Below are 72089 nucleotides of genomic sequence, written 5' to 3' on the forward strand. Positions count from 1 at the left end.
CCTCCAAGCTCTTACTCTGTTCCACCAGTGCTAGAGGTAGGCGATGTTACCTCCTGTAATCCATTTATCTTGGTTACCTTATGTGTAGAAATGAATTAACTTAGCAGACCTGTTTGCTCAAACCCTGCGCAGTCCCAGGAAAGGCCTGTTTTTAGGATTGGCTCTTGACTGCCTCCCGGGAGATAAATTTTGAGCTCTTGGGATAGTCTGCCCTATATGAGCACTTTTGTATGTCTGAGGCCTTGGGGTGTGAAGTACTTGTATGATCAGATAGTTTATGCTAACTGTGATTTAGTGTAAGCACCTGTTTTTATAGGTCTGAGGCTATGGGGCTTGAGATACCAGTTTGATTAAATAGTCTATGCTAACACTGTAATTTATAAGGAATGTATGCCTACATGAGTGATTTCCTAAACAACCTTGTACTACAAGGCTTGGGTGAGCTTCCTTGGTTGACAACCCTTAGCATATATTGTCACACTTCATTACTGGGAAGATGAAGTGTGTTCCTATGATTTCCCAGGGAGAGGACACTTAGAATCTCGTGCCTAATTTCTCCTGGGCTTCACCCAATGGATCTTTTCCCTTTGTTGATTTTAATTTGTATTCTTTTCACTGCAATAAACTGTAGCCATGAGCATAACAGCTTTTCTGAATCCTGTGGACTGATCCAGCACATCATCAGGCCTTAGCACGGCCTTGGGGATACCTGATACAGTTCAGCTTCCTCCTGTTGGCTCTTTCTGCCTTGATAACATCTATGTCACAAAATCTGGAGTTTCGTATCCATTCTGTTTGAAATACTTTGAGTGTTTTATGTTTTCATGTTTGGACATTGACTGATAAACTGTGTTCATTAACACCTTCAAGACATAATTACCCATGGGTGTAGTGAATGATTTGTAGGAGATCGTGTTTAGGATTCGTGGTTCCTTAGGCAGAAATACTTTTGTCTTTCTCTCTCACTGTCTGGGGCATGAATCAGTTATGTCTCAAAGAAAGATCACCATTAATATTTTGTTATTTATCTTTTAAGTGACAAGGATGCTTTATATCCTAGATTGTTATAAACAGACCCCATCTTTTCCATCCGGAATTTCAGAATTATTATTTCAGATACTTTCTTTTTTAATTTTCTCCAGCTTTACTGAAGTAGATTTGACAAATAAAGTTGTGTATTTTTTTTTTTTTGAGGGGGTACCAAATTACTTTATTTGAAGAAATGGTACAAATGAAAATGAAAAGATGTAAGTGGATGATTTGGTACAAGTTATAGAAAAGGTAAAGTTGACTCCAACACACACGTCCTGCTTTGGTGACCAGGGAACTCACCCCCGTGGCTATGGGAAGCCAGCCTAAGGCTTAGCCCTCATCACTGTCTCCCAGGGTGTGCTTGTCAAAGAGATACTCTGCCCTGCCAGTTTCAGGGGCCCCCAATCTGCACAAGTTGGTTACGTGGTCACCCAGTTCTTTGATGGATTTCACCTGCTCATTCAGGTTGTGAGTTTCAAGGAAGTCACACAAGTGAGGGTCATTTTTTGTCAGTGGCCAGTTTGTGCAGATCCAGTAGTGACTGATTCACACTTTTTTCCAAGTGTAACGCACACTCCATCACATTCAGCCCCTTCTCCCAGTCGTCACAGTCCAGTTTCTTGATATCTTGGAGGGAGATCGGCCACCGTGTTGGTTCTGCAGCTTCATCAGTTTCTAAGCATGTTCTCTCTCCTCACGAGATTAGTGAAGGAAATATTTGGCAAAGTTCTTCAAAGCCACATCATCGCGGTGGAAGTAATAAGACGCGGACGGGGAGACGTAGGAAGCACAGAGCCCCAGGTCGATCTGGCGGTGGATGCGGCCTCGGAGTCCTGGTGGGAGTCCTGGGCACCTGGGAGGCGGGCCCGGTGGATGTCATGGTGGGCAGCTAAGGACAGGCGGCTGTGCGGCGCTGGAGCGGGGCCTGGGGATGTCCAAGGGGCTGTGAGGAGGTGGCGGAAGGCTGGATCGGGTGGCTGTGGGGACAGGTCGAGCGCTGGGTTCTGCCCAAGCACTGTTGATGCAGGAAACCATGACGACTCTGCACGAAGACTGTCCAAAGTTGTATATTTTTAAAGTGTACAACGTGATGATTTGATGTGAGAATACTTTGTGAAATGATTACCGTAATCAGATTAATTAATATGTCTATCACTTCACAGTTACTGCTTTTCTTTCTCATGGTAAGGATGCTTATGAAATACGCTCTTCATGAATTTCAAGTGTACAATACAGTATTATGTATTATAGTCACCATGCAGTATGTTAGATCCCCAGCATTTATTCATCTTATCACCGAAAGCGTTTCCTCTTTGACAAGATCTCATTTCCTCTACCTCCCAGCCCTGATACCCACATTTCTTCTGTTTGTATGAGTTTGACTTTGTGTTTAGATTCTATTTAAACATGAGATCATACAATATTCATACAGTATTTGTCTTTCATGGTCTTGCTTATTGTACTTAGCATAATGGTCTCTAAATTCATTCATGCTGTTGCAAATGGCAGGGTTTTCTTTTTAGTGGCTGAGTAATATTCCATTGCATATACATACCACATCTTCTTTATCTATGTGTACATTGATGGACCCTCAGGTTGTTTCCATTTCTTGACTGTTGTGAATAATGCAGCCGTGAACATGGGGTACAGATATCTCTTCAAGATACTGATTTTGTTTCCTTTGAATATATATACCCAGAAGTGGAATGTTTAGATCATATGGTAATTGTATTTTTAATTTTTTGAGGTATTTCCATACTGTTTTCCATAATAGGTAAGCCAGTTTACATTCCACCAATGGTGTACAAGTGTTCCCTTTTCTAAACATTCTCCCCAGCATTTGTTATCTCGTCTTTTTTATGATAACCATTACCAAACATTTGAGGTAATATCTCATTGTGGCTTTTATTTGCATTTTTCTAATTATAAGTGATGCTGAGCACTTATTTATGTACCTGTTGGCCATTTGCATGTATTTGGAAAAATGACTTTTCAGGTCTTTTCTTACATTTAATCAGTTGTCTTTTTCTTTCCGCTGTTGTGTTGTAAACATTTCTTATATATTTTGGATATTAACTCAACCAGACATATGGTTTGCAAACATTTTCTCCTATTCCATAGTTTGCCTTTTCATTTTGTTGAGTGTTTCTTTTGCTGTGCGGAAGCCTGTTAGTTTAATGCAACCCCAAATGTTTATTTTTGCTTTTCTTGCCTGTGCTTGGTGTCATATTAAAAAAAATCAAAAAAATCATTGCTGCCCTGGCCAGTTTGGCAGCGGTTAGAGCATTGGCCTACTGATGAAAGGGTCTCAGGTTCGATTCCCAGTCAAGGGCACTTACCTGGGTTGTAGGTTTGATCTTTGTCCTGGTTGGGGTCATGTGGGAGGCAACCGATAGATGTGTTTCTCTCACATGGAAGTTTCTCTTTCTCTCTCCTTCTTCTCTATCTAAAAATCAATGGAAAAATATCCTTGGGTGAGGATTAACAACAACAACAACAACAAAAATAACAATCACTACCATTAACCATGTTAAGGAATTATTTTTGTATGTTTTCTTTAAGGAGTTTTATGGTTTCACGTCTTACAGTTAAGTCTTTACTCCAATTCAAGTTAATTTTTGAGTGGCATAAAATGGGGGTCCAATTTCAGTCTTTTGCATGTGGATAATCAGTTTTTCTAACATTATTTATTGAAGAAAATATTCTTTCCCCATTGTATGTTCTTGGCATCCTTGTCAAAAATTAGTTTACCTTATAGACAAGTGTTCATTTCTGGGGTGTTTCTTCTGCTGCATTGGTTTATGTGTCTGTTTTTATTCCAATACCATACTGGTTTGTAATCTAGTTTGAAATCAGAAAGCACAATGTCTCCAGCTTTCTGTTTTTCAAGATTGCTTTGGCTATTCAGGGCCTTTTGTGGTTCCACACACATTTTAGAATTTTTTTTTTCTATTCTGTAAAAAATGTCATTGGAATTTTGATAGGGATTACATGGAATCTATAGATGGCTTTGGGTAGTATGAACATTTTAACAATATTTATTCTTCTGATACATAAATGTGGGATATGTTTTCCTTTATTTGTGTCTCTTTCCATTTTTTTTTTATCAAAGTGTATAGTGTTCAGTGTACAAATCTTACTTCCTTGGTTAAATTTCTTACTAAGTATGTTTTTTTTAATACTATTGTAAATATGATTATTTTCTTTCTGACATTTTCAATTTTTGTATATTGATTTTATGTGCTACAAATGTACTGAATTTATTTATTAGTTTTAACAGTTTTTGGGAAAGTCTTAAAAGTTTTCTATATTCAAGATTATGTAATCTGAAAACAGACAATTTCATTTTTTTCTTTCTGATTTGGTTTGCTTTTATTTCTTTTTCTTGCCTAATTATTCAGACTACAACTTTCAGGACTATGTGGAATACAAGTGGTGAGAGTTGGCATCCTTGTCTTCTTTCTGTTCTTAGAGACAAAACTTCCAGGTTTTTACTATTGAATATGATGTTAGCTATGAGCTTCTCATAGATGGTCTTTATTATGTTGAAGTACATTTCATGTATACTGAAGGTGTAGTGTTTTTTCTTTTCTATCATGAATGGATGTTGAATTTTGTCAAATGCTTTTTCTACATCTATTGAGATATTTATATGATTTTTCTTTTTCAATCTGTTAATTTGGTGTATTACCTTTTTCACCAGCTTTATTGAGACCCAGTTGAAATAAAACATTGTGTAAGTTTAAGGTATTAGATGTGTTGATTACTAAACATATTTTGCAAAATGATTACCACCATTACATTAGCTACCAACTTCATCTATCACTTAATTATCATTTTTTTTTATAGTAAGAAGATTTAAGATTTACTCTTTAGCAACTTTCACATATATAATAGCTATAATCACCATGCTGTACATTTGATCCCAAGAACTTACTAATCTTATATTCAAAGTTTGTTCTCTATGGCCAATATCTCCCCATTTCCTCCAGACCCCACCACTTTTTGTTTCTCTTGAGTTGGCTTTTTTAGATTCCACATGTAAGTAACATCATAAAGTATTTTTCACTCTGTCTAACTTATTTCACTTAGCATAATGACTTCAAGGTTTATTCAAGTTGTTGCAAATGGCAAGATTTCCTTCTCTTTCATGCCTAATATTCCATAAAGTAAACCCTCTATATTTATAGACTCCCAACCACAGATGAAAAGCAGTACAGATATTTATTGAAAAACTATGCATATAAATGGAATTGCATAGATAGAAAGATAGATAGATAGATAGATAGATAGATAGAGAAATAGATCTTCCATATTCTTTATTCTTTCATCCATTGTCAGACACTATTTATCTATCTATACAGGTGCAGTTATATGCATATTAAACAAAATATCTTTACTGCTTTCCATCTGTGGTTGAGAGTCCATGAATGTGGAGGGTTAACTTTATGGAATATTATACAGACATGAAAGATATCTATCTATCTATATCTATCTATCTATCTATCTCTATCTATCTATCTATCTCTATCTATCTATCATCTATCTATCTATCATCTATCTATCTATCTAGATATAGATACAGATATATAGATAATAGTAGATAGAGATAGATAGATATAGATAGATAGATCTTACATATTATTTATTCATACACTGATGAACACTTGGATTGTTTCCATATTTTGATTACTGTTAATAATTCTACAATGTACATGGGGATGCAGATATCTCTTTGAGATTCTGATTTTAGAATCCTCTTCTTTCCACATCTTTGCAACATTTATCTCTTGTCTTTTTGATGATAACCCTTCTACAAGGTCTGATGTGATACCTCATTGAGGTTTGATTTACATTTTCCTAATGATTTGTTATTTTGAACACATTATCATGTACCTGTTGTCCATTTGTACATCTTTTCTGGAAAAATGTATTTTTAATTTTTTGCTCATTTTTTTCCTTTTAAAATGTAATACTTTTTATTTATATTTATTGTTGAAAGTATTACAGATGTCCACCCCCTTTTTTCCCCACTGACTCCCTCTTCTGTTCTCCCTACTCCCCACCTTCATCTTTTTTTAAAATGATTTTTTAAATCCTTACCCAAGGACATTTTTTTCATATTTTGTTCAGATAGAGTGGGAGGGGGAGAGAGAGAGAGAAAAACATTGGCATGAAAGGGAAACATTGAGTGGCTGCCACCCGCACGACCCAACCAGGGCTGGGGACAAACTGTAACCAAGGTATGTGCCCTTAGCAGGAACTGAACCCGGGTTTCTCTGGACTGCAGGCCTATGCTCTAACCGCTGAACCAAGCCGGTCAGAGCCCCACCTTCACCTTTTAATCAGTTTTTTGGTTGTTATTGAGTTATCTGAGTTTTTTATATATTTTGGACATTTACCTCTTAGAGATATATGACTTACATTTTTTTTCTCCTATTCTGTAGGTTGCCTTTTAATTTTGTTGATGGTTTCCTTTGCTGTAAAGGGGTTTTTTAGTGTGATGCAGTCCCATTTATTTATTTTTGCTTTTGGTATCAAGTCCAAAAAAAAAAAAAAAAAGAAAACTATTGCCAAGATCAAAGAAAAAAAAAAAAACAACTTACCCCCTACAACTTCTAGGAGTTTTATGATTTTAGTTCTAATGTTAGTATTTTTAATCAATTTTGAGTTGATTTTTGTGTATGCTGTAAAACAGGAGTCCACTTTTAGTTTCGGCATGTAGTCTTTTTCATCCCTTTATTTTCAGTCTTTGTGTGTCCTTAAATCTCAAGTGAGTTTCTTTCAGGCAACACTGTTAAGTCTTATCTTTTTTATCCATTCAGCCACTGTATGTTTTTTGATTGAAAAATTTAATCTCCTTACATTTAATGTAATTACTAATAGGTAAGGTCTTACTAATGACATCTTACTGATTGTTTCCTGGCTACTTTATAGTCCTTTGTTTCTTTCTTCCTCTTTTGCTGTCTTCCTTTGTAAATTAATGATTTTTCATAATGTTAAGCTTTGTTCCCTCCTTTTCTCCTTTGTGTATTTATTGTAGGTGTATGCATGGTAGTTATCATGAGGTTTACATAAAACTTCATAAAGTTATAATAGTCTAACCTGATAACAACCTAACTTGGATCAACAGGAAATTCTACTCTTTTACTTCCACCCACATGCATTTTATGTTGTTGATGTCAAAATTTATATCTTTTTATATTGCGTATCCATTAACAAATTATTATAGCTATAGTTGTGCTAACACATTTGTCTTTTAACCTTCATAGAGGTTGGGACATTTAAGTTCATGAAGTTCATAGGTCCCCAAGTAGATTCAGCCCAAGGAGATCTTCTTAAAGATACAATATAATAAAACTCTAAAATCAAAGACATAGAAAGAATTTCTTTAAAGTAAGAGAAAAAAACATTCCTCAAGTAGAAGGACTCTCCATAAGGTTATTTATTTACTCCTTGTATGTCTCAGTTTCCTATGTTCAAAATGGTTAAATGCTTACAGAGATATTGGGAGGATTAAATAAAATATGTGAGGAAAGCGCTTAAAATAAGTGCTCATAGTTAAATTAATATTATTTTTAGAGTAAATATAGCACAGTTGCTAAGAATACTGGTTCATTTGGAGTTAGATGTATGTTAAAATTGTGTTGTAAGAATTCAATGACATCGTCATAATAACTTGTCAAGCATTAAGGCCACCTATAGAGTTGCTGTTCAATCAATGTTGAATTAGCTCTGGTCAGGTGGCTCAGTCGGTTGGAGCGTCGTTCCATACACCCAGAAAATTGCCAGTTCGATTCCTGTTCAGGGCAAATACCTAGCTTTTGGGTTCAATCTCTAGTTGGGGCATGTATAGGAGGCAGCTAATCAATGTTTCACTCTCACATTGATGTTTCTCTCTCCCTCTCTCTAAATATATACTTGAGTAAGGACTTAAAAATAACTAAATGTTGAATTATCATTAGTATATTCTTTGTCAACTGCTCAAAGGTTCTGTAACTTCATGTATAGAATTGTTTCCTATGCTCACTTTACCAACAGAGATTCAGCTGCCTCATCTCTGCCACTAGAAGATCATCTACTACTTTATAGTAATTGAGGATTTTCTTAACTCCAATATTAATACTGTTCAGTTATAAAAGGCTCACATTAAGATATTAAATGTTAATTTTTATACTAAAGATAAAACATATTGGCTTAAAGTAACTTCCCCTAAGGTAAACCTTAAACTTCTTGATAATTTTGAATAGAGAACATTTTTTTTCCTGACAGTAAAAGATTTACAATTTATACTTGGGCACATTAGAAATGTCATTTTGCCAAGTTTTGCAGGTAGTTAAAGTGAGAAGTAACCACTTTTACTGTTAGTTTCATTGATTTTTCAGGTAAATTTAAAAATAATTTTTATTTTACAGACGGTACTGGTAATGCATGAAGAACACAATTTGTTTGCCAATGATTTAGCAGCAGGTTTGTTCATAATCTATGAAAAACACAGTTGGATGTTTTTTAACATTACCTTGTGTTGGGAAACAAATATGGTATAATCTATAGTGAGGCAGATGCCCAAGACATAATTTTAGCATTGTCAATACACTTCTTTTAGTATTGGTGTGTTCCTATGAAATCAGTGATGTATAAAATTACCACACTGCCTTGGTTCTAATTAAAAGGGCAGTGGTCTATGAATATTGACGTAAGGGATTCCAAAGAACTAAGGGCTCAAAAATGGAATCAATGGACAAATAAAAATAATAATAAAGAGCTATGGATAACGGGTAGAAAAAGTGTACTGAGTATACACTAGGCATGGTTGGGTGTACATAATAGGGGTGGTTACAATAATGTAGATTAGAAGAATATGGATGCTTTAGACCAGCACAGTAGCTGAATCTATTTTGAATGTTCAAATTGGTTTGGATGTAGATTGTTAGAAAAAGAGAAGAATCTAATATGATTCCAAGTTTTGATTTGCACTTTAAACTGGGAAGATTGAGTTGCCATTTGCTGAAGAATAGAAGACAGGAGAGAGAACAATTTGGGAATGGAGCTAAAATGGTATTCTGTAAAGACTGCTATGCATTTCATTTTCCTACTTTTATTTCCTAAGATTATTTGCTCAATGTTAAGATTAGGCATTTGTTCACGACAATGCCTGATTGAGTTCTTCAAATTTGCATCTGATAAATATGAATAAGAACAGTCATTGGTTGATAAAAATTGAATCTACACTATATATTGTAAGTTATATATTATATTTAATTTGCCTCAATAACTGTTAATCTGAAATACTATACTGTGGGGTTCTGTATCAATATTAAAATTTCATGATGAGGTTAATTTTCTCCTTTTAAGGGTCTCTTCCTCTTATTTAACATGTGCATTGATTATTATTCTGCAATTTCCTGAAATTGTCTTTATTAATTGATTATAGAGACTTTTCTACCTTCAATGTGCTCTACTAGATACCACCTGCCTAAATTGTATTTAAACTGGTATTATCTTGCTTTCCTGCAATGGTAGCACAACTATATAACCTTGGATTTTGTTTGTTTGTTTTTGTTTTTGTATCTGTTTCTACATTCTGCTGGCCAGTGCCAAAGGGAGAGAATTTTAACCTTCTTTGAGCTTAAAAAGTACTTTTCTGATTGGAATGTGAGCTAAGTTATAATTTTCTTCATTAGGCAGAAACATGCTAATATATTTTCTATGTTGCAATGTTCAATTTACTCCCTGCTTATAAATTCAGTGAGTTTATAGTTTTTTATTTTTATTTTTTTATCCTCACCTGAGGACATTGAGGACATTTTTCCTTTTTTTGTTGTTGTTGTTGTTCAGATAGAGTGGAAGGGAGAGAGAGGAAGAGAGAGAGAGAAACATCGACGTGAATGGGACACATTGACTGGTTGCCTCCCACATGACCCCAACCAGGGTCGGGGATGAATCACAACTGAGGTATGTGCCCTTGGCTGGAATCGAACCGGTGACTCATTGGTCTGTGGACAGATGCTCTAACTGCTGAGCCAAACTGGTCAGGGTGAGTTTATAGTTTTTATTTTTAATCCTCACCTGAGGATATTTTCCCACTGATTTTCAGATAGAGTGGGAGGAGGAAGAGAGAAAGGGAGGAAGGGGGGGGGAGGGAGAGAGAGAGAGAGAGAGAGAGAGAGAGAGAGAGAGAGGTGAGAGGAACACATTGATCAGTTGCCTTCCACATGACCCCAGACAGGGCCAGGGATTGAACAGCTACAGAGGTACGTGCCCTTGACTGGAATCAAACCCACAATTCCTTGGTCCATGGGCCAATGCTCTAACTGTTGAACCAAACCGGCCAAGGTGAGTTTATAGATTTTAAACACATCAATTTCAGTATCATGTAGGAAACACCGGATTATCAAACTGGTAAATAGAATGCTGTAATATGAGAAAAAGCTTGCCTTATATCAAACTGCATGTTCTTTCTACTGCCTCTGGATGTCTCTAGCATATATCTGCCAGGCCTTCATAGAGATTATATGGAAGAAATAGATAAGAAGATGCCCTAAAAATGCTCAAGTGGTAATGATTTGAGTCAAAAAGTCATCAGTTTACACTCTTGAAAAAGACTGTGTTAAAAGATGATTTTCTCTAATTCTACAATTATGGGTCTGTGCTCCATTTCTTATGCAATTTACATAAGAAGATACTTAATTGAATAATCTTATCACTGCCATTGTATTACTAACCTGAGGCAATGTAATCATTCCTCAAATACTGCTGATACTGCTCTTATAATATATGGCAATAGTCAATCTTTCTAAAGGCTAACAATTATGGTACAAGACAAAAGAAGAGAGCTTCTTTTCTAGGAGTTGGGAATTATGAAATTTAATTGTAGAAGAGCAAAGAGATCAATTAATACTTTAGCATTTGAGGAATTGAAATAGACTCAAACTATTCACTAAACTCAGACATTCTGACTCTCGTTTTTACTACACTATACTGGAGTTTATGTCAAGACAAGTGCTTTGAGCAGCATGACAGAGAAAATGCTTTATGTTCATCTGATCCTGTTCTGCTTCGCTTCTGTTTGGGCCCATGGAAAACCATGCTTCCTGGCCTGGTCAGCAGATCATAGGACTATTGTTGATAAATCAGTTGTGAGCATACAGGCCATTTGACACTCCAGGCCTAAAGCAGTGGAAACTCCCTGTGGAATTGTTCAAACCTTCTCTTCCTTTGCAGTAGGGGTCTTGGCACAGTCTTTCCAGGGCCACAACATTGAAGCCGTCGGCACTTCGGCTGCTGGAGGGCAGCGTTTTGGGCTTTGGTGAGTGAAACATAAACTTTGGTTGTATTAAGCCACTGAGATTTGGGGTTGTTTGCTATCCAAGCAAAAACCTATTCTATCCTGACTAATTGAAGTATTAAACATGCTAAAGGAGTACTTCAAGGTGCTAAATTGAAGAACTTAAAGATGCCATAGCTTGTGAACACTAGAGTCAAAAACAAACAGGGATTTATAAACTATCAAATCACCGACTTAAAGCCAGATGCAAATAGACAACTTTGCAAACTGGGGAATTGTTATTATACATTGAAGGCATGCTATGTGGGGCCTGACACCTCTCATTTGACATGTAATACTTTTAATTCCCTTTCAGGATTTACTTCGTCTTCTACTGCAACTCCAAAGGCACATTTAGGAAAGGAGAAATGCATATTAGAGGCATAAAAATAGAATTCTCTCCCTGAGTAGACACCACCTGGTCTATGCACAGTCTCTCATTCTCTTTTTAATTTTAGCAAAGTACATTTGACAAGATTATTCTGTCTGTGGAAATGCTGTCAATGAGAGAAGCAGACCTGCTTTATTCTGGGGAAATGCTATTAGTAATGATAGTCACAGATAAGCAACACTGTAACAAGGTATTGAGGAATGATCAGATGATGCTTGTGGCCTAGCAGTGTGATGAGAGAATCAATCGCCGGCTCTGGGAGAATTATATCAGTCTGTTTAAAATAATTTAAACTTACTAAGATATAGACTCTTATTTTGAAAACTCTTATATGTAAACAGACTCAGAATTTAATAAGTGATTTAATAATTAGACAATAGTTTGTTAACAGAAAATAATTGGCACGCTGTGTAGTTGGTCAAACAAATATTGGTTTTCATTTGTCTCAGTGGTGGGAACATAGATTTTTAAAGAGCTGCTTTCCTTGGTATGGTGACTCTGGCAGCAAAATGACTCTTTACAATAAATTTAGAAGAATGAATAACTGAAGATTTAGAAGAATAAATAACTGAGATTTGCCTTTTAAAATATTTAAGAATTTTATAAAATTTCTAGCTCACTAAAACTGGACACGATTTGTGGTATATTTACTAGCATATGTAACTCTTGAATGGTTTTAGAGTCCTTTGCCTGCTAGGCATCTCAAGTAGCTATACTTTTAACTGATTATTTTTCACCAAGGAAACGGAATATAATTAACGGAATGCAGTTGAAAAGATAGAGCAGTCCACTTGGAAATACTTAATTGTAATTAGTGAATATATTTTTGTATATTTCTGTACATACATATATGTTGTGGGTAGATAGATGAATGAATGGACGTCAGGAAGACTTTGAATGTATATATAAAGTTGGCAGATATTTTCTAAATTGTGACATATTTGTAAAGACAATTGCTGTGGCCTGAATGTTTGTGCTTCCCCCAGTTTCGTATGTTGAAATTCTAAATCCCAAAGATGATGATTAGGGTACAGGGTCTTTTGGAGGTGCTTAGTTCTAGAGGGTAGATTCGTGTTTTTATAAAAGAGACCCTTACCGAATACCTAGTCCCTTCCACCATGTAAGAATGCAACACAGTCTCCAGTTTATGAACTCAGGAGAGGATTTTCAGCAGAATGTGACCATGTTGGCACCTTGATCTTGCACCTTCAGCCATCAGAACTGGGAGAAATAAATTTCTGTTGTGTAAGCTACATAGTTCATGGTATTTTGTTAGAGCAGTCCGAATGGACTAAGAAAATAGTATTTTACAAGATTTTGTAAACATCTTTCTTCAAAAAACAGGATCTTCTGCCTTGTGAAGACTAGAGGTTATAGGGCTGATAAAATCCCCAAAGGATTTAAAACTAGCTTTACAGTACTCTCCCCTAAAAAAAAAAAAGTGTTCACTTCTAAGGTGAAACCACTCTTTTAGATTGAAATATTGGCCTCAAGTTTTTAATCTTCTCTGCAGATTTATAATTTACCCTACAAACGATGGATTACATTTTCTAACACTTTGAATTAGGATTCTGCTATATAATTTGCTTTGGCCAATGGCAAGCTAGTAGGTGGGACACAAATAGGGACTTTATTATTTAAAAATTTTTTTTTTCTTTATTGATTTTTAGAGAGAGAGGAAGGGAGAGGGAGAGAGAGAGAAACATCGATGAGAGAGAACATCAATTGGCTATGTCCTGCATGTCCGTCACTGGGGATTTGGCCCACAACCTGGGCATGTGTTCTGACCGGGAATTGAACCAGTGCTTCTTGGTGTATGGATTGACGCTCAACCACTGAGTCACACCGGCTGGGTACAAATAGGGATTTTAAATGGGTTATCATGTTATATTTGGATACTTCCTTTTGATTTTCTGTAACCTCTTGGAAAAGAAGTGGACTTTCCTGGGCCCCTGGTCTAAAGAGGGAGAGGGCCACGTAGAACAGATGGACACTCTCAGACTGCAACATTCAGTGTGCAGCCATGACAAATTGGCACAGAGCCCCTCCCCCCCCCCACTCCCCCCCCCCCAGCATACCCATGAGGACAAGTGTTGCACTGTTTTAAACTAAGGAGTGTCAGGGTTGTTTGATCATGCAATGCTTAATACAGTGGGAATTGACTGACAAAGTCAGGAATGCCACAGTATGTAAGAAATTAGGGCTGGATCATCTACCTGGAATAAGTAGAAAATTCATAAAATGCCAGATAATTCACTGTCATTTCCTAGTACATAATTTCCATGTATGAACCCAGAAAGAAATATTTTAAAAGATCATATTAATTTTATTAATTTTGCACATGGGTGCCAATATCTATTTTCTGGTGTTTTGCTTTTTTAATAGTGTACAAGGTGAAGTCTATGTTTCATCTTATTACTTTTTATTTTTATTAAATTTATTGGGGTGACATTGGTTACTAAAATTATATAGATTTCAAGTGTACAATGCTATGGTATATCATTTGTATTGGATGCCACCACCCAGAGTCAAATTTCCTTCAATCACCTCACACTTGAGCCCCTCTGCCTTTCATGATGTCCCTATTGCCTATTTTATTAGACATGGATTCTTTTCTACCTGATCCTTAAGACCTGAGAATTCTCCTAACTTTTGTGAATGTCTGATAAAACTAAAAGACTCCCAGATACTTCTGCAACATCTGGACTTCATTACCTGTCTTTTGACTTTGATTCCTTTAGTTGTCTATACTATATCCTAGCTATACTTGAAGCCATCCATTATCTTGCTGTGACATAAGGTCACCAGATAGATCTCAGCCCTACATGTAGTACTGTAATATCTTATCATCATTAAAATGTAAATACCTCAAATAAGCATGAATATACCTGGCAATATCACTTTTGATTTTTAAAAATCTAAATTTCTCTTCATTTTGTCCAGATCTTATTAAATGAACTGCACCAGATAACCTATTACTTATGAGGCATCTGTGGTCCAAGATGTAGTCTACAATATAAGATATATATTAAAGTGATTGTAAGTCCTGAGGCTGGCTCTAGGAAGATAAAAATAAAAGTGCTTAAAAATCTAATAATTTTGACATTAGAAGTTTAGATAAAGCAGCTCCAAGACAGCAAAGAGAGGAACTACAATAATCAAAGCCTGCATAGCAGTACCTGCCCTTTGCCTTCTATGGGCGCACCTTATGACTAACCTGGGCTTATGTAGGATGTTATTGTGAGAATAACTATAAGATATATAACTTGAGAAAGTAGAAAAGCAGAAGGCTATCCAAACACTTTATTTTATTTTTTTAATCCTTACCCAAGGACATTTTCCCATTTTTTTTTATTCAGCTACAGCGGGAGGGAGAGAGAGGAAGAAAGAGAGAGAAACATTGATGTGAAAGGGACACATTGAGTGGCTGCCACCCGCACGACCCAACCAGGGCCGGGGACAAACTGCAACTGAAGTATATGCTCTTAGCGGGAACCGAACCCAGGTCTCTCTGGACCGCAGGCTGACGCTCTAACCTCTGAGCCAAACCAGCCAGGGCTATCCAAACACTTTAGAGCTATAGTTCTTTAGTGAAAGCTGGCTCATTTAAAAAAAATTTATTCTTGTTGTGGGAAATCCTGGCAGCAAGAATCCAAAAACAGTATAAATTTCTTTTCATTTAAAAGAGCTTTACTCCACTAGGAAAGCAGACTGATGCAGCCACTATGGATTTCCCTCAAAAAATTAAAAGTGGAACTGCTATTTAACCCAGTTATCCCACTTCTAGGAATATATCCTAAGAATCCTGAAACACCAACCAGAAAGAATATATGTACCCCTATGTTCATAGCAGCATTATTTACAACACCTAAGATCTAGCAACAGCCTATGTGCCCATCAGTAGATGAGTGGATAAAAAAACTGTGGTACATTTACAAAATGGAATACTATGCAGCTGTGAAAATGAAGGCTCTATTACCCTTTGAGACAGCAGGGAGGGACCTGGAGATGATTATGCTAAGTGAAATAAGCCAGTCAGAGAAAGACAAATATCATATGATCTCACTTAGATGTGGAATCTAATGAACAAAATAAACTCATGAATAAACCAGAACCAGAGGCATAAAAACATGGAACAGACTAATAAATCTCAGAGGGAAGGGGAGAGTGGGGGGGTGGCAGGAAGAGATCATTTGAAGAACTCATATGCATATATGCATTGGCTATGGACATGGACAAAAGGGTGGTAAAGACCTGGAGTGGGGCAACTGGGTCATGGGGGGCAATGGGGGAGAAAAAGGGGGATACCTGTAATTCAACAATAAAGATTAAAAACAATAATAAAAAAAGAGCTCTTCTTTAACAAAATATGATATATTTATGACTATATGATTTTATTTTGTGGAATAACTTTAAATTATTTCAATTAAAAATAATTACATTTGAATTATTTCAGTATATAAACTTGATATGTTTGCACATTTGTAATCATCAAAGGTTGTTTCTAAAATCATTATATATCATATTTAAAATGAGTAAACAGAACATGTGCAGTGAATTCAGAATGTAGGAAAATATAGATTGTCTTAGAATCAAGCTTATTATAGAACCATTCATCTCTTTAAGCTCTAGCTAAACAGAATTATAATTTTGTTTGGGGTTTTTTGTTTCTCCAAGAAATTAATGGTATATATTAAAGTGATGTCCACAGAACAGTAAGATATATTTATATAATCTTTTAAAAAATGTTTTGTTCCTCCGCTTTTTAAAAGACAATTGTTTACAGCACAGTGGTAGGATCACAGCAAAAGGAAGTGGAAGAAACAGAGATTTACCATATTTCCCCTATGCTCACGTATGCACAGTCTCCCCCGTTATTAACATCCCTACCAGGGTGCTGCATTTGTTACTACCAATAGACCTATATTGACACATCATAATTATCCAAATTCTGTAGTTTACCTTAGGGTTCACTCTTGGTGTTGTACATTCTATGGGTTGAACAAATGTAAGCATAATTATAGTATCACATAGAGTACTTTTACTGCCCTTAAAATGCTCCATGCCCCCCTATATGACTGATCTTTACAAAGGAATAAACGCAGTGCAGTAGCCTTTCTTCTCCATGTTTGAAGGATAATTCTGTAGAGTATAGATTCTAGACTGGAGGATTTTTTCCTTCTCAAACTTTAAATATTTCACTGCACTCTCTTACTCATGTGGTTTCTGAGAGTAGTCAGCTGTACTTTTCTTTGTTTCACTAGAGGTAAGGTATTTTGTTTTCCTTCAGTATTTTTTATTTTATTTTTTTATATTCCCTAAATTGAAAATTATATAACTAGGTATAATTTTTTTTCTTTTTGTATTTGTTTTTAGCACTTATTTAGCTTTATGTTTTCTGAGCTTCCTAGATCTGTGATTTTGTGTCTGATATTATTTGGGGGGAAATTTTCAGTCACTATTGTTTAATATATTTCTTTCATTTCTTTTTCTTTTCTGCTTCTGGTAGTCTCATTATGAGTATTTTAAACCTTCTTAAAAATATAAATCACATTATCACAGTTAAAATAAAATATATGTCACAAAACACACATATATATATATACATACATATATATATATACACATACATATATATATATAAATAAAATCTCCAAGTGTTTTAATTCCAACAGATAATCCCTGCTGTCCAGGGATTCAGGAGGCCCCAGGTGATCCTGAGGAGGAAGAGACAAATGACTAGCTCAGATGTCCCCCTGGTTCCCTCCCTGGAGGCCTCAACTATGCTCTGAGTGAAGGTGGTGAGGGGAAGAGAGTTCAGCCCACTTCATCTATGGAAACCAGTTTGAGGATTAGGCAAAACATTACTGTTGCTTATGTCCTGAAAGCAATGCTTAGCAAATTATGCCAAGCCATAGGGAAATATTTTGCACCATTTACAGTTGTCTCTCAAACCTTGGATGTCCTGTCCTATTGTTCTTTTCCCCAGTCTTTCCTCTTTCTTTCTTTTCACTTTTGGAGGATTCCATTAAAATATTCTCAAACTTAGAGATTCTTTCCTCAGCTGTGTGCAGTCTATTCACAAGCCAATCAAAGGCTTTCCTTACTTTTTTATTTTTTATTTATTTTTCAATCTGAATATTTTTATTTCAGTTTCTTTTTCATTTATTTATTTTAATTTTTTTTTTGTTACAGATGTTTCTCCTTTTTTACACCATTGCCACCCTCCTCCCTATCCCCCGCCGCCCCCCGCTCCATCCCAGGCTTTGTTGTCCATGTCCATTGGTTATGCATACGTGCATATAGGTTCTGTGGTTTATCTCTTCCCAATCCCCCAACCCCTCTTCTGAGGGATGTCAGTCTGTGCCCTACTCCCATGTTTCTGGGTCTACCATATTCCTCAGACTGTTATGTTCATTATATTCCGTATATAAGTGAGATCATGTGGCTTTTTCTGCTTGGCTTATTTCACTTTGGATAATACTTTCCAGGTCCCTTCATGTCGTCTCAAAGGATAAGAGATCTTTCTTTCTTACAGCTGCATAGTACTCCATTGTGTATATGTACCACAGCTTTTTTATCCATTCGTCTACTGATGGACACATGGGCTGTTTACAGATCTTAGCTATTGTAAAGAGTGCTGCTATGAATATGGGGGTATATATATTCTTCCTGATTGGTGATTTAGGCTTCTTAGGGTATATTCCTAGAAGCGAGATCACTGGGTCAAATGGAAATTCAATTTTTAATTTTTTGAGGTAACACCATATTGTTTTCCATAGTGGCTGCACCAGTCTGCATTCCCACCAGCAGTGTACTAGAGTCCCCTTTTCTCCACACCCTCACCAACACTTGTTTGATGATTTGTTGATGGAGGCCATTCTGACAGGTGTGAGGTGATACCTCATTGTTGTTTTAATTTGCATCTCTCTGATGATTAGTGATGTTGAGCATTTCTTCATATGTCTCTTGGCCATTTGGATGTCCTGTTTGGAGAGGTATCTATTCAGCTCCTCTGCCCATTTTTTAATTGAGTTCTCTATCTTCCTTTTGTTGAGTTGGATGAGCACTTTATATATATTGGAAATTAACCCCTTATCTGATACATCATTGGCAATGATGTTCTCCCATACAGTGGGTTGCCTTTCCATTTAGATGATTGTTTCTTTTGCTGTGCAGAAGCTTTTTAGTTTCATGTAGTCTCATGTGTTCATTTTTTCCTTTGTTTCTGTTGCCTTAGGTGATGTATCAGTGAAAATTCTGCTACGTATGATATCTGAAATTTTGATGCCTACATTTTCTGATAGAATTTTTGTAGATTCACGGGTCACATTTAAGTCTTTTATCCATTTTTGAGTTTATTTTGGTGTATGGTGTAAGTTGTTGGTCTAATTTTATTTTTTTGCATGTAGCTGTCCAATTTCCCAACACCATTTATTAAAGAGGCTGTCCTTACTCCACTATATGCTCTTGCCACCTTTGTAAAATATTAATTGAGCATATTGCCTTGGGTCCATTTCTGGGTTCTCTGTTCTGTTCCACTGGTCTATATGCCTGTTCTTGTGCCAGTACCAGGCTGTTTTGATTACAGTCACTTTGTAGTATAACCTGATATCTGGTATTGTGATCCCACCTACTTTGTCCTTCTTTTTCAAAATTGCTGTGGCTATTCGGGTACTTTTTTGGTTCGATATGAACTTTTGAAGTATTTGTTCTAGTTCTGTGAAATATGTCATTGGTATTTTGATGGGGATTGCATTGAATCTATAGATTGCTTTGGGTAGTATAGACATTTTAATGATGTTAATTCTTCCAATCCACAAACAAGGTATGTGCTTCCACTTTTTTATATCTTCCTCTATTTCTTTTTTCAATGACCTGTAGTTTTCTGCAAGTAGGTCCTTTACTTCTTTGGTTAAGTTTATTCCTAGGTATCTTAATTTTTTTGGCGCGATGGTAAATGGGATTGTTTTCTTAGTTTCTCTTTCTGTGAGTTCATCATTGGTGCATAAGAATGCCGTCGATTTCTTGACGTTAATTTTGTATTCTACTACTTTGCCAAATTCATTTATTAAGTCTAGTAGATTTTTGATGAAGTCTTTAGGGTTTTCTATGTATAATATCATGTCATCTGCAAATAATGATGGTTTCACTTCCTCCTTTCCAATCTGGATCCCTGTCATATTTTTCTCATGTCTGATTGCTATGGCTAAGACTTCCAGTACTATGTTAAATAAGAGTGGTGAAAGTGGACATCCCTGTCTTGTCCCTGTTCTTAATTGAAATGTTTTTAGTTTCTGCCCATTGAGTTGATGTTGGCTGTAGGTCTTTCATATATGGCCTTCATTATGTCGAGATATGATCCTTCTATTCCCACATTGCTGAGCGTTTTTATCAGAAATGGATGCTGGATTTTGTTGAATGCTTTTTCAGCATCTATTGATATGATCATGTGGTTTTTATTGTTCATTATGTTTATGTGGTGTATCAACTTTATTGATTTGCAAATATTGTACCAGCTTTGCATCCCTGGAATGAATCCCACTTGGTCATGGTGAATAATTTTTTTGATGTTTTGCTGGATCAGATTTGCTATTATTTTGTTCAGGATTTTGGCATCTATGTTCATCAGGGATATTGGCCTATAGTTTTCTTTCTTTGTGGTGTCTTTTTCTGGTTTTGGAATTAGAATTATGCTGACCTCATAGAACAAGTTTGGAAGTCTTCCTTCTTGAATTTTTTGAAATAGTTTGAGGCGAATGGGTGTTAGTTCTTTTTTGAAAGTTCAGTAAAACTCCCTCGTGAAGCCATCTGGGCCTGGGCTTTTGTTTTCTGGGAGAGTCTTGATTACCTCTTCAATTTTCTTAGTTGTTATTGGTCCTGGTCCAGTTTTGGGAGACTGTGTGTTTCTAGAAATTTGTCCATTTTGCTTAGATTGTCGAATTTGTTGCCATATAGTTATGCATAGTAGTTGTTAATGATCTTTTGTCTTTCTGTGGTGTCGGTTTTTACTTTTCCTCTTTCATTTATGATTTTGTGTGTTTGGGTTCTCTCTCTTTGTTTCTTGTTGAGTCTAGCTAAGGATCCATCAATCTTGTTTATCTTTTCGAAAAATGAGGTCTTTGTTTCAGTGATCCTTTGAATTGTTTTTTGGTCTCTATGTAATTTATTTCTGCTCTGATCTTTATTATTTCCTTCCTTCTACTTGCTCTGGGGTTTTCTTTTTGTTTGCTTTCTAATTCTTTAAATTGTGAGGTTAGACAGTCAATTAGAAGTTTTTCTTGTTTCTTGAGGTAGGCTTGTAGTGCTATGAACTTCCCTCTCGGCACTGCTTTTGATGCATCCCATAAATTTTGTGTTGTTGAGTGTTCATTTTCATTGGTTTCTAGGAAGTTTTTAATTTCTTCCTTTATCTCCTTGGTAACCTGTTCATTGTTTAATAACATGCTATTTAGCCTCCATGTGTTCAAATGTCTTTGCATGTTCTTGTTCCAATTAATTTCTCGTTTTATGCCATTGTGATCTGAGAAGATGCTTGATATGATTTCAATCTTCTTGAACTTGTAGAGATTTAGTTTGTGTCCTATCATGTGGTCTATCTTTGAGAATGTCCCATGTGCACTCTGAGAAGAATGTGAATTCTGTAGTTTTGGGGTATAATTCTCTGTAGATATCTATTAAATCCATTTGGTCTAGTGCTTCATTTAGAGTTTCTGTTTCCTTGCTAATTTTTTGTCTAGAGGATCTATCCAGTACTGTCAACAAGGTGTTGAAGTGCCTTGCTATGATTGTATTGCTCTCAATTTCTCCTTGGAAGTCCTCCAGAAGATTTTTAATATATTTTGGTGCTCCTATATTGGGTGCATATATGTTTATCAAGGTTATATCTTCCTGTTGGATAGATCCTTTCAATATTATGTAGTGATCTTCTTTGTCTCTAGTTATGGCCTTCATTTTGAAATGTATTTTATCAGATATGAGTATTGCTACACCAGCTTTTTTTTTTTTTGCTTTCCATTTTCTTGGAAAATTTTTTCCATGCCTTCACTTTCAACCTATGTGAGTCTTTTGTTGTGAGGTAGGTCTCTTGTGAACAACATATAGGTGAGTCATGCTTTCTTATCTCATCAGCTACTCTGTGTCTTTTTATGGGAGCATTCAATCCATTTACGTTTAAGGTGGTTATTGATATATACTTATTTATTGCCATTTTTGTTTAGTGTGGTTCTATTTTTCTTCCTATTTCTCCTGCTAATTACAGCAGTCCTTTTAACATTCTTGCAGTGCTGGTTTGGTGCTAATGTATTCCCTTAGCCTTTTTTTGTCTGGGAAGCTCTTTATTTGACCTTCTATTTTGAATGATCCCTTGCTGGGTAGAGTAGTCTTGGATTCAGATCCTTGTTTTTCATGACCTTGATTACTTCATGCCATTCCCTTCTGGTCTGTAGTGTTTCTTGTGAGAAGTCAGCTGAGAGTTTTATGGGGGTTCCTTTGTAGGTAACCTGTTGCTAACCTCTTGTTGCTTTTAGGATTCTCTTTTTGTCTTTAATTTTTGGCATTTTAATTACTATGTGTCTTGGTGTGGGCCTGTTTGGGTTCTTCTTACTTGAGGCTCTGTGTGCTTCTTGAACTTGAATGCCTTCTTCCTTCACCAAATGAGGGAAGTTTTCTGTCACTATTTCTTTTAATATATTCTCTAACCCTTGCTTATTTTCTTCTTCTTCAGGGACTCCTATGATGTGAATATTATTATGTTTCCAGTTGTCCCACAGTTCTCTTAAGCTGTCTTCCTGTTTTTTAATCGTTTTTTTGTATTTGGTTTTCTGATTGGTTGATTTTTTCTACCCTGTCTTCTAATTCAGTGATCTGATCCTCAGCTTCCTCTACTCTGCTTCCCATGTGTTTTTCATTTCTGATATGTCATTTTTTTTTTTATCTCTTATTGGTGCTTTTTAATTTCCAGTTGGTTTATTTTCAGCATCTCTATGTCCTTACTCATGCTGTTGTGCTTCCTCAAGATCATGGCTCTGAATTCTAGTCTGTTAACTTGCCTAACTGCTCCACATTGATCTCATTCTCGGTGGAGGTCTCTTGTTCTTTCATTTGGCTTTTGTTTTTTTGTTTCACCATTTTGGCTATCACAGTGGGCTTTGGAGCCTGTCAAGTTTTCCCTGTGGGTATTGGTGTTCTGCTGTTTGTGGCTCCCTATCCTGTGTTTGGATGACGCAAAGAGGGCCCACATTAAACATCACTGTCAAATCTTACTTTTCTGGTTAAAGTTGGTAGCCCAGGAAAGGTACTGTTATCTTCTAGCTTTTTGCCTGGAGGCTAGCAATCCAGGTTACTTGAAGAGGTTTGGGTTGTCAGTTGATTGAAAAAGTCCCTCAGGTGCTCAGCATAAGGGGATTTCCCAAGGGTGGGGCAGATTCTGGTTGTTAATGAACCTCAATTAGCATTTCAATGGCCCACAGCGTGGGGTTGGATCTTCGAGGGAGGGGCTACTGCCTCTCCCCAGAGCCCTGGGAAGGAGCAATATGGCCACTGTCCTGCATGGCTGCAACTCAGCAAAAGCTCTGAGTGCCCTCCAAATCCCGAGTGTCCCCACACCGTTCCAATTCAGTTTGCTCTCCCTCTGCCGGAGCCCAAGGTGAGTGGCTGTGGCTGTTTTAGCCTCTGTCTCGGCTCTGCGCTGTGGAGCCGCCTGGGAGTGTGACCCGAGGGCGCTGCTCCCAGCTGAGGCCGCTGCCGAGCTGCTGACTGTGCGCTCCCAACCCCGTCTCGCACCTTCGCAAGCCTACCGGGATGGAGTCAGTGTCCCTCGTTATATGGTCCTCGCAAGCTGCTTTTCTGTTGCTTTTTCCCGTCGATTTGTCTGTGTTATAGTTGTAATTCCAGTTTGGTTCTGGGAGACGGTCTGTGTAGCTCCGTTCACTCCGCCGCCATTTTGGATTTCCCTTTCCTTACTTTTGTTAGTGTTTTTGATCTCTAGTATTTTCTTTCTTTCTTTTTTTTTTTTTTAAAATTTAAGATTTTTATCTCCCTGCCGACATTGCCCTTTTTTCCTTGCATACTCTCTATTTTATTTATTAGCACCCCTAGCAAATTAATCAGTTGTTTTTAGTTTCTGATCTGCTGATTCTAAAATCCCTGATATGTCTGGTTCTGCTGCTTGCTGTTTCTTCAAATTATTTTTTTGCCTTTTGTATGCGTAGTGATTCTATCTTGATAGCTATATATGGTACACTGGTAACAGGAACTTCTGGACTTTGAACTTTACAAGTGCTTCTTCATCTCTTCCCCAACCTTACTTAGGACAGAATGGCTAGAATGGGCTGCAGTTGGGTGTTTTACTTCCCCCATGTCCATTATGCTCTGATAACACCCCAACAGGTAAGGGTCTGGTTAGTTAGTATCTCCTAAAAGAAGACTTATTAAGAAGAACAGAGTGCTCCAGCATATTTCAAGAGTTCTTTTTTTCCTTGCCCATGCTAGAAATATGAGGGGATTTTTTCCCCTATATTTTCTGTGGGAAACTGGTCTAGCTCCTTGAGGTAAATCTTACAATATCATGAGGGGGTGGGGTCCCACTTTGAGAGGGTCTCCTTGAAATTTTCAACTCTTAGATTTGTCTGCATTGTGCTTCCAAGAATTGGTTAATTACAAGTCAGGTTTTCCTACCCTGGCTCTGGTTCCCATAGCAGATTCTGCCTGTGACTCTCTGTTCTGGTAAGCTGGGATTCCCTGTCTCGCCTGTCTCCAATTTCCCAGAGAGTGGTTTTCCCTGCATCTTCCCCTCTCTAATTGATCCAAGAAGAGTTGTTGATTTTTCAGTCTATTTCTCTTTTTACTTGTGATTATGACTGAGTGCTGACTTTTAAACTTCTTACATGTATAACCCTGCTTATTGTTTGAATGCAATATTATGTTGAAATATCATATCTACACACAAATATGTACAAATCCAAAAGGTAAAGTTTGAATTATTTTCATAAGGTGCATTCACTGGTTTATCTGGCACCCAGATCAAGGAACAAAACATCCCTAGTATCCTCTCATTTTCAATAATTCAGTAACTACACCTTCACCAAGTTACCACTGTTAACAATAGCACACTTAAAAAATTGTTTCAACATTTTTTTGAATTTTACTTTTCCAATAAACAAGAAAACTCTGACTTATGGAAATAGATCAATATGTTGAGGCCTGCTAGTAATTTTTACTTTACCATTTGCCCGTTGTAGTGTTACTTTTGAAATACCTCCAATTTTTTTGACGCTCCTATCATCAAAACTTAGAATCTATATTTCCTCCCCCTAACTCTGAATTAATTCTGACTCTGGAGGAAGTGATATTAAATACCTTCTGAGGTTAGATACAATAAAGTATCTATTTAGTTGTCTTGAGAGATTTACCCTAAAACACAGTCACTAACCTCTGAGAAAACCAGTCACATGAAGAAACGACCTGGAGATGTTCCAGCCAACAGCACCAGGTGAGGTTCCAGATGACGGCCGGCGTCAACTGCAAGATAACAGGAGAAGGAAGGCTCTGTGGTGATGCCAACCTCAGCTTCCATCTCAGGATAAAAGCATGTGAGACTGTGGGTGAGCATCACCAGTCAGTCCTTAGACACATAAACTATTATAATAAAATGATTGCTGTCTTTTATGTCATTACTTTTTGGAGATGATGTGTTACATAGTGATAGTAGCTGAATCAATTTTTGTACTTGAAAGTGCCATAACAAGAACATCAACAAGAAATCACAACGTGTGTCATTGGCTTGGAGACAAGGTACCAGCTGGAGGGGTGTTTAAGGAATGTTTTAGCAAAAGCCTGCAGGGCCGTGAGGAGAGGCTGAGCAGGAGTTTAAAGCCCATCAGGGGGGCATGGGGGCTTCAGGGAAAGTGATGAAATATTTTGTGAAGCTAGAAGAAAGGGGATGTCATTTGCCAGAAAGTGTGGTGACACTATCATGGGTGATGACACGGAAATAGAAAATGTACCTAAGAAACTTGGAAGTCTAACTAAATTGATTTCCAGGCAGAGTATTGAACATACTACATGGCTTTTCCTAGTTGATTATACTAAAATGTGAGAAAAGAGAGAGGGGGGGAAAGGGACCTATACAGTAAAATCGAAAATAAAAATCTATAAAATAGATAGGACTTTTTAAATGAAAAATAAAACTGTTTCTCCTTTCCTTTCAGATGGAAAAAATTCTCCAAAAAATAAAAGGACTTCTATGCCAAGATTATTTCCAGGGTAAGAGTATGAGGTCCTTTACGAAGACCTCAAAGAAATGTCAAGTGGTACCTCATTGAAGCTTTCGGAAAGATAAAAAATCTAAGAATCTTAATGGAATGTCATGTCAATTCTCTTTATTGACCACCATGCTTTTAAGAATCTCAAGAGTGTTGTCCTATAGCAGTTTCATTGGATCTCAAAGTAAAGAAGAACCTATGTGGCGATTATTTATAGCGTACATTTTGTGTAAGGAGTGAGCTCCAGTAAGAGTTATAGAAAGCCAATAAAGGTGTCAGGATGTTGTTTCTCTTGATAAAACTGGCAACTTGGACAAAAAGGAGACAGAGAATACACATTTAAAATAAGTCTTTGGACCTCCAGCATTTTTGGACAGAATAGGATGAGACTACTCAGTTATAATCTTTGTGTTCTTATGGAGAAAGGGTGGATGACTCAAAAGATTAAATCAGGAACTCAGAAAGTGGAACCAAGATCCATGGAAAATAATTTCCAGGAAAAGTACTAAGCCCTAAACAAACTCCTGGCCACATGTTCCCAGCTAGTATCAGTCACTGCACACCAGTTACTGTTCCCCACATCCTGGCTCCCCTTTTTGAACAGTGTTTATTGCTATAATGTCTTAACACTGATATATTGGGTTTCTGTAGGGCAGATAATATCTTTTTTTTTTAGTTCATAGACCTTCAAGTTGAGAGAAATTTTACCAGAGAGGCTGTTTCTACAAAACCCAAACCAGATACACCTTGTTGAGCCCATTCAACCATTACAACCATGATAAACAATAATCAAATAACGATTGTCGTTTTAAGACACTGAGTTTTTGAGCTGTTGTGTGGCAATAGCAACTAGAACACTAGGCGATATATAATACTTGAGGTCAACTTAAATTTCTAACTACTGTACTAAACAGACCAATTGTTCTTTACCAAATAGTTCAGTTTTACTGACAATTCATTTTATTTACTAGTAAAGTATTATTCTGCTTTGTATCAGGGGACCTTTGATGATAGGATATCAGGTACTTACAGAAGTTAATAATAGTTTTGGCATGGTTATTCATCAGATTTGGGAACTTAGGTCAGGAACTTATTTGTCATATTGCATGTTGAAAAAATCAGTTTATTTATTGAATGCTTCTTCCTTCCTAAACGGGTACTTTGAAGGATAACAATTTATAATAAAGGGAGGGCGGTTTTTCAGGGGGCTATTATGCTGACAGGCTAAATTGCTTCAAAATCTCCGACTCTTTCTTTATATATGTTGAATCTCTTTATACACTAAAATACACTGAGTTTAAAAATGTTACTTATTATCATTACATTAATTCTTAGATTCACTAAGAAATTATTTTCAGAATTTTTTTTTTTTAATTTGTTGCACGTTTCTGTATATTGATTCTCTGGCTTTTCAGTTACTGTTTAATCTCGGCGAATTAGGATACCTAACTTCACTTTTCTAGTGTGTTAAAAGGTCACCACTACTTATTGTGTGTTTTCAGAAAATGCTTCCTTTCTTCTGTAAGTTGACTGTTAACATGGAGTTTTAAAACCATTTTAATTAATAAATCCATGGTTTCCCTTTGTGAATTAAATACACTTTCATGTGAAGAGAGAGGATAGTACGCTCCAGTTCAAAGAGGCTCAGAATTTCACCTACAAAAAGTAATCTGGTTCTAAAACCTCGTTGAAGCTTTAGCTGGCATTACAAAAGCTCAAAATCTTATACACTGCTTTCAAGGAAAAAGTAATGGAATTTCAATTTTGCCACATAGATTTCTTAGTGATGCTTGAAGAGTTTGATTTAACCAGATAAATGAATTAAAAGGTTGAAAAAGTAAGTGCAATAAATACATTTTGTGTGTGTGCGTATGTTGGGTTATTTAATAGAAAATTTTTGATAGTAGTTACATATCTTTACTAAAGATAGGAAAAATTTATTTGAATTCTAGCATGAGTCATTAGAGACAGAAAATAATTTGCTGACAACTGTTAAATACATTGGAAATAATTTCTTCATAAAGGTTGTTAAACAGCTTTCCTTGGAAGTCAGCATAGTCTATGGAATCACACAGATAAAATCCTGAATGGAACAAAATGTATAGGCTCAGAGATAATTTAAAGGTTGAAATTATTTTTCCTCATATTCCATTTTGAAATCTTATGCTCCTTCTTACATATTTGTAAGTTTTCATCTAAAATTTTTCATTACAAGTTTAAATAGTTCCCAGGGATATAATTTTTGGCATATTGTAAATATTGACATTTAAAAATAAAACTGTTACATCATTTTAAAAAATATAATCAATGGAATCTAAATACCAGACTGACTTGTATTTAGCTAATTACCACCAATCAGATTTCAAACAAAACATAATAGCTCATCATTAACATTCAGAATTTTACATTTTTCTTTCACCCCAAATTTTATTTCAATTTCTCTCTCTGTAGACTTATATCCTAATAATTTAAATAATTTTAAATCAATTAATCTGCATAGAATATCTTCATTTAATAAAACAATGAGTTTAAAATATTATAATTATTACAACCCTACATATCTAACTAAATATGTAATTTAAAATTTTGTATGATTGAAAGTTTTCAATGTACATTTTATAATTCTTATGTAAAATGCATATATCTACAAATTAATATATTTATGTATATATTAATGCATAAATGTTTCAATTTTAGGTAAGTTAATATCCTTTGACAACAATTTATAAAGCATTACAACTCTTTTAATGATTTAGAAAACACTACAATTATAATAAATATAAAACCAAACAAGCTATTTCTTAAAAGTTTGATAAATAGTTATTAAAGATAAAAGCAAAATTTATTGAAAATGAATCTCTTAATGAAATATGTCCTGATCAATATTCCTCAAGTATTTAATAAAGGGGAAATTTCAAATTCATTAAAACTAATTACTTCACTAGTTAACTTATTTTTTGCTGCTGTTGTTGTTGATAAAAAGTATAAAATAATAAATATTTTAAAAGATGAAATAAGATTAGGAGTGACTTTAATTAAACTAATTACTTCATAATATTATTTGGTAAAATACCTGCTATGTTTTTGAATAACATCTAATTTGAAAGAATAGGTTCTAACATAAATTATGAAGCTTAGTTCTTAATAATGTATCAACATTGCCTCATCAATTATAACAATGTACCACACTAATTTTAGAGGTTAATAGTAGGAAAACTGCCAGGGAAGACAAAAGATATTGGAGAGAGAGATATATGGACACTCTTTGTATTTTTTCCTTAAATTTTTAAACCTAAAGTTGCTCTAAAATCATTAATTTTTTAAAAGTGATACAGCTGCCCAGCTGGAAGTCTTATTAGCAAATATGACAGATTCCAATTGCTAGTCTCTCATGGACCTTACTATACCAAGCATGGAAATATTCCGAGGTTGTTTTTGGATGCATTCCTGGATATCCATCTGTTTTGAGGCTTTGTATCAAGATAATTAACTTTTGTAAAGATAAAGATATATTGCTTTAACTATCATCCAGGCTAAGATTTTTATCTTGCTGATGTGAAAATACATACAATAGTAAAGAATCATAAACATTCAAACCCCTTAGCTATTGCATTCTTTTTCTATGGAAAAACAAAAACAAAACAGACTGAGATCAAGTTACTATTATATCCTTTATAGATGTAAGTATAAACTGAAATATCTTACTAAGAAGTTAGTGGAAAACGTCACCAATCTCTGGCAATAGTAAGATGGAAAAAAAGATGTACTTTTTCTTATTTTTCATTATTTTTTCCAATTCCTTCATTATAAAAAAATTTAAACATATAGAAATCTGAAAGAATTGTATACAAATATAAGTTTGCTATTATTGCCATAAAAAATACCACAGACTGAATGGCTTAAACACCAGAAACTTATTTCTCCCAGTTCTGGAGGCTGGAAGTTCAAAGCCAAGGTGTTGGAAGGTTTTGTTTCTTCTGTAGCTCCTTTCCTTGGCCTTTGATGGTTGTCTTCTCACTGTGTCATTATCTATGGCCCTTTCTCTGTGTTTCTGCATCCCTGTACCTTTCTCTCTTCTTATAAGGACAGCAGACACATTGGATTAGGGCTCTACCTTTATGACCTCAGTTAACCTGAATTAACTTGTAAAGACCCTAACTCCAAATACAGTCACATTGGAGGTTAGGGCTTTAATATGTGAATTCTGGGGAGAATGTAATTCAATCCATATGACACAAAATACACATATATCTATGAACTAATTTCTACAATAAATAGTTTGCTATATATTCTTCATTATATATTCATAATCTGTATCTGTTTATACATCAGTCCATCTCATGTTTTTCATTTCAATGGATCTTATAGACATCAGTATACTTCACCCTAACATCTCACCACATGAATTACTATTTAGAGTTTGTTTTGTTTTTGTTTTTATTTTTATGAGGAGGAATCCTACTTCCATTACTTTATTAGTATTGACCAATATATACACCTGCAGTACTAAAAACTCTATCGAGAGTTAGAACACTTCTATCACTCCAGAAAGTTATCTCATGCCCCTAGAAAGAAAAAACTACTATTGTAATAATTTAAAAAATAGATTAATTTTGCCTTTTGTAGACTCCATATAAGTAAAATTATACAGTATCAACTTCATTTTGTAAAGTTTCTTTTTATTCAGCATAATGTTTTCTAAGGTTGATTTATGTTTGTTCCTTTTTGTCAGTAAAGTAGTACACCACAATTTTTTTTCATTCTCCTATTGATGGTCACATGGGCTGCTTCAAATCTGGGGTTATTTTTTTTAAAAAGCCTCTATGTACATTCTTGAATAAGCCTCATGTGAAGAAATTAACAAAAGTCAGTTGTTTACTATGTACTAGCCACAAACAAATGGAATTTAAAATTAAGAAAATGCTATTTACAATAGCATTCAAATAAATATGTGTAGGATCTGTATGTGGACACTCATAAAACATTGCCATAAGAAATAGAAGATTTAAGTAAATCGAGAGATATTTCATGTTAATGGATCAGAAGACAATATTGTTATGATGTTAATTCTTTCCAATTTAATTTTTAGTTTCAACACAATCCCAATCATAATCACAGCAAGTTACCTTGTGAATATTAACAAACTAATTCTAAGGTTTCTGTGGAAAGAAATAATAGCCAGCACAAGACTGAAGGAAAAAATTTAAATCAGAACTTTGATACAACCTGATTTATATACTTACTATAACATTACAATAATCAGGCTATATAAAATAGTGCCTATAGTTAACAATATGGTGTTGTGCATTTAAAAACTTGTTAAGAGAATAGATCTCATTCTTAGTATTCTTAATGTGCACAAGCACACACACACACACACATTAAGACAGTATGGTATTGATGAAAGAATAGATAGAGTGGATATAGTTCAATAAAACAGAAAGTTCCAAAATGGACTCATACAAATATATATAACCACTAATCTTTAGCAAAATAACAAAGGCAAATAAATTGAGAAAGGATAATCTTTTCAAGAAATGAAGTTGGAACAAGTAGACATTCACATGCAAAAGAAATGAACCTAGACAAAATCTTATGCTACAGACTACAGATTTTTGTCCCTCCAAAATTCATATGTTGAAATCCTAATAATGCCCAATGTGATAATATTAAGAGGTGATTAGGTCATAAGAACAGAGACCTCATTCATGAATTAATGCCCTTATAAAAGTGGCCCTAGAGGGATCCCTTCACACTTCCATCCAGTGAGGACACAGAGAGAAGGTGCCTGCTATGATTCAGGAAGATAGCCCTTACTAGAAAGCAACCATACTGGTGCCTTGATCTAGGATTTCCCAGCCTCCAGAACTGTGATAAATAAATGTTTGTTTTTTATAAGCTGCCTAGTCTATACCCTTTTTCATAGCAGCTCAAAATAAATCATAGACTTAAATGGAAAACATAAAGCTATAAAATATCTAGAAAAAAACATAGAAGAAAATCTATATGACCTTGGGTTTGTCAATAAATATTTATGTACAGCACAAAATGCTCAAAGCACAAAATGTTTAAAAATAAATTAGATTTATTAAAATTTTAAGTTTTGCTCTGCGAAAGAAACTATTAGAGAATGAAATTACATTTCATAAACTGGAGAAAATATTTGCAAATCACCTATACCTGATAAAAAGACTAGAATTTAGAATATACAAAGAATTCTTAAAACTCAAAGATAACTATAAGAAAAGGTCCTATACGATTTTTCATAGGATAAATGCAAATTAAAACATAATGATTCACCACTACATAATTGTTAAAATGGTTATAATTCATAAAGACCAGGCAATGTCAAATGCTGTTGACAATGTGGAGAAACATGAATGCTTATTCATTGGTGACAGGAATATAAAATGATAGGGCATACATTTGTTTGTAAGTTTTCTATAGACTTTACTACAGACTTATCATATAATCTGTCAGTTACCCAAATGCATTAAAAACTAACATCCACACATAAACCTTCTTATGAAAGCTTATAGCATTTTTATTCATAACTTTCCCAAGCTGGAAACAACCAAGATGTCCTTCAATACTTGAGTAAATAAAGTGTGATTTATTCATGCAATTGAATACTATTCAGCCAGAAAAAAGAGTGAGCTAATAATTCCTGCCAGCAACGTGGTGAGTCTTGGACGCTATTTGCTAAGTGAAAGAAGCCAGATTAAAAAGATACATATTGTATGATTCCATTCATATGACATTCTGGAAATGAACAGAATGCCAGAGATTGGGAAGGGTAATAACTCCAGGAGAGAAAGCAATGTGAATATTTTAGCATCATGGAACTTATCTACATGGTAAACCTTAGTGTTTGAAATTCAAAAATATAAACCACCAGATATTGGGGGATTCTGAAAAATAATACAGATTGTGACAAAATTATCTAACAGTATTACTGTACAAAAATAACCTTACCTTGTTGAAGTAGTGGGAAGAAGGTGTTGATCTAAGTATCTTTGGAAAACTATATTTTGACTTCCAACTCTAAGACCTTTAGAGTTTGTGCATAAGCACTGTACTCTAGTTGGTGTATGAGACATTGTTTCTCTTAAGGGTATTACTTAACATTCTAAAACTGTTGTACATGTATGGTTAAATTGAGTAAATAAATAAATGGTTAGTAGATGATGGCAGCCAGGGGTCTCACTGTTGAAGTGGAAGGTTACAGATTAGGAAAAGGGGAAGGCTAGAATGAACCATGTAGTACTGGATTAGAGTGAAGATACAATTATTAATTCATGGTAAGCTTAATATAGATATAGTTGCAAAGATTCAGAAATACTTAGAGTTTAGTGTGCATACTTGGATTAGTATATATGCATATATTTCCTAATTTTTTCAACTGAGGACAACTGAAAGCAGTTACAACCCTAGTTGGGGTTAGGGGTTTGAGGACACCGACTATTCAGATATTGGTTTCTAATACCTTCTCCAACATAAGAAACCAGAAGTTTTTGGGGAAGAGCTAATGGTAAGAATGAAGTAAAGAACTTACAAGATAAGTCTGGAATATAGTGTCATATAGTAAGGACGTACTCAAAAGATTTTTAAAAATGGGGTCAGGTCAGAAGGACACAGGAGTCAACCTGTAAGAGCTCTAAATAGCAAAAATGGGAAAAATTGGAACAAAAATAATAATGTAGTGTTAGGTTATAACTCAAATTATAGAATACATATCTATGAGTCCATCTGATATAAATAAATGATTGAATAAGTAAATAAAGGGAGGAGAAGAGACAAGTTCCATACAAAAAAATTCCAAATAATTTATGTAAATGCTTTTCCCTATCCCTTGAGTGTGGGCTGCACTCAGACTTGCTTCCAAAAATACATTCTCTTCTGTATTTTATATTAGTTACAACTTAATGATTGGCTATAGGAATAAAAAGCCAAAACAATAGTAGCTCAAATAAGCTAAAAGTTCATTTGTTTCTTCTGTAAATCCGGTTCTAACATTATAATATGAAAAGGAGAATAACTTTATAGTACAAAATCTGAAAAACATGACCTTATCCAGGTGATCAAGGTTAACATCATCAATGCTAAATCATCTTGATAGCATGTATACTTGATAAAATGTGGTTAGAATGGCATGTCACATGTGTGGTCTTTCTCCACAAAATCCGTAACTGCAGTCTCACCAGGAGAAAAACATCACAAAGCCAAATTGCGGAATAGTCTACAAAATACTTGACCAGTACTCCAAAATATCAAGGTCATCTAAAACAAGGAGAGCCTAAAAAATGGTCGCAAACTAAAAGAAACAAAGGCTACATGACAATGAAGTATAATGTAATCTGAATGGGATCCTGGAATAGAGTAAGGCATTAGGGAAAAACCAGTAAAATTTAAATAGTATGAAGTTTAGTTTTTAAAAAAACCCTGACATTTCCAAAAGTAATGAATCAGTTTTTTTTCAATCCAAGAGAGAGGCTTAATCCAAGCCTACAGATATTTTCATATTCATTATGTTTTTTTTCTAATCTCTTATTTGCAAAAGTTGAAAGATATATTTATCTTCCCATTTCTTTAGATTACTTATCAAATGTGATCAAAAACATATTATTATTTTCTCAAAATCTCCTCTTTTATACTTTTCTGTTCATATAGTCTGCCTTCACTCACACACATACACACACACACACACACACACACACACTACAGTTCCCAAGCAGATTTTTTTCAGGTCTCCATCTTACTCAAAAAAATATATTTTCTTGCTACATTCTCTTATGTATTTTATATTAGTTACAACTTAATGATTGGCTATAGGAATAAAAAGCCAAAACAATAGTAGCTCAAATAAGCTAAAAGTTCATTTGTTTCTTCTGTAAATCTGGTTTTAACATTTCAAGTCTGAATGGCTATCTCTGTTGTTACACTATCAGGAGAATAACACTTGTTTCCATATATAAGATAATGATAACTTCCAGGAGAGGTAAGACAGGAGGAAACGGCATATTATATAAAAGCTGCACACTTGGTTTCTAATCATATTTCTTTGGTGTGATTTTGCCTTACATTGCTCAAGAGAGATATTGTCTTTATCTGTATAGCTATGTGCCCAGCTAAAATTCAGTTATACTGATATTGGAACAACTGGCTATCTCCAGTTATCTAAATGTTTTAAGCTTTAAAATTTTTCTAAATGTAATTATGCAAAAAAATTAGTTATTAATTTGTTTTAAATGTTTAGAGAGTGTTACATATTGTTGTGAACTTTATTTTTTCATTAAATATATAACCTCCTATAGTTTGGTCAATATTTACAGTGTTTCTAAGTACAATATTAATATTATTGTCTTTAAACAAAGACAAAAGTGATAGATGATAGATAGATAGATAGATAGATAGATAGAATGTCAAACATTAAAAAGACTGGCAATACCAATGCCAGAAGTGACAATTGAAACCTGCAATAATGCTTGTTGGAGTGTTGATTGGTTAAACCACTAGGGACAATAAAGGTATGTCTACCTAGCAATCCAACTCTTAGAGAAATAAATGCATATTTCCACCAGATGACAAGAATATTTATAGCAGATTTATAATACCCCAAACTGAAAACAGCTGAAATATTAATAATATTTTAATAATTATTAATAATGTTTTAATGTTCATCAATGATAGGATGAATGCATTAAACTGTGGTATACTCATACAATGGCACACTACATAACGATAAAGAATAACAGACTACTGATACCACAAAAACATGGACATTTCTCACAAATATTATATTGAAAGAAGTTAGGTACAAATAATTATATTTTGTATTATTACATTTCAAAGAAGGTGAAGAATAGGCCATCTGATTAATGGTCATAAAAGTCAGAATAATGCACTGGCCGGTTTGGCTCTGTTCCCACTAAGGGCACGTCTCTCTGTTGGTCCCTAGTCCTGCTTGGGTTGTGCGGGTGGCAGCCACTCGATGTGTACCTTTCATGTTGATGTTTCTCTCTCTCTCTCTTCCTCTCTCTCCCTCCCACTCTATCTGAACAAAAAATAATTTAAAAAAAGTCCTTGGGTGAGGATAAACAAACAAACAAACAAACCCCGTTAGAATAGTGGTTACCTCTGTGTGTGTGCGTGTGTGTTTGTGTGTTGGTTGAGAAGGAACATGAAGGACTTTTCTGGAGCAAGTACACATGAGTAAAATTTCATAGGCTCTCTATTTAAGATTAGTGTACTTTATCTACCATTTTATGGTATATATGACATACTTACACAATTGTATATATCATATATATCTTCTAAATTTCTTATGATAATTTAAAAATAATTATTATAGTATTAATTTAGATAAAATATTTCATTGCTAAGTAATTACACACAAAGTTTAGATTAGTTTACACATACAACATACTGCATTTACTGAAGTATTTTGTTTTTAATTCTTCCAAGGGCAATATAACATAATCACATATATATAAATTCTCTGTTTTTATAAGTGTAGAGGACAGATAAATATCTTTACTACAGAAAACAGATTTGTCTTCTCAAACTTACATACAGGAAACTGGTTTTTAATAGGCATAAGATATAATTTTGAAGTCAAGTTATGTCAGGTACAAGAGCTGTTTTAGGTGTTTTTTTCAGTCTCTTTCTCCCTCTTATTCAGAATCTTAAATATTTATTGCCCACTTATCTTTTCATAAAGATTACTCAAAATGGTTTTTAAATTGTTTTACTCTCTATTCTATCCCAAGTATATCATCCGTGTTTCTGTGATTATATAAATGTACATGCTTTTCATAAGCAATTCAAACTATATATCTATAGCCAGCTTTAAGTGAAGAAGCAAGTTGATAGTGTATGAAAATGGTCCTAACTTGAATTAAATTACATATATTGCATGTTTAAAATATACATGGTCTTTAGAAATGTGCAGAAAAAGTATTTTATTATTTTTCTAAATGTGAATTAAACTTAGGACATTATCATCCTATTTTTGACTGGGTAACAAATATTTTTAAAATAATACAAATGAATAATAAAAATTAGAATGAAAAAAAAATCTCTGTTTTTTCCTCTTCAAATGAGTTTGCAGCAGTCAATTTTAGGTTGTCCTACTCTTCATTTTTTTTTTTTTTATCCTCACCCGAGGACATTTTTCCATTTTTTGTTCAGGTAGAGTGGGAGGGAGAGAGAGGAACAGAGAGAGAGAGAGAAACATCGATGTGAAAGGAACACATCGAGTGGCTGCCACCCGCACAACCGACCAGGGCCGGGGACAAACTGCAACCGAGGTACGCGCCCTTAGCGGGAACCGAACCCGGGTCTCTCAGGACCACAGACCGATGCTCTAACCGCTGAACCAAACCGGCCAGGGCTACTCTTCATTTCTTAATCAGGCGTTACCTAAACTCCCACATTTTCTTAAGGATCACTTGGTCATTAGGAATATTGTCTAGTTAGTCTAGTGCTTCTCAATTCCAGCAAGAGCAAATGATTCTGACTGTGGGCAAAGGAATGGTTGAACCTGAGCACAGGAGTTTTTACAAGGTCACGCGACCATGGGGATTTTAACATGAACCAAAATTAAGAATCTCTGTTTGACAACGGATCCTGATCGTTGCAGTATCCACTGATGTGCAATGGGTCCTTCATGGCTTTTAGATTTTGAGAAGCAACATCTATTTTTGAAAAATCATTTTATAAGTTTCTTTATTTTTTAAAATTAAATTTATTGAGATGACAGTGGTTAATACAATTATAGAGCTTTCAAGTGTACATTTCTATGATACATGATTTGTATATTGCATTGTGTATCCACCACCCAAAGTCAAATCATCTTCTCTCACCATATATTTGGCCCCCTTTACCCTTTACTATACCCTATTTCCCTTCCCACTGGTAACCATCATACTGTTGTCCATGTCTATCAGTTTCAGTTTTATATCCCACATATGAGTGAAATCATGTTCCTCAGCTTTTCTGACAGACTTATTTTTGCTTAGCTGTATATTCTCAAGGTCCATTAATGTCGTCACAAATGGTAGTATTTAATCTTTTCTAATGACTGAATAGCATTCCATAATATATGTGTACCACATCTTCTTTATCCAATCCTCCACTGAAGGACACTTTGGTTGTCTCCATATCTTGGCCACTGTGAATAATGCTGAAATGAACATTGGGGTGCGTATATCTTTGCAAATAAATATTTTCACATTTTGGGGGGGTAGATACGCAGAAGATTCTATATGGTAATTCTATTCTTAATTTTTTGAGGAACCTCCATACTGATTTCCATAATGTCTGAACCAGTTTACACTCCTACCAACAGATTCTATTTTCTCTACACTGTCTCCAAAACTAATTATTACCTGTCTTGTTAATAACAGACATTCTAAAAGGGGTGAGGTGGTATCTCATTGTAGTTTTGATTTGCATTTCCCTAGTAGCTAGTGAAATTGAACATCTTTTCATATATCTGTTGGCCATTTGTATGTCTTCTTGGGAAATGTGTCTGTTCAAGTATTCTGCCCATTTTTAAATTGGATTGTTTGTTTTTTTGGTGTTGAGTTGTATGAGTTCTTTATATATTTTGGATATTAATCCCTTGTCAGAGCTGTTGTTTGCAAATATCTTCTCCCATTTTGTTGGTCACCTTTTTGTTTTATTGTCAGTTTCTTTTCCTGTGCAGGAGTTTTTAGTTTTATATAGTCCTATTTACTTTTCTTGCTTTTGGTATCAAATTCATAGAATCTTCTTCAAGAACAAAAATAGACCCAGAGACATAGAAAAGAGTATGATTCAGACTGATAAACCTCAGAGTAGAGGGACAGGGGGGATGGGTGAGATGAACCAAAGAACATATATGCATGTATGAGTAACCAATGAACATAGACAACAACGCTAGGGGCAGGGGGCGTGATGGGGAGGAGGCTGTCTAGGGGGGAAAAAGAAGAAACATCTGTAACAAAAATAAGTAAAAATTGGAAGAAAAAAAACAAAAATAAAAAACAAACAATAAATAATATAAGAATTAATAAATAATAATACAAAAATAATAAAAAACGAAAAGGTCGATAAGTTTAGTACCTATGTTTTCTTCCATGTAATTTATTACTTCATATCTTATATTTAGGTCTTTGATGTATTTTGAATTAATTTTGGTACATGGGACAAACTGTAATCTAGTTTCATTCTTTTGCATATGGCTTTCCAATTTTCCCAGCACCATTTATTGCAATGGCTTTCTTTTCTCCATTGTATATTTTTGGCTCCTCTGTCAAAAATCATTCACCCATATACATGTGGTTTTATTTCTAAGCTCTCAATTCTGTTCCATTGTTCTGCGTGTCTGTTTTTCTGCCAATGCCATGCTGCTTTGATTATCATAGCTCTGTAATATAATTTGCAATTAAGTAGTAGTATGGTATCTCTAGCTTTTTTCTTCTAAGGATTTTTATTCAGAGTCTTTTGTGATTCCATAAAACTCTGAGAATTTTTTTGTTCCATTTCTTTAAAAAATGCCATGGGATTTTGAGGCTGATTGCATTAAATCTATATATTACTTTGGGTAATACGGACATTTTAATTATGTCAATACTTCTGATCCATGAGCATAAAATATTTTTCTATTTCATTGTGTCTTTTTTAATCTCTCTTGATAATGCTTTGTAATTTTCATCATATAGGTCTTTTACATTCTTTTTTAAGTTTATCCTTTTGTGACAAAAGAAAATGAGGTAGGGATAATGGTCTAAATTTGCAAAGGGAGATTAACATTAGCTATATTCCAAAAGGAAAAAAAACAAAACAAAAACAAAAAAACTACTGTGTATATGAAGCTTTCTTTTTATAAACATAATGGCAATCACACACAAAAATCTAAAGCTGAGACACATAACTTAGAAAAAGAGGAAACTGAGGAAAAAAATATGAAATACCACTAAACAAAAACAACAGACAGGTTTCAAAGGAAAAGAACCAGGGGAGGTGCCCTGGCCTGTTTTGCTCAGCGGTAGAGCATTGGCCCACAGATCAATGAGTCCCGGGTTCAATTCGGGTCAAGGGCATGTACCTCAGTTGCGGTTCATCCCCAGCCCTGGTCGGGGTCATGCAGGAGGCAACTAGTCGATGTATCTGTCTCATGTCAATGTTTCTCTTTCTCTCTCTCTCTCTCCCTCCTACTCTATCTGAAGATAAGTAAAAAAATATCCTTGGGTGAGGATTAAAAAAATATAAACCAATGGAGGCACAGAACTACCAAAAAACCTATAGGAAACAATAAAATGCCTGTAGGAAATCTTTTTATTTTATTAATTTATTTATCATTGTTACAGATGTTTCTCCTTTTCCCCCCAATGATTCCCCCTCCCCCACCCTGTCTACAGCTTTGTTGTCCATGTCCATTGTTCATGCATACATGCATGTAAGTTCTGTGGTTTACCTCTCCCCCACCACCCCCTTTTCTGGGGATTGTCAGTCTGTCCCCCACTTCCACATCTCTGGGACTACCCTATTCCTCAGACTGTTATGTTCATTCTACAAACAAGTGAGATCACATGATACTTGTCTTTCTCTGTTTGGCTTCTTTCACTTAGGATGATACTTTCCAGGTCCCTCCATGTCGTCTCAAAGGATAAGAGATCTTTCTTTCTTACAGCTGCATAGTCCTCCATTATGTATATGTACAACTGCTTTTTTATCCATTCATCTACTGATGGACACTTGGGCTGTTTCCAGATCTTAGCTATTGTAAATAGTGCTAATATGAACATGGGGGTACATATATTTTTTCTGATGATTGTTTCAGGCTTCTTAGGGTATATTCCTAGAAGTAGGATCACTGGATAAAATAACAATTTAATTTTTTGAGGTAACACTATATTGTTTTTTATAGTGGCTGTACCAGTCTGCATTCCCACAAGCAGTGTCCTAGAGTCCCCTTTTCTCCACACCCTCTCCAACACTTGTAGTTTGATGATTTGTTGATGGTGGCCATTCTGACAGGAGTGAGGTGATATCTCATTGTTGTTTTAATTTGCATCTCTCTGATGATTAGTGATGTTGAGCATTTCTTCATATGTCTCTTAGCCATTTGTATGTCCTGTTTGGAGAGGTGCTAAGGGCATGTACCTCGGTTGCAGTTTGTCCCCGGCCCTGGTTGGGTTGGGTGGGTGGCAGCCACTCGATGTGTCCCTTTCACATCAATGTTTTTCTCTCTCTCTCCCCCTCCCACTCTATCTGATTAAAAAATGGAAAAATGTCCTTGAGTAAGGATAAAAACAAAACAAAACAAAAACAAAACAAAACAAAACAAAACAAAACAACCCCCACCATATGCTGCCTTCAGAGAATATCTAAGCTGCAAAGACAAAGATAGACTCAAAGTGAAAGCGTGGAAAATGATTCGCCAAGCAAACAGCATCCACAGAAAAGAAGGTGTGGTCATACTTTTATTCGATAAAAATATATTTTAAGGTAACAAGAGACAAAGGTGGACATTTTGTAATGTCGAGAAGACATAACACTTCTCAACATATATGCACCCAATCAAGGAGCACCGAAATATATAGAGCAACACAAACAGCACGAAAGAGAGAAACTGACAAAAACACAATCATCGTAGGGGACCGAAATACTTCATTGAGAACTCTAGATAGATATCCAATCCAAATATTTCTTCAATAAAGAAATATTGGCATTAAATGATACATTGGACAAAATGGACATAATTGACATTTACAGAACCTCTCATCCCAGAACATCAGATTATACATTCTTCTCCAGTGCAGTTGGAACATTCTCAAGGATAGACTATATGCTGGGCCACAAAACTAGCCTCAACAAATTTAAGAAGATTGAAATCATACAAAGAATATTCCCTGACCACAGTGCTTTGAAATTAGAAACCAACATCTAGTTCTGATGTGTACTTTCTGCCATAGGTCTTGTTGCAACATACTCTCTGGACCACTTGCTTTCTAAAGACTTCGGTGCTCAGGACAGTACCTACATCCTTAGTTCCAGATAACAGGGTCCTTACTCTGGACTCTGCATTTGAGGGCCCTGTATATTTTCATGACCAATGCCTATTCAAGCTCCAGGGAACACCTTCCTTCTCTATATCTTAATCTTTATCATAGAAAGAAAAGATGTCTGTATCTGAATATCTAGGTTGCAGATTGTTACCTATTCTCCTTTGCAGATGGATAATGCTTCTAGGTGCTGGAGAACTGGAGCAAGTGAAGAGTTTGTGTAAGAACAATGATCAATTAACTTGTCAAAAGTTTGTCTTACATAGTACAAATTCAATATATTCTTTTTATTTATTTTATTTTTTATTGTTGAAAGTATTCAGATGTCTCCCCTTTTCACCCCCATAACCCCCTTCTCCCCAATTTTACCCCCTCCTGCTTTCCCCACACTAATGTCTGTGTCCTTTGGTTGTGTATATATGCATATAAGTTCTTTGGTTTATCTCTTCTCACCCTCCCATCCCTCTGAGGTTTATTAGTCTGTTTCCTATTTCCATGACTCTGGATCTCTTTTGGTTGACAGCTTATTTTGTTTATTATGTTCCATAAATAAGTGAGATCATGTGGTCTCTGACATCTTTCTCTGACTGGCTTATTTCGCTTAGCATAATACCCTCCAGGTCCCTCCATGTCATCCCTAAGAGATCTCTCTTCCTTACAGTTGCATGGTATTCCGTTGCATAAATGCACCAGTTTTTTATCCACTCATCTACTGAAGGACACTTGGGTGGTTTCCAGATCTTAGCGATTATAAATGCAATATATTCTTGTATAATAAATCTTTTCCTGGTAGTGCAAACCTTGTATTTTCTTGCATCTCTTCGACTTCTACTTCATAGTTCCAAAGATACTCTTTAATTAGCTTGGTATTCAAATCAGTTGCACATAGTAGCTGAAAAGCATTTTTCATACTAAGAATTTTAATATTACTAAAATGTATTGGTCTATCCTAACACCCATGAAGCATGAGAGGAGGATGGGACACAATGCTGGGCTCACTGGTGATACTGAAACAAGAGCAAGAGCAAAACACAACTCACTGACAACAGTTCCTTATGTCTTTAAGTATAATTGATTTAGAGAAGTCAAGAAAATTTATCCTCTACTTTCTGAAATTGTGTGAGAGAAGAGAATTTAAGAAAAATGTCAAGAAATGAAAACTAAATGAGTTCTCGGATAAAAATGAAGAGTGAGTTTTAGAGACATGGGCAACGGAAAACAGGTTAAGAGGAAGAAAAAATGATCTTTACCAGCTAGGTAAGAAATCATGCTTATGTTTGCTTTTATTAATAATTTCTGAATTTATTTAAAGTTTATACACACACACACACAATTTATATTTTAAATTGTTATAAGTTAAGGAGAGTATCAAATAACAAAAAACAAACTTGTATCATTGTATTACTCTCTACAGTTTTAAAAAAGACTCAATTATAACATTCACATAGTTCCATTTTAATTATATGCCAGAAATAATTCTTTTGGAAAGAATAAATATTTACAGCTTACTTGACAATTTAGAACATAATGTCAGACATCAGATTAAAATCACATATTACTGGAAAGATAGATTCAGGATCAGAAATAAAACCTCATATTATTTGCAAATATATAGAGCTATAAGAAAATTTTTCTTTAAATTTTCAATACTCAAATAATAAATGATGGCAATATATGTAACCTCCCATTATCTGAAATTTATCCTTTTACATTTAAACTGAAAATTTGTGCATTAGGCTTTAACCTCTCTGGACCTTGAAAGAATTATAGATTGAGACCATCAATTTCTTTCTTCAGAAAATTCTCAAAAACAAGTTCCTGAAATACTTATTGACATTGTATTGTTACTACCCCCAAAATTCAAGATGTTAGTCTCCCTTCTCTCCATTATTTTTTTACTCAGGATCCATAAGGGTACCTCTATGGAACCTCTTAAATCTGACCATAAAAAGATTTTAAAAAACAAAACAGTTTTTTCCCTGTATTTTTTGTATTAGAACTAATTATTTATAGTTATATATTCTTGTATATATTTGTTACTCTATCATTATCTTACTTTTATTTTTTATTATTATTGAAAATAATAAAGTAAAATCCTTAATTGCAGGCTTAATTTCTTTTGTATACTTATACAAATATAGAATAGCAACCAAAATACATGTTTGTTGAATTTTAAAAATAGAGAAATAATTACAAGTAAAAATATTTTAGAAGTGTTATAAAAGCAAATGGTTTTGTTATGATTATAAATATTAATACTGTAATAAAAGCTCTCTGGTTACAAAAAGGATGGTGTCAAGCTGACTTATGGTTGAATTTCTCATCAATTTTCCTTTCAGATTTTTTCTCCAATATAATAAGAAAGACAACACTCATTTATTGAGGGCTTGCTTTTTTCAAGGACTCTAGCATGTTACATATATACTTGTATTTTTAATATTGATACTTAAAGAAAAATTATTATACCATTTTAGAGAAGAGTAATCTAGGTACCAGGGACGTCTGTCTCGGAATTGATTCGGAGCCCCTCAGTGTGGTTCTTGGCCATGTGACTGCTGGTAGCAAAAGGGAGCTGAGATGAAATAGGGGAAAGCTTGAAGGAACTCAGGGCAATCAGCTGGCAATCGAAGAAGAGACAGTGGAGAGACTAGTCACTGGATTTTAGGGCAACAGGCCAGGAGTTGAGTGGTTCTACTATTTCCTCTACCTCCGTTCATGAGCCAGCCTCGGCAACAACAGGGGAGCCCTGAGAATTGCTGAGGTTTGGGCGTGAGGAAAACAAGCAGGTGAGCCGGCCTCTCCATGGAGGTACCAGTCACAGCATGTAATCTGGGGTTGTAGGAGGGAACCTTCTGGCTGATGGTATTATAAATGTGCCTAGAAAATATGTCCTTGTAGATAAGGTTTTTATTTCATGGGTTTAAGGCTCACTGGTCTGGGGAGGGATAGGGACTCCCTGAGGATTAAGTAGTAATAGAAAAACCAAATCAGTTTCACTTGAGGATAACTATAAACTTTCCTCTAAGACTACCAAAGGGAAGAACATGTGTGACTGACTCAGTAAGTTTAGCAGGCCATCTTAAAGGTGGAATTTAAAAAACCTATATGAATAGTTTAATCACTTGCTTAAAACTTGGAGAAATGCCGAAGTTCAGGAAAACAAGAACTGCTTTATTAATTTTAATTAGCATCTTGTCTCCACACTCTTGAGTTTTCATGTTCTCGCCGTCGGGGTTTCCTTGAACAGCTTCTTCCTTTCTTATGTTTGAAGCCACACATCCTTCTCATACCGGGAAAATTGCAAAGTCCCATGCTACTACCTTTTAAGTAGATTTTTACCTGAAGGAATACTGGGTATGTCCTCCCGCTGGTGCCAGACCTCATCATGCAAACCTCTGCCGTGAGTACTGAATGGCTATGCCATCTTTGAGGCTGTCTGTTCCTCAGGTGGGTAGAGGAATCTAATACTTGGGTTTTGTTTTGCTTTTTTTTTTCCCAGATGAGGAGTCACTGTTACTATGGCAGGAGATAGACTATGATACAAAGGCGAGAACAACAAGAAACACTGCTATCGTTTTAGCTTCTGCTACCCAGCTGCTTCTTTATGTGTTAGCATATGGAGTATGAAGCGGTCTTGGGTAACCTTTTTCGTGCTTAAGAATGAAGCATAGTGAAAAACAGGATAAGGTGTTTATATGCATGTTACTCAAGAATTCCACATGAAAGATAGAGCTGAAAGATTCCTGCATTCTGGTTTAAAAATATATAAAGCATAATGATTTCAATTAATTAAGCTAATTAACTGAATGTGTTGCTTAGCATTGATAAGGTTTAAGGCCAATTTTGAAAATGAGTTGCCTTGGAAGTGTGTTTGGTTTTTTAATCTTATTGCCCCAGGAAAATAAAGATATTAAACAACTATGTACTTTAAATGACTTTAAAATTAAGATTGAGGAAGTTTAGAGAAAATAAATATAAATGACATTATAAATAGGTATATTTTTGGGAAAAACAGTCTATAAAGTCTACAGGTTAAGTTTGATTTAAACCAGGGATCTTTGACAGTGAATTGGAATCCAGATTTTCAATTCAATCTACTTTACAAGACAAGAGATATTGAGTACCAGGAGTATCCAGCGAACACTCATACCACATGAGCCTGTTTAGATAACCACTCTGATAGAAATTTGATGACAGCTCTGATTTAGAATAACATAACAAAATTAGAAACAGCTTTATAATAAAGGCAGTTTAAGAAGTGAGAAGTTTGAGGCATAAAGCCCACCTTCTCCAATTTTTTGTTATATGTTTTGAAGGTAGCTCTCAACAACAGGATGATATATTACACTACTTCACACTTGACCCCTACAATAGCCCTATTAATTCGGATCTCCTTATACCCACTCTGGCATTCTTCCAAACAGTGCAGTCAGAATGATGATTTATAAATAAAAATTCCTGCATTTAATTTTCTGCTGAATTTTTCTGCCTTCCTTCCTCATCTCTAAGATCCTTTAGCAGGATACATTCCAAGTACTTATGATAAGCTACAAGTCCCTGAATGATCTGGATTTTGCCTCTCCATTCTCATTTCACACTACTCTCTTCCTGTGCTTTCTCTACTTCAATCACTGCATGAGACCCAGCCTTTATAAGCTGTTCCCTGTGCTTGGAGGTATCTTCTAAACTCCTCCCTAGTTTACTACTCTTCATCCACCCTGTCCACCAAGGCAGGACAGAATTTATGTTATGGAACACAAATTGCATTATGCTTTTCCTTTCTGGTCTTTAATGTGCTTTGAAATTTTATTTTTATTTTTCTGATTATTTAGTGCCTTTCTCCATTACATAATTAATGACATGATGTTAAAACTTGCATTTTAGATAGTGCAATAAACTGAGTAGCAAATGTTTTATGGACATGCTCATTAAATACGCTTCCTTAAAATATAGTGGACTGGTAGGTTGCTTTTCTCTTATATACACTTTGAAATAAACATGCCTTTCCAAAAGACCAACTTCAGACCATACCTGATAAAGTGAAATAAAAAATCCATTAACATCTACCATGGACTCAGTAAGTTTAAAAATGATTTTACCCCCAAATATAGACTTATTATGTGGGATAAAGTCCAGATATAGAAAATATTATAAGTTATGTTCTTGCTTTTCTAATTCTGGAAAAATAAAATAAATATTCAGATACTTCACAAGATAATTATAATGGAATACATTTTCTCTATTAGTCAATCAAAATTTCAAGAGTTAGCAAAATGATTTCTAAAAATCTCCACCAAGCTAATACTTCATATTATCCTTTGATGATTGCTTGTTTTTTTTTTTTAATTGCTATTTTTATTAGCAAACTAAAAACCTCAGAAAAGGATACTTTTGCTATGAAAATTATTAATCTGAGTTTGTAGTCAATATCTCTTCTGACCTTCTGGAATGAACGTCCCCTCCAAACTTCCAGACTGGAATAATCCTGCATATAGACTTGTCTAGATGCTGGTCACATTCTTATCTGAGCCAGTTTACTTCATCAATAATCTCAGGGTTGTATAACATATAACATACCCATAGAAAAGAGTCCAATAAACTTAGTCATGAACACAGTTCTCATTTCTCTTACCCATATTTCCAGGATAACACAGCTTGGTTGAAATACTTTCTTGAGCTCAAGGCTAAAATAACTATAAAGTTTTTATTATTGTGTGTGTGTGTGTGTGTGTGTGTGTTTTAATTCAAACGTTCCTGGAAAGTTTGTTAAGAACCTGTATACCAGGTACAGGGTCTATCCTGCATTTATAAATAAGAATTTGAGAGATGTTAATTCAGAAGAATGTTTAAAATTAGTACCATATACTCAAGTATTCACTTACTTTTTAATAATGCTTGTTATTATTACTATGCTATGTGGAAATGTTATCAGAGGTATTTATGTACTAACAATCTCATGTGGTGAACAGAGAAAGATTTAACTTTCTCCTACTTCAAAAATTAGTTCTAGAATTGCTCTGTCTTTTTCTAATTGAGCATCTACCTTCAATTAGTCAAAATGCCAGTGATGATCTTCCCACAGCCCAGCTCCTAATTTAAATTGATAAATATACCTTAAAACCAATTTCTAGAGATGCCTTCAGCTCATCAACTCCTGAGTTTCACTTTGGGCTCACCAAAGTTCTGCCTTTTACTCCTTAATTGGCAATCCTATGCTAGAAAACTGTGTTACTCATTTTTTCTCTATATGACCTTAGGGTCCAATTACTGAGACTGCAAATATCTTCCTGAAGAATTGCCCCAGCATCTGTCTATTACGTAAGAAAAAGAAAGGTTTGTCTTGGAAATTGGCCTTGAAGTTAAAAATTCCTTGGCAGAATGTAAACACCAACTGAGCTATTCAGACTTTATACCAACTTCCATTACCAACTTGCTTTTTGTCTTTTTATTGGCTAAAATTTCCATTTTATAAACTGAAATCAACTTTTCCTATTACACAGTATATTTAAGATATCAATGAATGCACACACCTCCTCCACCCCCTATGAAAACATATAATGAAATAATTTGTTTATAATTCTCTGCCACCCTCCAGGGAAGTCTATGGAATGATTATAAAGTCCATTTTGCTGAACCTTCAGAAACTTAAACACAATAATAAAAGAAGCCTATGGGGATGCAGCAATTGTGTCAGATGGAGTTAAATTTCTCAGCATACAAAAGAGATAGACGTAAAGACCAAAATGAAGTATCCAATAATTGAAAAGAGAAATTAAGGAATATAAGATACTGATTAAATATGTTATATATTATGTGATAAAGGCCGTCACCTCATTTCCTTCTGTCATCTTCAGTAAAACATCTATTTCTCATTTATGCCTAGTGGGATGAGTTTTGTTTGGGAGGAATAATAAGCTCCATGGATAGCTAGGCTGTGTGTCCACTAGACACAGATGGGTTTCCCTGTGCGCTTTCTCTATGTGTTCAGGACTTTCCAGAATGTCTTTCACATGGTTGTCTATTGCTGAAATGATCTAGATGGTCATTTCTCCTGTATCTATCTGAGTGTCTATTGCTTAAATGATCTAGATGGTCCTTTCTCCTGTATCTACCTGAGTGCGATGGACTAAATGTATTTTATTCCCTCAAAACACATATGTCGAAGCCTTAACCCCCAAGGCGATGATATCAGGAAGTGGGGATCTGGGGAGGTGATTAGGTCGTGAGGATGGAGCCCTCATTAAAGGAATTAGTGTTGTTATAAGAGAGGCCCCAGATAGATCATTCAAACTTTCCATCATGAAGGTACCTTCTTTGAACCAGAAAGTAGGTGCTCACCCAACATCGAATCTGCCAGCATTTTGATCCTGGACATTCCAGCCTTCACAACTGTGAAAAATAAATGTTAAACCACCCAGTTTATGATGTTCTGTTATAGTAGTCTGAACAGACTAGGACATGAAGGTCTTCTCGACACTATTGACACTGACCTGTAGACCAGGGCCAAGAGAACAACATACATACCTGAAGTGCCTGTCAAAATTCCTTTCCCTGCACACCTGTCTCCAGCATTCTAGGTTCTGTCGTCTGGATTGGCGTCAGCAAGTTTGTTTTCATAAGCTTTCAGATTCTGAAGCTGATTTAGTGTAAAGAACCACCCCCTTCTGGCTCTATCTGAGCCCAGGCAAGTCCTGGATCATTGTTACCGACTTTGAATCCTTGTTCTCCATTGGAGTAGAGCTGTTTAAGGAACTTACAAAAACAAAACAAAAATGGGAGGACATCAAGGAAAGTAGGAGCTAGTTGAGCCTCTTAAGTAGGCAAAATTATAATCAGTTTATAAATTATAGTAGTCTTTTTCTACTGTGCAAACATAAAATACTTTTGCCATTTCATATTAAAGAAAATTGTCAATTCTCTTCCATGTAACTGCCTAAAAAATATAAACATTTTTTCATACCCTACCATTGCCAATTCCAATACTGGACAGGCAATATAAGCATGCACTCTGGACTCCAACTGCTCTTGTTTCTTTCTCAAGGAGTTTACTTCTGCATATTGTCTCTTTATTACATTAGAAATGTCTCTCTTTCCATTGGCTTATTAGGGGGGCATGGAGTACACATCTCACATGTTAAAATAAGAACGAACTCGCTTCATTCTGTCGTTTTTCTGACTTCAGCTATCATCCTGTCTGACCGATCTTCTTCAAGAGCAACTACTTTAGCATTGTTCTCTTCACTCCCTCGCCTCTCATGTATTCCTCACCACAATCTAATGGGGGTTCGGCTTCCACTCAACCACTGAAACTTCCAAATTGCCATCTTCAGAAGATACCTCTCTGTTCTAAAGTGTCCTCTCAGCAGCAGCTAATCCACCTGCTCACTTATTTCTTTATAAAACACCCTTGTCTTGGCTTTTATGACAACAGAGTCTCCTTGTTTTCCTCTAGTTGTCCAGCCTCATTTTCTCAGCATCCTTTGCTGGCTCTTCTTCACCTACATTACATAAAAAAATCTGAGATCTGGCCCTCTTCTCTTTATTTTCTCTCTCTCTCTCTCTTTCTCTCTCTCTCTCTCTCTCTCTCCCCACTATTCCTTCCCTCTCTCCCTCCCTCCCTCTTCTCTCCCTCCCTCCCTTCTCTTTCTCTCAGTGATCTTATTGGTTTCAATAATGGAAAATTATAACTATTTGCTGGTTTTGAATAAAATTATTTTTGAAGATCTGATTTCTCTGAACTGCAGGTCTTTAGAACCAAATCAATGTTTTATATCTCCACTTACATGTTAATTAGGCATCTCAGCTGAATACGAAAACAACTCTATTTTTACCTCTCTTCCAACTTGTTTCTTTCTTAGTCTTCTATATGTTATTAAGTGTTAGCACCAGTTGCTCAAAGCCAACAAAACCCTCTCCCCGCCCCCAAAACACACTATGATACTTGATTTTTATTTTCATTTATCCCTCCCAGTAGCAGACATATGCTCAGGAAGATGTATTATTTTAACTTTAAACTACAATTCAAATCTATTCACTTCTCTGCATTTTCTGCCATCTTACTTTAAGCTAATATCATTCTCTTTTCACCTGGAATTTCACAGCAGGTTTCTAATTTCTGTTTCTGTCTTTCTCTAAGCCATTCTCCACCAACAGAGAGACTATATTTCAAAAGCAAAAATTATACCATTATCATTCCCCTGCTTAAAACTCTTGTATGTTTTCCTATTGCACCAAAGGTAAAATTAAACCCCTTATAATGGTCTGCAAGGCCTTTTGTGATCACAGACCTGAGTAACTTTGCAAATCCTATAACCACGCCTCTTCTGCGCTGTTACACCACTCTCCTTCTGTTTTGACTATGTATGGCTTTTCTTCCTTTAGGACCATTCTTCCTCTTCTCTCTGTATGGAACATTTTCTATTGGGTTTTGGCAGAGCTAAAATTATTACTATCTAATGAGGTATTTTTTTTAACACCTTACCTAGAAAACAATTCTCTGATACCAGTCCCATATTGCTTATTTTCTTTCTTGTACTTAGCAAAGTTTGTAATGATCGTCTATGTCAATTACTTTTCTCTTTTATTCTCACCCGTCATTACTACAATTTATACTTCTGGAGGGAAGATATCCCATCTATCATGCTCACTGCTGAGTGACCAATGTGTAGCATGTTACCTCTTTATTACCAGTGGAACTTAATAAATATTTGTTGAATAAACAAAGAAATGGGTGAATGAATGGACCACAGAGATAATACCGCTACGGGTTTTCTTCAGGTGTCTGTACTTTTAAAATTTACAAATAAATCAATGTACAGTTGAAGTATAAGTCTACAGATTTTAAGGCTTCCTTAGATAATTTATCATACAACTTCAAAAAACAAGTTGGTAGAAATGGCCTACTGATAAATATACTTTAATTCCCATCACATTTCTGTTTACATAATCTAATGAAACATTCTTTCTCCTTTGTAGTTTATTTTCAAACAGGTTTAAGATAAATTGCAGAAAAGCTCTCATATTCTAATAAACAGAAAGACAAGCATCGTTATCTGCACTGATGATGCTGTCTTACAATCACATTCCCAAATGTGAAATAAAATTGTTTGCCCAATTTAAACTTCTGGTCAAGATGGCAGCATAGGGAAATGCAGTACTCGCCTCCTCCCAGAACCATTTCAAAATCTCAGCACACATGTCTGTAAAAAAACCCATTAAACAAAGACATAAAATCAACTTATACATTTCTAGCTAACCTAAATTTATGAGAATATACTGTGACTTCTGAAAACAGACTTGTGCTTACATGGTCGTTTTATATATCATCAATGTATATAAAAGTAGTTTCCAAAGTAGAATCAACACTGATAAAATGTCTCTGATATTACATTACTACACTAGAAAGCAAAAAGTAACTTTCAAAGTTACTTTATCTTTCTCTGAAAAGAACAGTTCACTTCCTCCTCCTTAATCTCCAACTTGCATTGCTGAAGGGATGGGCCTAATAGTTTGTTTTGAGTGGCATATCTTACAAGAAGTAAAGACACTTAAATCACTCTTAGTGCTTATGGGCAAGAACACTGACCATCTACACACTTATGTTAGACTTCTTATGCAGGAAGTGATAAAAATGACGCTAAATTTACTTCCCGCTATTTCTCTCCTTCATGTCTATTCCACTCTTCATTTTATCATGAATGCTGTTAATATTTACAGAAAATTCACTTTTGAAATTTAATATCAGAATTCAATGTTGACAATATGTTCCTGGCATTGAATTAGCCAACACATTACCACAATTTCAAAATATTAATTCAACTCTGTTTTTAGATATAATTTTACTTTATTTGCATTTTGCTGAACATAAAACCTCTCTATATTTTGAAAAAGGCAATAGAAAATATTAATACAAATTAGGTACAAATGTTAAAAAGAATTTATATCAATTAAATACCATTGAATATGTTCAAGAAATTTGGCTTCAGGAATAAATTTTAAATAAAAGAAATCCAATTTTAATCTGTCTCTATATGTTTGCATGTTCTTACCCTAAGTCACATTAGTAGATTTTAAATTTATTTTTATTGTGGTAAGAACACTTAACATGAGATCTATCCCCTTATGAAGTTTTTAAATGCATAATGCAGTATTGTTTACTAGAGGCGTAATGTTGTACAGCGGATATCTAGAAATCATGTTGAATAACTAAAACTTTGTACCCATTGAGAATACAAAATCCCTATTTTCCCCTCACCTATCTCTGGCAATCACCATTCTGCTCTCTGCGTCTGTGTGCTTGACTACTTTAGAAAACTCATATAAGTGGAATCATGCAGTATTTGTTCTTCTGTGACTGGATTATTTCACTTAGCATAATGTCCTCAAAGTTAATACATGTTATCATACACTGGCAGGATTTCCTTTTTCTTTTAAGGTTGAATAAAAATCTATTCCATGTGTATACCACATTTTCTTTCTTTCTTTTTTTAAATCCTCACCAGAGGATATTTTTCTATTTATCTTCAGATAGAGTGGGACAAAATATTTTTATAAAGACAAAAGTATACAGATGGGTGGAATGTGTCACAAATTTTAAAGATAAAATAGGAAACATCCAAGAATTTTGGAAGCATAGGTTTAGAAGATGAAACAAGCAATTGGAGCAGAAAAGGAGAGAGAGGGAGAGAGAAACTTTGACATGAGAGGGCACATTGACTAGTTGCCTCCCACACTACCCTGACCAGCACCAGGGACAAACCGCAACCGAAGTACATGCCCTTGATCATAATCAAACCTGAGACTCATGGGTCTGCAGGCCAATGCTCTAACTGCTGAGCTAAATCAGCCAGGGCTACCACATTTTCTTTATCTATTCATCTGATATCAATGGACATTTAGATTGTTTCTACATCTTCATTATTGTGTATATAATGCTACAATGAACATAAAAATGCAAGTATCTCTTCTAAATCCTATTATCAATTTTTTTGGATCAACAGCCAGAAGTAGTATTGCTGGATCTTATTGTATTTGTATTTTTAATTCTTAAAAATTAAGAATTTTTTCCATAGCAGTTGCATCATTTTACATTCCCATCAATAATATACAAAGGTTTCAATTTCTCTATATCCTTGCCAACACTTATCTTTTATTTTGGTTTTTTTTTTTAATCCTCACCTGAGGATATTTTTCCATTTATCTTTCGATAGAGTGGGAGGAAGGGAGAGAGAAGAAGACAGAGGGAGAGAGAGAGAGAAACATTGACGTGAGAGGGACACATCGACTGGTTGCCTCCCACATGACCCTGACCAGGGCTGGGGAATGAACTGCAACCTACCCTTGACTGGAATCGAACCACAACTCATTGGTCTGTGGACTGATGCTTTAACTGCTGAGCCAAACCAGCCAGGGCGCCAATACTTATCTTTTATTTTCTTTTATCATGATCGTCCTACAAGGTGTGAGGTATTCCTTATATTTTTTATTTACATTTTTTTCCTTAGTGATTATTTATGTTGAACATCTTTCATGTCCCTGTTGGTCATTTGTATGTCTTCTTTGGAGAAGTGTCTATTCAGTTTATTTTGCTAATTTTTTAATCAAGTTATTTGCTTTTTGGCTACTGGGTTGAATTAGTTCTTTATACATTTTTTATATTAACACTTTATCAGACATATGAATTATAAATATTTCCTCCCATTTGGTAGGTTGTTTTTCACTCTTAATTGTTTCCATTGCTGGGAAGAAGCTTTTTAGTTTGGTATAATTCCACTTGCTTTTGCTGCCTGTGCTTTTGGTATCAAATCTAATCATTCATTGCCAAAAACAATGTCATGAAGCATTTCCCTTAAGCTTTTTTTCTAGGAGTTTTATGGTTTCAGGTCTTACAGTTAAATCTTCAATCCATTTTGAGTTGATGTTTATGAGTGGTATAAAATGGGGGTCCAGTTTCATTCCTTTGCCTGTGGATATTCAGTTTTCTCAGCATTATTTATTGATGAGACCATCCTTTTACCACTGTGCATTTTTGTCACCCTGTTGAAGACCAGTTGAACAAATATGTATGGCTTTATTTGGGGGCATTCTTCTGTTTCATTTGTTTATATGTCTCTTTTTATTCTAGTACCACGCTGTTTTAATTATTACTGAATCAGTATATATTTTGAATATAATATATTTTGAATATATTTTGAATCAGAAAGTGTAATACCTTGAGCTTTGTTCTCACGATCGTTTTTGCTATTCAGAGTTCTTTGTGATTCCATATGAATTTTAGGATTGCTTTCTATTTCTGTAAAAAAATACTGTTGGGATTTTGATAAGGATTGCACTGAATCCTTTTGCTTTGGGTAGTATAAACATTTTAACAATATTAATTCTTCCCACCAATGAATATGAATTTCTTTCCATTTGTGTATTCTTTAATTTCTTTCATCATTGTGTTGTAGTTTTTACTGTACAAGTTTCACCACCTTAAGTGTATTCCTAAAAACTTTATTATTTTTGATGTTAATGAAATGGGATTATTTTCTTAATTTTCTTTTTTTAATAGTTAGTTGTTAGTGTATACAACCAATTTTTGTATGTTGATTAGAAATACAACTAATTTTTTATGCTGATTTTTTTATCCTGTAACTTTAGAGTTTGTTTGTTAGTTCTATTAGGTTTTCTGTGGAGTCTTGAGGTTATTTTACATATAAGACCAGGTCATCTGCAAATATAGATGATTTTACTTCTTTTTTTCTGACCTGGATGCCTGTTATTTATTTCTTTATTTTTATTTAATTGTTTTGTCTAATTGCTCTTGCTAGGAATTTCAGTACTATTATGAGGATGTAAGAGTGGACATCCTCAAAAGCCCAGGAGCAGATGGCTTCACTCATGAATTCTACCAAACAGTTAAAAGAGGAATTAACAACAATGCTTCTCAATTTTTCCCCCCAAAAAATGAAGAGCAGGGAATATTTCCAGATTTATTTAGTGAGACCAGCATTACCCTGATACCAAAGCTGGATGAATACTCTACAAGAAAACCACAAGCCAAAATCCCAGATGAACATAGATGCAAAGATCTTCAACACAATACTAGGAAACGGAATTTAACAGCACATTGAAAAGATCCTACAACTGTACCAAGAGGATTTATCTCTGGAATGCAAGGATATTTCAACATGCAAAAATCAATTAATGTGCTATACCACATTAACGGAATGAAGGGAAACAAAGAACACCTGATCATCTACATAGATGCAAAAAAAGTATTTGACAACATTCAACACATTTTTCATAATCTATACTCCAAACAAACCACGAAGAGCAGGAAATTTCCTCAATGTAATAAAAGCCAGCTGACATCATACTCAACAGTGAAGAAGTGAAAGCTGTTTCTTTAAGATTAGTGAGATTTTAATTTCCATTCCTATAACCATAAAACATAAGAGCTGAGTGGCATCTTAGACAACATATAATAAAATATTCTGGTTTGGTAGCTTTGAATACTTGATCTAAATATCAATGTAACACATAATAAAATACAGTCTTAAATTTTACAAAAAGTAATATGTCTCTTTTTTTTGTCAATTTTTTATCTTTTTCTCAACTTTAAGTTAAAGAAAGCAAGTCTGGCCCTAGCCAGTTTGGCTCAGTGGTTGGAGTGTCGAACTGTGGTCCCGAGAGACCTGGGTTCGGTTCCCGCTAAGGGCATGTACCTTGGTTGCAGTTTGTCCCCGGCCCTGGTTGGGTCGTGCGGATGGCAGCCACTCGATGTGTCCCTTTCATATCGATGTTTCTCTCTCTCTTCCTCTCTCTCCCTCCCACTCTATTTGAACAAAAAAATGGAAAAATGTCCTCGGGTGAGGATTAAAAAAAAAAGAAAGCAAGTCCAGCTGGTGTGGCTCAGTGGTTGAGTGTCGACCCATGCACCAGGAGGTGACCGGTTTGATTCCTGTTCAGAGCACATGCCCAGGTTGTGGGCTCAATCTCCAGTGGGTGGCATGCAGGAGGCAGCCAATTGATGTTCTTTCTCATCGATGTTTCTATCTCTCTCTCCCTCTCCCTTCCTTTCTCTCTCTCAAATCAGTAAAGGAAAAAAGAAAGAAAGTAAGTAACTAGTTTCTACACACAAAAATAAAATTTAAATATCAGTATGTTAAATAGCATAAAATTTATTATGTCTAATAATGTGGATGTGTAGGAGTCACTGTGAATACAAGTACATGCATGTTGTGTTTCTAGTAAACTCAAGAAGCTGGAATTCTATCTGAGGAAAATCAAGGCCCAGAAAGGCAAATAAGCCTTCTCTTCTATCTTAGCTCATGTCATAGGGGCACCTAGTGGTATAAAAATATAAAATTAAAAAAATAAATTAAAAAATTATGAAAAATGGGTTTTGTGTCAAGCACCTTGGAAATATATAATAAAAAACATTCATGAGAGTTCACTTCGAAGGATAGTGCAGTACTGGAAAGAAAAGATGACATTTCTTCAACAGATTTATCCCATGAATTCTTACCAGAGGGATGAGTGGGGCAGATCCCCTGACACTTCCGGGAGTGGGATGTCTCTTGCGATATCTTCAGAAAATGAACTTTCTAAGACTTGCGTGGGAGAAGGAATGGTGTCTATGGGCATGGAGTTACATTGCTGCGGTTGCAAAGTCTCATGTCCTTTGGTCCAGTCCTGGAAGGGGAGCAGCTGTGGATCCAACAAAACTAGAAGCAGCAGAGCCAGTGTCCTGAGCTTTCCCTCCATGATGACACTGGGTCCAGATCAGCATCAGTATAGATTCAGTCCCTTAAGCCATTGTATGGGGTCCACGTGGCTGTGGCTGTGTGGTAAATGCAGGGTGTGGGAGCCCCGCAAGCCTGGAGTCCAGTGCCAGCCGCGAGACAGAGAGCTTTCCTTTGTTCAGGAGAGTAAATATTCAGGTTTTGAACACTTGCAATGTCCACGCCCATTCTGGCCACTGGCTTGCCACCAGGTGTGACCGACTGGAAAGGTAAGCACCTTCCCACATCACCCAGACCTTGTTGGAAATGCATCTAAAATGTCTTTGTCCAGTCCCTTCCCCCGTCCATCTGCGGGGAACAGGCCTGGGGTCTCAAACTGCTAGTCTCCCCTTTACTCCTTTCCTGTTAAATAATAACCAGATTATTGCAAGGGCATCAAACTACTCTGTGGTAACTGATGGCAACAGAATGCCTATGACACGTTAGCAAAGATAATAATGATGAGCATTTTTAGTGTCTTACAATTTATGAAGTGTATTCATCTGTATTACTAATTTTAAATTGTTACATGTCTTGAAAATGGCCCTTTCCTGCCCCTCTTGGCCTTCAGTGCAACTGGTACTGGGAAGGAGCCTGTCCTCAGAGCTGGCTGACTTTTCCCCCATAACCGCCTCTGACACTCGGTGGTAGCATCAGGCAGAGTTAACCTTTCTGTGAGTCTTGCACATAACAGAACATTTAAATTTATTGAAGTCCAGATGATCAGTTCTTTCTTTTATGGCTTGTGCTTTTGTATCTAAAAAGTCATCACCAAACCCAAATTACCTAAATTTTCTCCTATATTATCTTGAGGATTTACAGTTTTGTGTTTCACACTTAGCCATATGATTTATGTTGAGTTAATTTTCGTTAAGTAGGTAAGATGTGTGTCTAGGTTCATTTTTCTGACATGCGCTTATGCCTTTTACTATGTTTGTAATTTTTTCTTGATAGCTAGATGTAGTGGGTAAACTGCTGTAAATAGGCCTTTAGTTATGCATCAGTAAGGTGTGGGGTCATGGGAAGTAGTCTAAAGTCCTATGCTTAGGTCTTGGTATTCAGTGAGCCTGTGCCTCTGGACTATAAACTTTAGATGGCTCAAGTTGGCTGGATTAGAGTGTTTCTGTTTCCACACGGAATGCTAGAGCTAGCTAGAGTTGGGTATTTTTATTCTCTCAGTTGGTTAGGCTCTGATAAAACCCCAGCTGGTTAGGCTCCAGGTAGTTACTTCTGAAGGCAGACCTTGTTAAGAAGAGAATGCTCTAGCATATAAGTAAATCTCCCCTAATCATGGGGATACGTTCCAGACGCCTGAAACGGCAAATATTACCCAACCTTATATTTACTGTTTTCTTCTATACAATACATACCTATGAGAAGGTTGAATTTATTAATTAGGCTCAGTAAGGAATTAGCAACAATAACTAATAATAAAAAACAATTCTAACAATATGCTGTAGTACAAAGTATGTGAATGTGGTCTCCCTCTCTCAAAAAATCTTCTTGTCCTGTACTCACCCTTCTTGTGATGATATGAGGTGATACAATGCCTGCAATGTGACCTCCCATTAGGCTACTGTTGACCTCGCAACTCAACAGAAGGAGGATCAGCGAACTATGACAAAGTCATATCCCACAAATTTAATGCCTTTCCATCTTAACTACGCACATTTCATGCACTGTGATGGTAACTTGTGCAGTGTGATCTGTGACAGCACCGCTATCCCAGATGTCTTTTTTCTTCTTCACAATTTCACGGGTAGAAGATTCATTCCTGCGTAGATCTTAGCAACCTCAGCATACTCGTTTTTTCTTTCCTTAAGGGAGAATTTACACCTTTGCACTTCAAGATGCACGTTAGGTTTCTCTTAGGTGTATCCCAAGTACCAGTGTCACTCCTCTAGGGCGTTGGGGCCATTATTAAGTAAAATAAGAGTGACTGGCACCCAGGTACTGCAGTACCAGGACAGGGGCCTGATGACAGACAGCTCCTCATTGGCTCACAGGGCTGCGTCTGCAACACCTGCAGCGTGGAGGGCTAACAGGTGGAGACACCTGCGGAGGAAGGGGTGATCACCCCTCCAGTGAGGCAGAGCAGGATTCTGTAGATTTCTTCAAACTAACTCAGAACGAGGTGCAAGTTAGAATATGAGTTGTCTACTTCTAGAATTTTCTATTTATTTTTTTTTTCAATTGTAGTTGACCACAGGTAACTGAGATCACAGAAAACAATGCTGGGGAAAATGAAATCTCCGACAAAGGGGTGACTGCTGTATTTCAACAGGGCTCCTGTTTTTTTACTTCTGCAGGAAGGATTTATCTAATACTCACTAGGAGAACCAGGGAAAACTCTTGGAAGAAAACTTACCAAGGTGTGGAGACTGCCCCCACTCCCCCGAGTGACTAGATGCTCCCTGGAGTTTTTGACTCAGGCAGGTCCACACTGAGCCTCCAGCAATTCATCAGTTACGTTCAGGTTTTCCTTCCTGGGCACTGAGTCCTACAGAGGTTTCAGCTGAAAGGTTTCTAATCAAGTAAGTTGTGATTCTCTTTACTTATCTGTTGGACTTTCCAGTTTTGCATCCTACAGTGTTATGGTCTAGATGTTTACGTCTCCCCCAAATTCATAGGTTGCAAATCTATTGTCCAGATTGATGGTATTAGAAAATGTGGCCTTTGGGAGGTAATTAGGTCATAAGGGCCCTCATGAATGACATTAATGCCGATATTAAAGAGGCCCAGAGAGATCCCTGGCCTCTTCCGCCACTGTAGGCCATAGGGAGAGAGGTCAGCAGTCTGCAACTCAGGCCTTCACCCAGCCACGCTGCACCTGATCTCGGACTTTCAGACTCCAGGACTGTGAAAGATACATTTTTGTTGTTTATAAGCCATTTGGTTTGTGGTATTTTGTTATAGCAGCCAGTTAGATTCAGACAAGTGATTCGCCTAGTGACCTTTCTCCTACAGATCTAAGAAGAGTTGTAACTTTTTTTAGCTCTGCTTTTCACTTGTTAAGACAGAGTGGTAACTTCTAAGCTTTTTACATGTTGGACTAGAAACCTTAACTCTGGTTTGATTTTTTTTTTTTTAAACCACAAATTTTGTTCTTAAAAATATCTTACTAGAATAACCATAAACTGGGGTATATTTAATCTACATTATTTGCCTTTATTTTGCTTATAGTCATCTCTTTAATCTAGAAAGCATTTAAAACATTCACTAAATTTTTGGCTAGCAAAAAATTGTTTTTAAGTATTTTTTTTAAGTATATAAGAAATTTTCTACTTAATACCATGATAATTTTTCTACTCATTGCAATCAATTATTTCAGTTTTAGGTAATACAATGATGAATTAAAATTTCTGATCAGTATAGACTTGTAAAAAATTTAATTCTCATGAAGTGCTATTAAGTATAAATTATCTAGACACTTAAACATCAGTCATATAAATCATATTAAAGATGCTACTTAGTCCCTGAGCTATTTTAAACAACATTAAATCTTATTAACATTCCAGTTATATACTTTTAGTATTAATTATTATGGATATTTGTGAGCTACCCTGTCAACCTGAAGTCATTAGGGGATAAATAGCACATGACAATCTTGTTTCAAATATTTTTCAGGTTGTATATATTGCAAGTCTCATAAGAGAAAGATGAACTGTGAAAATTGACAGCCAACTACCTAAAAATTAATTGAATATTTAGAAGAACACATTATATTTAGAGTTTAGCATCAAAAGACAAGTACTATATAGCTTCCTATGAAATATAAATCATGTAATTACAAGGACATTTTTATTTTATAGTTTTGAGCATTATCTTTATTATTTATAGGATATATTCACTACAATTTATTATGTAATTGTACAGATTACACTTAACAAAGCAATGAAATCATATAATTCACCACTAAGATGACCTTCACACCCGTGCCGTCGCTGAGAAAGTTGTATTTGTACTTTATTTATACCAATAGAATCACTTATATTTGTATAATACATTTGATGATGACTCAAATATTTTTCTAATAAGCTATACTATATATTTTTTAAATTGAAATATTAAAAGTAGGCCATCCTCTTTTCCAGCTATATTAATGTCCATGTGTTCTCTGAATAATTCCGTGATATAATTTCATGAACTAAGCTTAAGAGGATTGTCTCTGAATATAGGACTACAGCTTATGCAATTTTATTTAATTAGAAAAGTGCTTTTTCCAAGTTCTCTTTTTGTTTCTCTACATATTTGTATCACAAACATTTGCAGTCAGATTTTTTTCATTAAAATTCAGGTGAAAGTTTGACTACCGTTCCTGTTTTATGCATTTGTTTCTGCTATTCCACCTTCGCGGAAAGTGTTCTTCACTCTTTCTAATTCTGGTCCTTACTCTTTGCATCAATATCGGGTTGTCGCTGGCTTCTGCCGCATGCATTAGGATTGCTCTGCAATGCTATAACAATTTTTGTTGCATTATTAATGTTAGCATTATGTTTTTACACTTTCCAGAACATGGTGGGCTTCCAGTAGATATTGGTTTAATTGAGCTATTTCAGAATGTATGGGCTTCTGAATAGAATATAAGCTTTGTAAAGATGGGTACAGGTTTAATAATGTTTTTACGTCCCTCATAATACTCCTAAGTGCCAAGTGCTTTTCTGTTCTTTGCAGTAAGCTTTTTACTTCTTTTCAGTACTTAACAATTTTAAACAATCCTATAATATTAGTATTCTTTGCCTTCTGGTCCATATTATTTTCTAGGATATTTTGTTCAAATTTCTCTGGAAATTTCTTATATTTGGGTATTCTCAATTTTTTTTTTTCAATTTTGCCTTGTTCTATATATTTTTTTTCCTTTGTTATTTTCCTATCCAATCTTACCTGCTTCTATTACTTAAATTATTAGCTATTCTCTGATAGGAATAATAATAAATAATATTTATTAAATGCTTTCATGGTTCAGGGAATTAATTTGCATTCTCTCATCTAACTTTCATCAGATCCAGTGCTATAGGTTCTCTTATTATTTTCATATCACAAATAAGAAAAAATTAAGAGATTAAATTGCATGCTTAAAGTCACAAAAGTTAACTGTATTAGAATCAGTTTACAAATATAATATAGATTCCAAGCTACTAACTAATGCCTTATACTACTTTCTAATTATGTTAGATAATATCTGTGCAATTCTATGTTCTCCTGAGCCATATTCCAGCTATTATGACTATCTACTTGAAATGCTTTACAGACAAAACAAACAATACTCTTGAAGAGTGAACATCTCTTACAGTTTTCATTGTGTTTCCTGTTCATTTAATGTAAGCATCAACCATTCAGTTGTCCAAGTTAGAAACCTATCAAGTACCTTATTAAGTTTTCTTATCTACACAGGTAAATGGTCCTTAAGTCCTCTCCGGTCTACTTCAGAAATATCGACATGACTTCTCTTTATGCCCCAAACTTCATTGTTCCTGTCTTAATTTGAATATTATAATAGTTTTATCTTCATATTCAACTTCAATTATTCAGGTAGAGTTATTTTGTGGAAATGTAGGTTTAAATTTATTTTTTATGTAAATCCTTCATTGTTCCCCTTATTTACATAATAAACATCAACCTTCAAATGAAAATATTCAAAGCTCCAATGTCTCTTTTTGACTTGCCTCTTGTAACTTTTTCCCCAACTCCACTTCCAAGAACCCAATATTCTAGATCTACCCAAATTCTAATACGCTATTGAGTATACCATGCTCTCTTGTTCCTCTGGGCCTTGTTCATGCTGTCTCTCTGACTGAAATATTATTTCTTTCCTCTCAACCTTGTAAAATGTACTTATCCTCAAGGCATAGCTCAAATTATATCTTCTCTCTGAGGCCTTTCTCCTACCAACTCTCACTCCTACATCTTGAATAGAATCCATTACTCCTTCCTTAGGGCTCCAAAGTCTCTTTGTACTCATCCTTACTATAGAACTTATTACAATATATTTCAGTTGTTTATTTGTGCTTTGAGGCACTGCTATATTCTCCCTTGATATCTGAAAAGATTTCTTGTAATCAGTTTTTTGCTTTAATCCTCAAAATGAATGCCAAATGGTCAATATAAGGTAAGGAACAAAAATGCTTTCTGTAAATTGCACATAAAAATGTATGTTTTCCATTGCATTTTTATTTTCTTATGTTATGCTTATTAAGTTTAATAAATTTGGGAATATTATTATAATGACAACAAAACACAATTAGAATTAAAGTCATATAAGCATCTATTCAACTTTAAATGTACCCTAAATGTTTGTGTTTAGCCATGACAGTAATAACTAAAGACATAAGGTTTAATTCATTAAAGTTTTCTTACTATTAATACAAATAAAAATAGTTTTATTATTTACATACAGTTTATGACATGGACAATTCCACACCCATTTTTTTTTTACTAATTTTTCTTTGACTTGTACATGTGTGAATTTAATTAATAATTGTCACAAATATTTTTAGCATTAAAATTAAAATGTATTTATGGACTATTTTTAAGGGCTTTACTAAGTACAACCATTTGTGGAATACTGGCTTTGAAATAGAAGTAGGATGTAATTTCAGCTCCACTATTCACTAGTTTTTGATTAAAGACAGATATTTAACTTCTCTGAATCTCAGTTTTGTCTTTGGTAATACACAGCAACGATGGCTCTTTGGAAATCTGTTTTGTGCATTAAAAATGGTGTACATAAAGGCCCTAACCCAAAGCCATGGACACTCATTGCTATTATTGTCACTCATATTACTATAGTAAATAAATTGTTCCTGTAGTGTTTCTAACATTTTTTTTTTTTTTTTTTTGTTATCTGTAATGTCATCATGAATCCTCCAGAGTCATGGTTCAGGGAGGATTGTCTTTAGCATTTGATTGAATTATGTCTGATGTGTCAGAATGGAAGTCCCATGATGAATGTGTGAGTGGAAATCTCTGCCACACTGTTGATTTATGCATGTTCTCTTTGAATTACAAGAACAGCCTTACTAGCAGACATTTTAGAGTTTGACTCACCTCCTTCTTCTGATTCTCAGTTGACAAGAGATTAATCCTTGAAATGGCAACACCTAATTTATTTTTAAAATATTTATAGAATTTGTGGCTATTGCTTCTGTTTGCTTTAAAATGGGCTTCAGAAAATCCTTATCACACTTGTGCAAAACATTTTTACACATTGCTGCATTTCCTCTTCATCGCATGTTTTTAGAAAAATTGTCTGCAGTGGCTATTCTTTATAAGTTCTAATGTCTGTAAAGAGAATGGGCGTATGGTCCTTAATGTGTAGGATAATTACCTAGTAATACGAAAGTGGGTACAGCCATCTATGATAGCACAGTAGAACAAAAGGAAAGTGCTAAGGCTCACATTTGATTGTCAAAGTTATTTACAAAGAAGTAAAAATTGAACTAGAAGGACCAATTTGAGATGGGGTTAGTATTTGGGTAAAGAATCACCATTATGGAAAAATATGGACTGCAGTGGTAAGAATAATCTGGTAGGTGTACTCATAGTTGGGTTATTGTTTTCATATGTGCATCTGTGTATTCTGGCTGTTCTACTTACATTTTAGAGGCTTAAAGGATGAACAACACTTGATAGAGCCATGGCATTTTTACCACGACTTAAAATTATACACAGGATGGACTCAAGAAATATTAACCAAACAAATACCAGATAGTGTCAAACTTATAGAAAAAAAAATACAGCAAAGCAGGCGGATAAAAATTTTCTTGTCAGGCTTGATGTACTTTATAATAGGGTAATCAGAGAAGAAGCAATAAGAAGGTGACTTTGAAGAAAGGTTTGAGAGATGAGGGAGAAATCCACGTGGGTCTTGGGGAAAGCTTTTTAAGTAGAATGAAAGCATGTGCAAGGGCCCTGAGGTGGTGTGTTCAAGGAAATCCAGGAAAGCAGAGAGCAGAGTAAGGGGGAAAAAATAGAAGATGAAGACAGGCCAGATCATGAGGTATTGTAGAAATTAAAAGGCTATTATGTTTTGCTCTGTTTGATCTAGAAAACATTTGAGCAATTTGAACATATATTGTATGAGAGGCAAGGACAGAAGGAGGGAGACTGATCAGATAGCAATTTACTACAGTACGTCGACTAGAAATGATAATAGATTATTTGTGTTGTTGGGGGTGGAGAAAAGAGGTAGTCACGTACTGACTATATTTGATGATGAAAAGTATGAAAATATAGGCCAAGAACTTTTGGGACACTCAGTGTACAAGTGGAAGTTTATTTACCTATGAGTAAAGACAGTTGATCAATGGGTAGAGATACAGTTGAGTTGGTAAAGGAGATTCTGGGAGTTTGTGAAAGTCCTCTTCTAATTACTTCTGTTTCTTTCAATTTGTGGACAAAAAGAGGCCACATGATAACCTGACAACCTCAGGGAAGACGTGTGTGGTGGCCTTGCAAACTCAAAGACCTAAGGTGACCACAGAGGATGGCCTAAAATTAAAATTTTTTAACTAAAAGCAGTTTATGATCGGTAGTCATGTCCTAGGCTGGCATCTTCCCTGACAAAGGTCAATCTTTACCTTAACTGAGCCTGTCTATTATGTTTTGCATTTATGATAAAGTATCTTTGGAATATCAAAGTAATTTCAATTTCCCTTTTTTTAGACCCCTCAAAGCATAAGCACCACTCTGAGGAGACCACAAATCCCCTGATTGTTATTGAGTTAATTGTTCATTATTAACTATCCTATACCCATCTATGTAAAAGATGTATGTGTCTATCATTTTATTTTTCATCCAATCCCAGAGGTTTCTCTGCTTCGCTTTTCCCCACCTCCCTAATCTATACTAGTAGATTTCATGTAACTCACTTGTGGCTTCTTTTTTTTTTTTTTCTTATTGTAGTATATAAAAGAAGGTACAAAACTTCCATTCTCTGAAGCATTATCTCAATCCATTGAAATTTTGCTTTCTAACAATTGTTGACAGTTTTGGCTCAAATACACTCACAAAAATTCTTCATGGGTTTGAATGTTTCTTACATTAATAAATGAAAAATGAAAAGAGAGAGGGAGAGACATTTGCTGGGAGTGAGAAAAGGGATGGAGATTTTAGAGGCTAGAGGAGAGAAAAGGAATCGTGAAATAGCCTGGGAGAGCAGAGGGTGAATAAACTTTGGAAAGAAATATAATTACCAAGCAGTAATTAGAAACCACTTGAGGTTACTAGTTTTCTTTTTGAAATCAGATCTTTTATTTGCATAGTTGTGTGTTTCTCTATTCATATTCTGAGTGGATGAGACACAAAACATGAATTCCACTGGATTCCAGCAGGATACGAATTTTGTCCTGTGAATGAAACAAGTCGGGGTACACAACAAAGAGGTCAGGATAATTCAGGGTACATTCAGGGAGTGATTTTAGTGATGGGCCATGTAATGTTCACTGGGTTAGGGGAGAATTGACATGATCAGGTGAAGGATGGTGAAAACACATCTTGGTGTAATTGAAGCATTTTAGTGCAAGGGTACCAGAAAGCACATGTTTCAGAGAGAACACATAGTGGTTGGAGAAGGAGATATTTGAAGTTGAGATTGTGTATAGTCATTTGAGATGACTGAGTCAGGCATATGATTGAGAAAGAGGTTAATTGGGGTAGAATATCATTGAAAGAGAGGAGATTTAGGCACTAACTGGGTAGATATTGAAATCACTGAAAATGATAAAAACAAAACAAAACAAAAAAAACGTAGTGTAGGAGAAAATTTAGTCTCATCCATTCAGAAACTAAAAGCACTGAGAAATGAGATTGGCTTAGATATCTGTAGATAACTGCAACAAAAATGAACTGAGAACAGTGTGCTGTGACCAAATGAGATTTAAAGATGGAGTTCTTGACCTCTCCCTTATCACCAAACTATTTTACCCTGGAGAAACATAGCCCTTTGCTGTCTTTGTAACATTCCTTCTACACCATTGTTTCCCCCACAGAAGAGGGCTTTTATGATGCTAATTATTTTACTTTTAGCTGGGCTTCTATCTCCAAACCTATTGCCACACAGATATTGTGGACATTTTTGTTGCCATTCTGTCTTGCTTCAGTGCTATTTTGCTCCCTTTTCTTGGATTCACTGGAGAAATATTATTTCCTAGGTTTTTATAGTTTTTATTCAAACCTTATAAGCAAAGAGATAAAATTGGGTTATAATCAAATAAGTTTGGGCCAACATTGGTTAAAGTGGGTCTAACTTCTCAGAGCTTTAATAAACTGATAGGCTTTGTGACTAAGCTATAATAAACCTTGTTTTTCCAACACTTTGTATCATCTTGAGGAAACAGTGTTCCTTCAAAACTAATATGTGTAATTTTGGTATATTCTGAACTTCATTTACTCTGTGCCTTAGCTTATGACTAAATGAGTAATCATAATATCCAACACTTAAAAGCACTTTTGGGGGAAAGGCAGACACTCTTTCTGTATACCTTTCTCTCTCTTTCCCTCTCTCTCTGCCTATTTAATCCACATTACAACCCACATAATGTGGTATTATCATTGATCATTACTTTACTGATGAATGAACTGAGGCACAGAGAAATTAAGTAATTGGCCTGTTATCTACCTGGTAGGAAGTAGGACTAGGATTATGATTCTGACAATTTTGCTGCAGAGTCTGTACTCAAACCATTGAGACTGGGGAAAACAAAAGAAAGTTCCAGCTGTTGATAAGTGAGGAGGAAAATGACCAGAAAATAAAAGCCACAGAATGCACCTGCCACGTGTTCCTGAAGATTGTAAAACAACCATTAATGAACAGGTATGATAGAAACTTTTGTTTGCATGGATAAAATACAGACAGATCACTTGATAATTCTTGCCTAATATGTTTCGATATGCAGGGCTGAAAGCCCAAAGACCTTATTGAAAAATATTTCTGTAAGGATTCTGTCCCATCTATGTGGAAATAGGTTAGAAATAGTAGCAACCGTGCAGCACAGTGTGTAGGTATTATTTATTATTTAATGTTAAATTTGATGAAGATTAAAAATCCTACACAGTTAAATGGGAACTGTGTGTACATATGTGTGTGGTTGTACGTGTGTATGTGTTTATTTTTTGTGCTTTTATTTTTTTCACATTTAATTTATTCATTTATTTTTAATTAATTAATGTATTTTTGTTACAGATGTTTCTCCTTTCACACTCATTGACACCCTCCTCCCCCTCCATCCCTACCCAGTCCCCAGATTTGTTGTTCATGTCCATTGGTCATGCATACATGCATATAAGTTCTGTGGTTTACCTCTCCCACCCGACAACCTCTTCTGGGGAATGTCAGTCTGTACCATACTTCCACGTCTCTGGGACAACCCTGTTCTTCAGACTGTTATTTTTATTATATTCTACAAATAAGTGAGATCATATGATACTTGTCTTTCTCTGCTTGGCTTGTTTCAATTACAATAATACTTTCCAGGTCCCTCCATGTTGTCTCAAAGGATAAGAGATCTTTCTTTCTTACAGCTGCATAGTACTCCATCGTGTATATGTACCACTGATTTTTTATCCATTCGTCTACTGATGGACATTTAGGCTGTTTCCAGATCTTCACTATTGTAAATAGTGCAGCTATAAACATAGGGGTACATATATTCTTTCTGATTGGAGTTTCAGGCTTCTTAGGGTATATTCCTAGAAGTGGAATCACTGGGTCAAATGGCACTTCAATTTTTAATTTTCTGAGGTAACACCATATTGTTTTCCATAATGGCTGCACCACTCTGCATTTCCACCAGCAGAGTATTGAAGTCCCCTTTTCTCCACACCCTCGCCAACACTTGTTTGATGATTTGTTGATGGTGGCCATTCTGACAGGTGTGAGGTGATGCCTTATTGTTGTTTTAATTTTCATCTCTATAATGATTAGTGATGTTGAGCATTTCTTCATATGTCTCTTAGCCATTTGTATGTCCTATTTGGAGAGGTGTCTATTTAGTTCCTCTGCCCATTCTTTGATTGGGGTTTTTGTCTTCCTTTTGTTGAGCTGTAAGAGCAATCTATATATTTTGGAAATTAACCCCTTATCTGGTGCATCACTGGCAATTATGGTCTCCCATATAGTGGGTTACCTTTCTATTTTGGTGGTTGTTTCTTTTGCTCTGCAGAAGCTTTTGAGTTTGATGTAGTCCCATGTGTTCATTTTCTCCTTTGTTTCTGTTGCCTTAGGTGATGCATCAGTGAAAATTCTGCTGCGTATGATGTCTGAAATTTTGTGGCCTACATTTTCTTCTAGGATTTTTATGGATTCATGAGTCACATTGAAGGCTTTTATCCATTTTGAGTTTATTCTTATGTAGGGTGTTACTTGATGGTCTAGTTTCATTTTTTTGCATGTAGCTGTTCAATTTTTCCAACACCATTTATTAAAGAGGCTGTCCTTACTCCACTGTATGCTCTTGCCACCTTTGTCAAATATTAATTGAGTATATTGCCTTGGATCCATTTGTGGGTTCTCTATTCTGTTTCATTGATCTATGTGCCTGTTCTTGTGCCAGTACCAGGCTGTTTTGATTGCACTGGCTTTGAAGAATAACCTGAAATCTGGTAATGTGATCCCTCTAACTTTGTTCTTCTCTTTCAAGATTGTTGTGGCTAGTTGGGGTCTTTCTGGTTCCATATGAACTTTTGAAGTATTTCTTCTGGTTCTGTGAAGTATGTCGTTGGTATTTTGATAGGGATTAATCTGTAGATTGCTGTGGGTAGTATGGACATTTTAATGATGTTAATTTTTCCAATCTGTGAACAAGGTATGTGCTTCCACATTTTATCTCTTCCTCTATTTGTTTTTTCAATGTCCTGTATTTTTCTGGGAATAGGTCCTTTATTTCTTTGGTTAAGTTTATTCCTAGGTATATTAATATTTTTGCCGCAATGGTAAATGGGATTGTTTTTTCAGTTTCTCTTTCTATGAGTTCATCATTGGTGTATAAGAATGCCATTGATTTATTGATGTTAATTTTGTATCCTGCTACTTTTCCAAATTCATTTATTAAGTCTTAGTAAATTTTTGATGGAGTCTTTGAGGTATAATATGTCATTGGTGAATAATGGCAGTTTCATTTTCTCCTTTCCAATTTGGATCCCTTTTATTTTTTCTTCCTGATTGCAGTGGATAAGACTTCCAGTACTATGTTAAATAAGAGTGGTGAAAGTGGGCATCCTTGCCTTGTTCCTGTTCTTAAGGGAAATGCTTTTAGTTTTTGCCCATTGAGTATGATGTTGGCTATAGGTCTTTCATATATGGCCTTTATTATGTCAAGATATGATCCCTCTATTCTCAGATTGCTGAGCATTTTTATCAGAAATGGTTGCTGAATTTTGTCGAATGCTTTCTCAGCATCTATTGATATGATCATATAACTTTTATCTTTCATTTTGTTTATGTGGTGTATCCCATTTATTGATTTTCAAATATTGTACCAGCCTTGCATCCCTGGGATGAATCCCACTTGGTCATGGTGAATAATTTTTTTGATGTGTTGCTGGATTCGATTTGCTAGTAGTATTTTGTGAGTCTCATGTGCACTTGAGAAGAATGTGAATTCTGCAGTTTTGGGGTGTGATTCTCTGTAGATATCTGTTAAATCTATGTGGTCTAGTGCTTCATTTAGTGTCTGTGTTTCCTTGTTACAGAGATACCTCGGTTCTCGAACGCCTCGAATTTCGACCAAATCGGTATTCGACCAGGAGATTCGAGAAACTTTTGTCTTGGAATCCGAAAAAATATTTGGAACTCGAACTTCCGAGATGAGCCGAGTTGAGCCGAATGGCGTTCATTCGGCCCAGGGCGCCTTGCTTGCGTCATCAGTGTGAGTGCAGAGAGAGAGTCACGCTTTGTGGAGAGAGTCACGCTTTGTGGAGAGAGTCACGCTTTACACTGAATTTAACCCTTAGACATACTGTACACTTTTATTTCTTGTTGAGACTTATGTTTTTCTACATATTATATACAAATTAGGCCAGTAAATAGGCATTTTCTGGGGCTTGGAACGAATTAATCCAGTTTCCATTATTTCCTATTGGGTTTCATTGCTTCGGTTCTCGAACAATTTGGTTCTCGACTGTCCTCCTGGAATGAATTATGTTCGAGAACCGAGGTATCACTGTAATTTTTTGTCTAGGTGATCTACCCAGTGATGTCAGTGGGGTGTTGAAGTCCCTTGCTATGATTGGATTGCTGTTGATTTCTTCTTTGAAGTC

The 72089-nt window shown here is 35.4% G+C and overlaps 1 pseudogene; it reads right to left on the reverse strand.

The window, feature by feature from the left end:
- Positions 1–1362: 1362 nt before the first annotated feature.
- LOC118643966 lies at positions 1363–57816 on the reverse strand (annotated as a pseudogene).
- Positions 57817–72089: the final 14273 nt, after the last annotated feature.

Source organism: Molossus molossus, unplaced genomic scaffold (assembly GCF_014108415.1).
Source record: "Molossus molossus isolate mMolMol1 unplaced genomic scaffold, mMolMol1.p scaffold_m16_p_4, whole genome shotgun sequence".
In the NCBI taxonomy this organism is placed as follows: Eukaryota; Metazoa; Chordata; class Mammalia; order Chiroptera; family Molossidae; genus Molossus; species Molossus molossus.